The 60,997-nt window shown below is 38.7% G+C and overlaps 2 protein-coding genes across 3 annotated transcripts in view; one reads left to right on the forward strand and one right to left on the reverse strand.

The window, feature by feature from the left end:
- Positions 1-14,249, reverse strand: part of pum3 (pumilio RNA-binding family member 3) — an 18,828-nt gene extending 4,579 nt beyond the window's left edge. The window contains exons 1-15 of the mRNA XM_036140014.1: positions 14,144-14,249; positions 11,909-11,992; positions 11,665-11,835; positions 11,403-11,577; positions 8,860-8,935; positions 7,194-7,287; positions 7,052-7,118; positions 6,794-6,968; positions 5,965-6,068; positions 5,809-5,887; positions 5,619-5,717; positions 1,916-1,969; positions 1,755-1,835; positions 1,529-1,671; positions 213-435 (exon numbers count right to left, since the gene is read on the reverse strand). Coding sequence (XP_035995907.1) covers positions 213-435; positions 1,529-1,671; positions 1,755-1,835; positions 1,916-1,969; positions 5,619-5,717; positions 5,809-5,887; positions 5,965-6,068; positions 6,794-6,968; positions 7,052-7,118; positions 7,194-7,287; positions 8,860-8,935; positions 11,403-11,577; positions 11,665-11,835; positions 11,909-11,975 — 1,608 coding nt within the window. The 5' untranslated portion in view covers positions 11,976-11,992; positions 14,144-14,249. The remainder of the gene's footprint in view (positions 1-212; positions 436-1,528; positions 1,672-1,754; positions 1,836-1,915; positions 1,970-5,618; positions 5,718-5,808; positions 5,888-5,964; positions 6,069-6,793; positions 6,969-7,051; positions 7,119-7,193; positions 7,288-8,859; positions 8,936-11,402; positions 11,578-11,664; positions 11,836-11,908; positions 11,993-14,143) is intronic.
- Positions 14,250-19,933: 5,684 nt separating this feature from the next.
- On the forward strand, positions 19,934-57,973 carry pip5k1ba (phosphatidylinositol-4-phosphate 5-kinase, type I, beta a). Of its 2 annotated transcripts, XM_036140015.1 has the most exons (15): positions 19,934-20,031; positions 34,475-34,700; positions 38,184-38,314; positions 40,244-40,361; positions 40,484-40,636; positions 42,485-42,784; positions 47,799-47,983; positions 48,514-48,594; positions 51,789-51,837; positions 51,914-51,998; positions 52,096-52,233; positions 52,312-52,399; positions 52,536-52,632; positions 56,207-56,277; positions 57,750-57,973. In XM_036140015.1, the coding sequence occupies exons 2-14, from the start codon at positions 34,629-34,631 to the stop codon at positions 56,243-56,245; spliced, it is 1,536 nt and encodes a 511-aa protein (XP_035995908.1). In that variant the 5' UTR covers positions 19,934-20,031; positions 34,475-34,628; the 3' UTR covers positions 56,246-56,277; positions 57,750-57,973. The 2 variants fall into 2 exon arrangements, with proteins under 2 accessions (XP_035995908.1, XP_035995909.1); XM_036140016.1 differs by lacking the exon at positions 56,207-56,277 and having other exon boundaries at positions 57,750-57,972.
- The last annotated feature ends 3,024 nt before the right edge of the window (positions 57,974-60,997 follow it).

Genomic DNA, 60,997 nt, shown 5'->3' on the forward strand with positions numbered 1-60,997 from the left:
TGGATTTATTTCCTTCCAGCTCATAAAACAGATTAAAAAACCCAACGAAAGGTGAGGTTTGTGGTTATAAACGCGACACAATGTGGTTCATGGATTTAAAACCACAGCATTAACAACGTAGTAAAGAAACGAGCTGCTTCTGGAACAAAACTGAGCAAATAAGGTTAAACAAGTTAAAGGATTAGAGGAAAGCTCTGATTGGTTCCTCTCACCTCTCCTTTGATTCCTCCCGGCACCAGCTCCTGATTGGCCAGCTGGGCCACGGCGGTCATGGCGGGCCTGATGTCCCCGCAGGCGGACGCCAGGATGTCGCTGATGGTGACGCTGGTGGCCTTGTCCATCGCCATGGTGCCGGCGTTCGTACGCAGATACTCCAGCAGCGCGGGGGAGACGGCCTCCAGCAGCTCCTGCCGGCGGGTCGCCATGTCCTTTTTACTGATCAGAACCAGAACCAGAACCGTTAGCGGGCTTTGGCTCCAGAGACCTGAAGTCAGGACGGTTCACTAAACTGGAACCGTCCTGAAAACGACCATTTGTCACAGATTAAAGGCTTTTATTGTGAAAGTTCTGGAGCTGCTCTGGGTTTCTTTAGATGACTGGGAACTAAAAAACGTGTAAATTGTTTATTTCTGTTAACCTGACTCCGCCAGATAGATTTGCTCCGCATATCCATCTGGAAACCTTCCGTTGAAGTAATTTTGGGAAGGGGCGAAAATACTGGTTAGCTGATTGGCCTATGTTGGTGATAGACGGGCCAAATGAACCAATCAGAAAACACAACCACAAGCCAAGCTACTCTTGCTGCTGCAGGTAAAGGCTCGTTAGCTCAGCAAAGAAATACTCTGTAATTCCGATAAAACTTGCTCGATAGCCACGCTAACGCTAGTTTCATCGGCTGAAGCCACCGTGTTCTTTAGACTGAACTGTCGCGCTTCTCGTTGCGTCACACCTCAACCCGCCTCAAAGCCAACGCTGATTGGACGTTCGTTTGGTGAACGGCTCCAAATTTTCTTTAACGGAAAGTAGCCAGACTGATCTGCGAGTGAAACCTTGAAAGCTCGCGAGATCAGGATGGTCTCACGAGGCTATAATTCTGTTACATTTGGACTCAAAGTTTTCATATTTTGAAAACACATTCCCCAGAATGTGTTTAGCTTTTTTTTTCCCCACCAATTGTTGCTTTTTTTGTGGTATTCACCTAATAGCAGTTGAATGAATACTTTATTTTAATAAAAGATGGAAAGTACCAAAAGCGGAAAGGAAAGATAGACACAAAGGGAACAAGGTAGAATAGTGAGAAATATTTCACCATGGGACGCCGACGTTTTCCTTTCCCTACTTTTCCAGACAGTGAAGGAACCCTGAGGAACAAACCACTTTTGCATCATTCGAACCAGACTCGCTATATTTTAGTAACGACCTAACGCTTTTATTCTGAAATCCTAGCAACATCTGAACTAAAGCGGCTCCCTGGAGGCGACAAGCACAGAGAAACAGACGGTTCCTGGTTTAATTCCTGCGAGGCTACCTGTGAGCGTTCCCGTCTCCTTGCTCCAGCTCCTTGACGATCTCCGGCAGAACGTGGGCGGGGTCTCTGGGGCTCAGCAGGTACAGCAGCACCTTCTTACCGTGTTTGTTCCCGATGACCTCAGGCAGAGCGGACAGGATCTCCTGCAGGGACGAGGTTTTTTTTTAGGCTCCCCGAAGTCCACCGTTAGGAACCCGGAGAACCCGTTAAAAAAGGCAAAACGTACCGAGAGAACCGTCTGCTTGACCAGCCTGGTGTCGTCCACGCAGTCGAATATGGCCAGAAGGACCATGTGACCAAACTCCCCCTGTGGGAGGAGGAAGAGCGGCGGCTGAGTCCGACGTCACCGACTGATGGCTTAATTCAGTTAAAAGGAGAAAAACTCACGGTGGCGAACTTCACCATGTAGGTCTTCATGGTTTTTATGATGACTTTTCTGTCCTGCAACATGAGAAACTTTTAGAGCAGCTAATTGTTCCATCCACCAAAACATCCAGACAAATAAAAATGACTATCTGCAGCTTTTTAGGCAGCTGTGAGGCTGTGTCTGTATGTCAATTAGCCCAATAAACAAATATGGTCCTTAAAAAACAACATAAACAAAATTCGAAATGACACTACCGTATTTCTTAGACTATAAGGCGCATTTAAAATCCTTAAATCTTCTCAAAAATTGATGGTGCGTCTTATCTATGATCACCGTTGTGCTTACTGACTGATTTTAAGTGATACAATGCGCTCATAAATGTGTTAAAATGTGTAAATATGACTTTGGTTAGCAACAAAGCCGTTCCACTCAATGGATATTAGGAGCATTACGGTACACTGTGTCACTACCTGAGGACCCCTGAGGTTTCTACCAGACTGCCTGACTGTAATGTCTAAACTAGAAGCGCATTCATGTAAGGCAGCCTGGAGTACGCGCTAGAAACAATAAGCCTAGTAAGTTAATTCAATATAAAAGTTAAGTTTATTTTGGCCTTAGGAGGACAGAGCAGCTGGACTACACTGCCCTGTTTCTAACATAACAGACCGTCTGAATATTTAGTGCGCCTTATAACCCAGTGCACCTTAAGGTAGGTACATAAACAAGTGAGATTTTTTAAAATCACCAAACTGCACAAAGTACCATATTTTTTGGACTACAAGTCACCCTTTTTTTTTTTTCCATAGTTTGGCCAATGCTGCGACTTATATATCAAATTTAATTGGTAAATCATACTGAACAACATGAACCAAGTAGTAAACATTACCGTCTATAGCCACAAGAGGGCGCTATAGGTTTATGAAAACTATCCTGCTCCTGTACCACTTAAAAATTAATTAAACATTAACTTATCAGTGTTGCCAACTCAGCGACTTTGTCGCTATATTTAGCGACTTTTCAGACCCCTCCAGCGACTCTTTTTCAAAAAAGCGACTAGCGACAAATCTAGCGACTTTTGGAGACTCTTACGTGAAAGCACGTATCGTTCCTACTCTTGTCCTCCAGCTGCAGGTACTGCCGTGGGGCGCCTCCCCCGTTCTTCCCCTCCCGCAGGAGTCCCTCTCAGCGCTGCAGTCAGAGCCACAGCATGTTTACCCTCAGCGTCCAGACTGCAAATAAAGCGCACATGCGCCGGGATTGACTGCGCATGTTGATCATAAATAACTGAATTTGAAATATTTTATCTTAAATAAATAACGGCATTTGATTCACACAGCCACATGTTCATGTTTTACCGTGATTTGTAGGCTCCTTAGTGGACCACAAGAGAAAAAAGAAAATGTTGAAAAAAAGTTGAAAGGAAAAAATTTGTAACTCCGCCATAGTTTCTCTTTATGGTTAATTTTGCCGGTCTCAAACCCGGGTAAAGGAGGAGGGTTAGTATTGTAATAAAAGAAACATAAAAAAAAATAATAATAATAATAAATAAACATTAATAGACAGAAAAAAGTAACTCTATATATATTCTGAGTGTTTTTACTCACTTTTTGTCTCTCTCTAACGAGGTTATTTCTCACACAGCGTCAATAATATGCACATCACATCATGTGGCAGATTATGCAAATTAGGCGATGACGTCATTCAGCGACTTTTAGACCAGCCAATAGCTACTTTCCTTACTGAGGAGTTGGCAACACTGTAACTTATAGAGCAGCAAAGACTGAACACATGTTTGTTGTTTCTCTGTTTCAGTCTGTATTCATTTAGCAGAGCGTTGTGTGGTGCAGCTCAAAGGAAACAGACCGAGACAGAAGCTGTTACTGTGCTGTCTGTGAAGCTAACAGCAGCTAGCATTAGCTTACAGCTCTGTTACAACTTCTCTGATGCACGTGAGCTTTATGTTGCTTTTAAACATCCGTGTCGTACTGTTAACTTAGCACGTAGCACCGTTATGCTCACGCTATATTTTCAGTGTATTTTAACAACTTTCAGCGTAAGAAATGCGCTGGATAAAATCTACTGCTGTGCTAATTTACTCCATTCATCCTCCCTGGTATGTTCCACATTATTCAGCTGGTTGTGGAAGCAGCTGTGGAATTTAATAAATTAAATTAAATGTCAGTTTTTAGTCTTGGACTGTGTGAAATAAATGTTTAAATAAATGCATATAGTCCGGTGCGACTTATATGTTTTTTTCTTCTTTATGACGCTTTTTTTTTTGTCTGATGCGACTTATAGTCCGAAAAATATGGTAGTTACATAAAGAAGTGCACAAAGTAACAGCTTTTTATTAGATTTTTTTTTTTTATATTTATTGGTACACTGCAAAAAGGGAACTAAAAGTAAGTGAAATTTTCTTGAAATCAGTGAATATTTCCTAGATTAAAGCAGGTAAATAAGACTATCTGCCAATGGAATAAGAATTTTGCACTTAAAATAAGAACACTTCATCTCCATCATCTTATTTTAAGTGCAGGATATCCAATTATCTTATTTTAGGGGTAAAAAAATACTCATTCCATTGGCAAATAATCTTATTTAGCTCCTTAAATTAAAGGAAAAATACACTAATTTCAAGAAATTTTTTACTTACTTGTAGTTCCCTTTTTGAAGTGTATTTGTCAGGGTACCCACACCTTGGTGAACATCAAATTCAAGGACCCTTCAAGGACTTTCCAGGACCAATTTCCTCAAATCCAAGGACCACACGTGGCGGCATTTACCTACTGTGACCGCTGAATAGGTTATCATATTTTAATACAATGCAAATTCAATAAAAGACTAAACGGCATAGAAGTTGTTGGGTCAGAAGCAATGCAAGAAAGTGGACTTAATTTATAGCCTACATTGATATTGATCATATTCATAGCCTACATTTATATCCATAGTACATGGCTATGCCATACTACATTACATATAAGATGTACATTAGCCTACCGCTTCATGGAGTTTTATGGAAAAAGGTGCAGCATTGAGATGTTCAGAATTATATCAATTTGTTTCACTTACTTTCATCTTTGATTAAGCTAGTTTTTGACTTTGACTCTGAAAAGACGCTAAATATAGAGACAAAGTCGCTGAGTTGGCAACACTGTGTGAATGTAACCTATCGGACGCATGTAGGCCTAAACCGTAGCCTAGCAACTAACGAAGAAGAGCGAACGTACTTTTGCAAATTAAAAGTCTGCGGAATCAACATAATTTTAAAAGATCGTGTGGTAGTAAAATAATGACACGAGTCATCATCCGTGTGAACTTTCAACCCCACAAAAAAATTCAAGGACTTTCAAGGACAAGGTGTTTTTTTGGCTGTTTTCAAGAACTTTCAAGGGCCTTGAATTTATTTTTCAGATTCACAAACTTTCAAGGATTTCAAGGACCCGTGGGAACCCTGATTTGTTGATGCGCTTCAGACACCAACAGATGGAGAAAATAATCCTGACATTACAGGCTGTTTTTTTAAGAGACTCCCAGTTAGAATTAATCAAGATAAACTCACATTCACAGCCCTACGCAGCGCTTCTATTATAGCAGTAATAATATATATATATATATATATATATATATATATATATATATATATATATATATATATATATATATATATATATATATATATATATAAATAAATAAAAAAGGAAGGCTGTGACTATCTGAGCCCACCTTTGCCGTGCCGTGCCACAGGCAGCGCATGGCCACTCGGGCGCCGTCGTGGGTGTGAGCCATGTAGACCACCGCCTCCCTGATGGACTCGATCATCTCCTGCTCAGGATCACAACAAACAGAAGACGCGTCAGAACGGCCACCCCCCCACGGCGCCGGCGCCCATCGCAGACGTGTCCGGGCTGCTCACCGATCTCTGCTTGTCGGGCGCAAACAGGAAGAAATCCAGGAAGACTCTGTGGACCACCGAGTGCTTGATGACCTGCTCTCTGTCAGGAAGCAGCAACAGAACGCAGTCAGAGAACGCCACACCTGAAAAAAGCTGGAGACCTGAAGCGGCTCTTACTTCTGCGCCAGCGGCACGACGACCCGCTTTGTCTCCTCCATGATGTTCTCCAGCTTCTCTGGGTTCGCCTTCAGCACCTTCTCGATGGTGTTCCGCTCCGACGACTGAACAGAGAGAAGATTTTGGAAAATAATCTAATTGCGATTTTTTTTTTTCTCTTAATATTGCGATTTAAAGCGATTTTTTTTCCAGTTTAACTTATGTCTTTTTAAACATATACAAATAACAAATCATTTTGTTTCCTCGCTGTGCAGATTAGTTGCTAAAAGACCCGCAGCATCTAAACTCAGAGCAGAAATTATTGCGTTCTACCTACAATATATTTCAAACAAAATTGCAATTTTGACTTTTCTCTGCATTAACCACAAACAACAAAAATGGCCTCTAGATAAAGATGTTTGTAAACAAGGACTATTCAAAACAAGAATTTTTAATGTTTCTATTAATCAGAATATTATTCAAGAGAACAGCTTTTAGTTGATTTGGACATCAATCCTTGTTGAACATAAAGTGCAACCAACAAACAAATCTATGTATTAAACTGATTGACCTGTACTTAATGCTATGTATGATTATATAAACTCTAAAACAAGTAATAAAATTAGATTATCTCACTGCTGCAACTGTCTTGCCTTCCATGTGGAGGCAAACCCACTTTAAACATTTTACCAACACCTAATGGACGTTTCTAATTCCCTAATTGTTACATAGCCAAAAATTGCAGACTCTGCGATTTGGAAATTGTGTTTTTTTAAGTTGCGATTATATTGAAAATGCGATTAATTGTTCAGCCCTAGAGAAGAGGGTTTAGAGCGGCGGTGGTGCCGACCTTGCAGATGGCGTAGGTGGTGCCGTAAAGCTCGTCGGTGATCAGCAGCCGCTGCGCCAGCATGGCCTTGTCGTTGTAGGCGTACTCGATGATGGCCGAGGCGGCGGCGTGGCGGAGCATCTTACGGACGTGACCTTTGAAGCCCTGGATCACGGCGGCCACCATCTCCTTGTTCCTGTGCGGGGAGAACCGGAGCGAGAGGTCGGCTTTGGGTTCTTATGTGGACGCGGCGCCGGAGGCGGGGCCGACCCGACTTACCCGTACATCAGCAGCTTCTTGACCACATGGCGGCCGTACGGCGACCTGGACAGATCCAGCATGGAGTCTGCAGAGAGGGGGACAGAGAGCGGTTATTTTCCTCGCAGACGCAGAGCGGCGGCGAGGGGAACGCGGCGGTTACCTTTGAGCTCCTCAAACACCTCCCACCTCTGCTTCTGGTTAGCGAACTGGATGAAACACTGGAGAACCCGAACCGAGTCGTGAGCGAACGCCATCTGCAGGCAGAGGAGCGCCGACATGAGGACTAATGGGTGATTTAGAACGTGAAGCCTGGCTTCTCTCCATTTTCTCTCCTCTACCTTCTTGTCTCAGTGTCTATTTAATATGAAATATTCCCAGCATAGGTTATAATAAAGCTTCTTGCATGTATAAATCAAGCAGAGCTCTATGGAGAAAGCAGTGAGGATCCGCTTGTGAAAGTAAAATCTGTTGGGCTCTTTCTGGCATTAAGACAATTGTTAATGCCAGGCTTAGACAATCTGTTGTTTTATTTGTACAGAGTGCAAACAAAACGACATTTTGTTGCCTACAGCCTACTTAGGGCTGGGCAAGTTACCGCGTTAATTTCGCGTTAACTCAGACTATTAACGGCGATATTTTCTTTAACGCGCGTTAACGCATGTTGCTCACATGCTTTTATTTTGTAAAGGTCTGTTGCTGCGGTGTAGGGGTTTGAATCAGAACAGTAGGTGGCGATAATGCGCCAATAACCTCGCTGTCAGCCAAGCCTCGGATTCAGAGGAAGAAAAGTGCTGGCCGGAAAAAAACAAAGCTGACATGCGGAAGGCGGTGTTTCCCGCAGGAATTTGCTTAGGCGAGGCGGTGAGTTGGCGGCCGGAACAAGTTTTGTGCGGTGCGGAGCGGGGGGGGTCTGCATCGACGCCGTCGGTGAAGTCGCTTCTCGTTTCAAAGTATCCATGTGTTTTTGCCTGTTTTTCCCCTGCCATTCATTATATGCACGCGAGAAAGCAACAACAAAAAACCGCGTGTAAACGTCAAATAAACGCAAGCATATCGAGTTAGCAAGCATTTCAGTTTAAAGTTCTTCCAGCATGGAATATGACAGAAACAAGTTAGTTGTAACCACTGCCAAGTTAAACTTTGGTATTGAACATAAAATGGTAATGCTGCTCCCTGCTGTTACCTCAGAAATTGCCTGTTTTTGGTAGATTTTCTCCCCATAAAGAGAATTCCCTGTCAGTGGCAATAAGCTTTAATTTATTATTATTGCTATTTTTTGTTTTACATGTTTAAGTTGAGCTTTACACTAAATATGTGTTACTGATAAGTGCTACAAATGTTACACTTTTGTTCATATGGCAGCAGAACATTAAAATAAAAGTGCTCTTTACACTACTTTTGAATTCATTCTTGGAGTTTGTAAATACAATGCGATTAATCGCGATTAATCAGGGCGATTAATCATGATTAATCAGGCAAATTATGCGATTAATCGCGATTAAATATTTTAATCGTTGCCCAGCCCTAAGCTTACTACAATGTGATGAGATTGCAATAAAATAACAGTGTGCAGAAGAATGTTCAACCATGTTTGTTGTGCAAAATAATAAAACGTTCAGTTGTGTGCCTTTGAATTTAAATGGATTATAAAAGTTCACCAACATTGGCAGTTGCAGAATAATGATGCAAAATGGCCTTAAAGTTCAGTTCAGAAAAGATTTTTTACAAATAAAAACAGAAAATGAAGCCTGGAAGTCTTTATGCAGAAATATTCCTGCAGCAGACTTTTCCAGGGAGCGTTTGCACAAAGCCGGACAACAACAGACCTCTTTGGCTTTCCCACGGATCAGACCCTGGAGCTCCTTCATCAGTTTGTTCCTCTCCTCGTTGTCCAGCTTCTTCCTGTTGACCCAAAACACGAGCCGTCAGTCAGCAGCCAGAACCGGGACAAACTGAGGGAGGCAGCGCTCAGTCTCTCTGCTCCTCCACTCAGGAACAAAATGCACGAAAACCTGAGACGTTCCTTTAAATCGGGACCGAAAACAAACACCAGAACAGGTTTTAAAATCAGTCACACATCAAAAAAATAATGAGGAAAAGGTTTGATGTTCTTTGTTCCTCAGAAAGACAAACTCATAAATTTATTACATGGAGTGAAACATTTCAAGCCTTCATTTCTTGTCATTTTGATTATAAGATAAAAAAAAAAAGTCATTTTAAAGAGAAATGTCCGGCTTTTCGTTTCCTCAATGATCAGTCTGGACTAATTTTTCATGAATTTCTGCATCGATGCACCGCAGCATGGAGGAGATCAGCCTGTGGTTCTGCTGGGGTGTTCTGGAAGTCCAGGTTGCTTTTACACCAGCCTCCAGGTCACGTGTCAAACTCACGGCCCGCGGGCCGAATCCGTTCCATCAAGGCAATATATCCGGCCATCAAGAGCCAACAAAGGCATATCATGTCATAAAGTAGAGGCATATGTCCTTTTAAAGTGTATAAAGTGGCTAAAGCTGAGCCTCCTGTAGCAAATGTTGATTTTTTTTTAACTGTGTAGTAACATCATCCTGCCACTAGAGGTCAGTTTTCCCACAACACATTAAAACAATCCAGAAATGTCCAAGAAGAGAAGAAGTGATGCAGAATGATGAGTTTAAAGTGTAACCCACCCCAATATCAACTTTTTTGCTGATAAACTGTATAAATTACGTCTAAGGTGCTACTTTTATGTTACTGTGCATTTTTTTATATTTCCATTTGAACTGAAATTAAATTCTGAAATCAAAAAGTATCATCTATACAGGAGCAACACTGCAAAATCGGAACTAAAAATAAGTAACATTTTCTCAAAATGAGTGTATCTGTCCTTGATTTGAGCAGGTAAATAAGATGATCTGCCAATGGAATAAGATTTTTACACTTAAAATAGGAACAACTCATCTCCATCGTCTTATTTGAAGTGCAGGATGTCTAATTATCTTATTTTAGGGGTCAAAATAATCATTCCATTGGCAGATAATTTACCTGCTCAATTCAAGGACAAAAACCCAAATTTTAAGAACATTTTACATATTTTTAGGTCTGTTTTTGTAGTGAACCGGCCCTTTTAATGACTTCATGATGCCAAAGTGGCCCAATATAGAAATAGCTGGACAGCCCTGCTTCAGGTCATCTGGATCGTTGGTTCTGGTGTCGCTCTTCTTCCACTGGACAATACTCCACAGATCTATGGCGGTTCTGGTCCGGCCCGTTTTCTGGCCAATCAGGCACAGAACCACTATGGTCACTGAACCAGCTTTTGGTACCTTTGGTAATCTGATCATCGCTGACTGAGAAGACTTTGGACCCCTGAGCAACAGGTTCTGTTTCTTCTCGGCCCATTTGTGGGTTCTATCTGTGCAGAACGGGTCATGATGTTCTGACTCCTGGTTTCTAGCACTTAACTTCCTCACAGTATTCTAATTTTATGTTTTTTGTTGTGTTTGTAAGCCATAATCATCAAGATCACATGAAAAAAGGCATAAAATATTTCACTTTTTGTAATATATTTACAGTCTGAAAACTTTACTGCAGCTTAGTTATAAAGACCGAAAATTGATTTAAATTGATTTTATTTGGTTAAAATTTGTAATTTTAATGTTTCTTCTCTTCCTCTGTGATCGTTCTAACGTTTTTATCTGATGATTTGTTCATCATGAATGTCTGTTTCTTTGTTTTATCCTCTAAAGCTCTTTAAATAAACAGAATGAATAAAATTAAGGTTTTAAAAATGCCAGGAAAAAAAAGTTCCTTGTTCTTCATTATGTTGAGTAAGATGCCAGCGCTCTCTGTTTCTACATTTATTTTATAATACTAAAACCAATAAAGAATTATTCCTGTCACAGCTTTGTGCTGAAACAGCTGCATTTCCCCACTGAGGGTTCCTGAAAACCTAAAGCTGCATCAGGAGGGCAGGGAAAGGTTCCCAGAAAAAAGGTTCCTGGGCTAAAATGCAGATTTAGATGAAAACTTTCAGACTAAAAGGAATTTTTCGAACGTTCTTAATTAAAAACAGAAAAGAAAAAAGAAAAAGGTTCTGGTCGTGTTTGAGCACTAACAGAACTGGGCCCTGCCGAGGTTCCCAGAACATTTTCATAGGAACTACTGCATTGTGGGAAAGTCTCCAAAGTCCAAAGAAAACCAGTGAAAGACCTTCAGGTCTGGACATCTACTGAGAAGACCAGAAGAAAGTTGCTGCTTGGGTAGAAAACCCAAAGAAAAGGGGTAAAAAAGTGGGAACTTTCAGAAGTGGGAACTTTCAGAAGTGGGAACTTTCAGAAGTGGGAACTTTCAGAAGAAGCGGAGACGCGTTAGACGGCGGTTCTGGCTGTACCTCCGGAGGTGCCCCCACACTCGTTTGCACTGGCGGATGATCTCAAACATCTCCTTCCTCTCCAGCTGCTGTCGGCTGTTCTTCAGCTCCTTCTTCTTCTGCAGTCGGTTCTTCTTCAGCTCTTCGGCCGCGGCCGGAGTCTCCTCGCCTCCCTTCCCCCTCTTGGCCGGCGGTCCTGAAGGCAGCGGACACAAACGGACCTGAAAGTTTATGTTTTTTCCGGCAGGAGGACCTCACCAGGACGAGGAGGACGAGTACCCACCTCTGCCCTCTGCGGGCAGTTTCCTCTTCCCCTGTGGTCCTTTCCCGGCATTAGAGAAGCCCAGCTTTCTTCCTCCGTCTTTTCCTGGTCTGCTCTTCTTCTCCGTGTTCTTGTACGGCTTAAACGGCTTCTTCCCACCAGGTTTGCCTCCGAATTTGGCTCCTGGGGAGTCTGGAACGAGCCGACACGTCGCTGAAGGATATGGAAACTCCTGCTAATTCATGTTTGTTTAGACGCGGCTTACCTTTTCCTTTGTGCGGAAACTTTCTTCCACCTTTGGAGGCGAAAGGCTTCTGGGGTTTGGTTTCCATCCTGATCTGCAGAGACGCTGAGAGGAGAACAAGGAGCAGGTTTACAGAACCCCGTCTGAACAAGAAATCTGGATCTTAGTGAGGAGGTGTGGTAGACCCGATGCTCGGTGTGATGCTGGCTAAGGCTGGACGATAATTCAATAACAATATATATCAATAATAGGAAATAAAGTCAATAAGTTCAATAAAAGAACAGTTTTCCTTTTTGCATTCTAGCCTATCATGTAGGTTATTTCAATTAAATTTTATTTAAAACCTTCCTTTCTGACAAATCTAGTTAGAGTGGCTCATGTTACCCTGAGCTACCTCTGTAGTTATGCTGCTATAGGCTTAGGCTGCTGGAGGACATCAGGGTCTATTTCTCTCACTCTGCTGAGTTCTCCTACTGCTCTCCAATCTGCATTGTTTGTTGTTATTTCAGCTTTTAACTTTTTGTTCTCTGTCATTTTTCTCTTCATAGTAGGTACACCTGGTCTGGTGTCTGTTAGCGGTGACATCATCAGGGGAGGCAGATCATCCACTATTACCATCTAACATAGAAAGTACTCCTGGGTCAATGTGAGCTTCTGTGCTTTCTGTGTCTCTGCTCTGTCTTCTCTAACATAGAAAGTACTCCTGGGTCAATGTGAGCTTCTGTGCTTTCTGTGTCTCTGCTCTGTCTTCTCTAAGCCCCAGTGGGTGGAGGCAGATGAGCGTTCACACTGAGCCTGGTTCTGGTTCTGCTGGAGGTTCTCCTCCCTGTTAAAGGGGAGTTTTCCTCTCCACTGTCGCTTCATGCATGCTCAGTATGAGGGATTGCTGCAAAGCCATCAACAATGCAGACGACTGTCCACTGTGGCTCTACGCTCTTTCAGGAGGAGTGAATGCTGCTTGGAGAGACTTGATGCAACCTGCTGGGTTTCCTTAGAGAGGAAACTTTCTCACCAATCTGGAGGATCTGATGGAGTCTGACTTTGGAAAGAGCCTTGAGATTACATGAGTTGTGAATTGCCGCTATATAAATAAAATTTGATTGAATTATGTTCTAATTTTATTTCCATAACCTTTGTTATGACGGTTAAGTTATTGTAACTGCAACTTCTGCCTTTATCTCCTCTGGTCGCTGCAACGATTTAATTTCCCCTTATGTGTATAATAACATTTATTTTATCTACATATTAATAACTGTATGATTAACAGGTTTATGTGCTGATTTCCACCATCTTCTCTGCTCTCTGAGGCTCATTGAAAGTCCTCCTCACTACTAACATTTTTCACTTTAGGAGTTCTCTGGAGGCCTAAAATGATTTGTGAATCATTTTAATCTTAGTGAGGTAAAAATCTAAGATTTTTCATGAAGTGACGTCACTAGGAGCTACGTTTGGTTTTAGGATTCTTTGTGAATACGATCAGAGGCCTACAGGGATCCTAAATGGCAAAAACACCTTGAAATCTTGTTGTTTGTTTAAATAAATTAATCGATTTGCAATTCAGGCAGTTTTCAGTCTGGTTGTAAATACTTTTTATGCGCAAATAGACAGGATTGCATATTTCTAATAGTTTCAAATAAAGAACCTGGAACCAAAGACCACAAAGATGGACAAACAGATGACGGCTTTAATGGACGTAAAAAAAAACAATGAATGGATTACCAAATGGACAAATTAAGGATGGATATATATATCCAGTCAAAAAATATCCATATTTTTCTATACTGTTACTTTTCCACTAGCTTAAAACCTAAAAAAGATCGCAATAAATATCCGGAACCACATAGACCCGATCAATCGTTTTAATCACGCCACAAATCAGACACCAAATTCAAACTTTACGAAATCCACGACGCCATGTGTGGCGGAAAAAAAACAAATCCTCTATATTCAGAGTTTCTTACACTTCCTTCGACTTTATTTTCACCGTCCGAACAGAAAACATCCCAGGTTTTAAAACAACAAATGAAATTAAACCAAGGAGACAAACCAGGACACATTCCGGAGTTTGTGGCCGTGCTGTAAAATCTAAATTAAAGTAAATGTGGTAATTCATCATCAACAATAAACCCGCGTCCTGTAATCAGCCCGTTAGTCTTCCTGCTGTTTAACCGCCAGTTCGGCTCTAAAACGCAGCTTATTATTTATTATAAAGGGAAAAATAACGAATTATTAAACGGTTTGGGGGTAAAAACTTACAGTTTAGCTGAACGACACGTTGTTCAGCTCCGTCCCATGCGTCTTGTTGTCGTCGCGGTTTACGACAGAGCCGTAAATCACCTACCGCTGCCGCAAAATGTGTTTGCAACAGAAGAAAATGTGCTAAAAAGCTTTTTTTAAGCCTCTTTATATACTTTTACACTTCAGTATTGTAAATTGTGCCCCAACAACTGAAATAGTTTTAAAAAAGATAGTTAAATGTGGGTACATCGCCCTTTCTGACCTGTAACGTCTTTATCGTCAAACGGATACACGTTATGGCAAGCCATTTTAACATTTAATTACTCTTTTACGGCTTGCCCTTTTAGTTAGTACATATGCCATACTTAAGAGCTCACACAGACAATTTCATACGTTTAACTTCTTTGTAGCTGTTTTTTTTTTTTTTTTTTTTTTTTTTTTTTTTTTTTTTTTTTGCACAAAGCATTTAATATTTAAAGTAAACTTTGCACTTATAATACAGAATTTCACTGTAAATCATTGCAAGGAATATTTCGGTGGTAGCAATCTGCTGCAGTCTGTACGTATTTTAAGTTATTATAATATGTATTTTAACTTGGGTATGAGTTTGCTATTTTAACTTGGGCTTAACAACGATTTGTCCGTGGTTACCTTGAAATTACTTCACTGACATGATTCACCATTTGTTTGGAATTTTTTTCCCCCTGTCGTTTTGCCCTAATGTTAGTAGATAAGACAAAAATGCCTATTTTAACGCTGTGAGCTTTACTATCACCGCTATTACAATGTCTTTGTTTTGTTTGTTTTTTTTCCTTTTTTTTGTGGCTATTTGTTTGTATTGACATGTATCTATGATGTGTATTCTCAATTACGGCAGGATTGGCCCTCTGCAGATTTGGTTTAGATTGACATTTTCTCTTCAATATAAACAAATTCAACATTTCTATTGCTTTGATGCATTTGTAACCAAAATATAGTAGACTGAGAGTCCTGATAGCAGTTTACTGTCAACCAGAATCTATTAATACATTTCTGGGACCAAAATACACCACAACTCAGTGTCTCTTACCATTTATTAGTGCATAGTAGTGTAAATAAAAACAATGGTATAAAAAAGAACCTTGTAAAAACATCCAGTACTGTTACACACATACACAAACTCTAAATCTACCTTGAAATAGCAAAGAAGGAAAACCCCTGTACGCTTGGTTCACAAAAAAGTCCTTCAGTTCAGGAGTCTCTACTCCACAGAAAAACAAAAAGGGCAAAAAAAAAAAAAAAAAGTCACTGTCCTTTCAAAAATATAAATGTATAGCTGGCCACAGTGGCCAGCAAAAGAGCTCTTTATATTTTGTGCAGTGGCGGCTGGCCCATAGGGGGCGCTCGGGCGCTGCCCTCCCTAGAGGTGGAGGGGAAAAGTCAAAATATATAGAAACTTTAAAAGTATTATTAATGTCCGTTTTTACTTAATAGTATGTGGCTAAAAAGAACTTTTATTACAAAAGACTGAGTGAATCACAATTTATATTATGTTAAGTGAGGCCTGGCCTCACTTGCCTCCCCTGACTGCAAGTCACTGCTTTCTAAGTTTTACACGTTTTACATATCTTTGATATCTTTAAAATATACAGTTAATAGATAAATGAATGTGCCATAAAAAAAGCTTTGTGGATCTGATGTTGCTTAACGACTTGTCATTGATGGAAGGAGATTTTTATCAAATACTTTTGTTTGAAAATATGTTTTCCAAAGTTTTGGCATTTAGGGGATTCAGCTTTTTGAGGAAACTTCTCTGTTTTTGGACGACTCCCACTCAACGGAACTGATGAGACTGGTGTGCATAAAAAACGAAGGGACAGACAGAAAAGTTTTATTCTTTTTTTAAAATGTGTTTAAATAAACAGTGAATTAAATATTCGTAAAATATTTCATGGGGTCAACAGTAAGAACTCTATCGTGGAGAGGAAAGGAGCTTTGGATTGCTGTGCCAATTTCGGACAGCCTTTAATATATATATATATATATATATATATATATATATATATATATATATAGATAGAGAGAGAGAGATATATAGATATATATATAGATATATATAGATATATATAGACATACATAGATATAGAGATAGATAGATATATAGAGAGATATACATAGATATAGAGATAGAGATATATAGATAGAGAGAGAGATAGTCTATAGAGATATCTCTCTATCTAATATATCTATCTCTCTCTATATATATACATATGTATATATATAATATATATATATACATATGTATATCTCTATATCTGTGTATATATATCTACATATCTATATATAGATATATATATATACATATACATATACATATATATATATATATATATATATATAGACTTTGGATAGCTCGCGGTGAATATGGATGGTTATATGTTTTTTTTTACCAGTCTTCCAGGAACCAGCAGTCAGTCAGCATAGTCAATCAATGAGTGAGCAGGTGAAGTAATCAGTCAAGCCAATGGTTTGAAGTTTGTACCATCCATGTTGTTTGCCTGCAACACTTGGAATAAACCAACACAGAACTGCATTTTGATGTCTTTTGGAATTTTTTTTTACTGCGTAAAAAAGAAACCCACGGTTCATCAAGTGACTAATTGAGTTACTTTCACTTTTAGTTTGTTCACCTTTTAAGTCGTGAGTGTTTTTGGCCACTACACAAACTGCAAAAGAAAAACACAGACAGGTCACAGGAACAAAATGAAACATTGCTGCAACTGCAAAAAATAACAGCAACATTTTTAAAGCTGCAAACTGACTCTCAATTTAGAGAAGTGCACCAGGCGACTTGGGGGAGAAGGATCAAAGACAAGCGTGCTAATATTACCTACGTTTAGGTAAGTTCCACAGACTGGTGACCCCATTTTGACAGGTGGGATTTTATTTTTATTTTTTGGGAGGAAATTATGAGAATAATGTCATAATATTTATAAAACAAACTTGTAAAATGATGAGATTAAGGCGGTGTTTCATTAGTACTGATACCAGTATCGGACTTGGCTCCGATCCAGCACTAAAATGGTGGTATCGGTACCGGTGAGTACCAACAAATAGGCACAGATACCATTTTAATGTTTGTAATGTCACTTGAACGCAGCCTTCTCTCTCCCAACTAGTATTATACGCGTTATATAAGTTCATGAAAGTTGCACTATTTTGGCATTTGAGAGCCAAAACTTAGGGTTTAAAAGAGATTATTCAATTATTAATGAAATTTTACTTTCTTACTGTTGCACTACTATTATACATGTTATAATTTCACGAATGTTGCACTATTTTGGCATTTGAGAGCCAAAAGTTTATTCAACTATTGTCACCCATTCCAGGTAGGCAATAACAAGTTCTACTACCCTAAGTAGTATGCAGTTCTTCATATATACACATCAATTTCAAACAGATGGTATCGGGGCCGAAAAATGGCATCGGCACAACACTAGTTTTCATGAGAACTTTTACAATTAACTGCAGCCTTACTGCTTTGTTAAAATGAGGAATGTTGAGCATCTCGTAAAGCTATGCTTTGGTACTAGTTTCATAAATAACAATAATAAAGAAAAAAAAACAGAATATTTTCAGCACATCAGCATCAAATCATCTTGTGGCCCTCAAGTGGTCTCTGGGAACTCCTGGCCTAGAATATTGTGAAAGATTTACGGACCTGTGTTTAATGAGTAAGTTTGCAGATTTTTTTACTTGCTCTTGCTTTTGGTACTTGCTGCATTTTCCATTTTGCTCCTGTCTATTTTGTGCAATTGCAGGATATTTCTGTTTTATAGATTCCAGTGTTTTTGTGTTGCACTTGTTCTTTCTGTGTTTGTGTGTTTTGGAGTTCGCATCATCCATGTGTCTACAGCGCGCTGGTCGTTTGCTGCTCATTTGCACCTGTTGGCCACCGTATATCCAGCCGATCCAGACCACGAGCCTAGGGTCATCATGTGTGTCTTCCTGCATAATACTTACTTCTTGTTTTCTTCATTACTGGTAATGACTAGTGTTGTGCCGATGCCATTTTTTGGCCCGGATACCGATACCATACCGATACCATCTGTTTGAAATTGATATGTGTGTGTATATATGAAGAACTGAATACTACTTGGGGTAGTAGAACTTTTTATTGCCTACCTGGAATGGGTGACAATAGTTGAATAAACTTTTGGCTCTCAAATGCCAAAATAGTGCAACATTCATGAACTTATATAACATGTATAATACTAGTCGGGAGAAAAAAGGCTACATTCAAGTGACATGCAAACATCAAATTGGTATCGGTGCCCTATTTGTTGGTACTTGCCGATACCGATACCACCATTTTGGATGGTGGTACCACCATGCTGGATCGGGGCCCCGTCCAATACTGGCATCGGTGCAACACTAGTAATGACACAGGCGGCACTGCTTAGTTTAGCAAAATGGCATCTGAATAAACCACAAGACTTCTGGACCAATGTCCGGACAGCGGAGACCTAACTACAGATATTTGGCCATGCAAAGTGCCCTGATTTTGGGTGGAAAATGAACACAGATTATCAGCCTAAACATCTCCCCAGCAACTATCAAACACAGTGGTGGAGGGGTTAGGATTTTATTTATTTACTTATTCATTTGCAACAAGGGGATGTTTACATTCTTCAGTCAAAGAATCTATAAAGCTTTTCCCAAACTGGATCATGAAATGGTGGCCTAGTCAAAGTCCAAACCACAGCTTGATTGAAATGCTGTGGTGGTGCTTAGAGTTATTCCTGCAAAAATACTGTATTTTTCAGACTATAAATCACTACAGAATTTAAGTAGCATCAGTCCAAAAATGCGTCATAAAGCGGAAAAGTCGCATCGGACTATATGCATTTATTTAGACATTTATTTCACGCAAGACATTTAAAATGGTAAACCAACTTATTAAATTCCACAGCTGCTTTCTCAACCGGCTGAATAATGTGAAACATACCAGGGAGGATGAATGGAGTAAATTATTAGCTCCAAGCAGCAGATTTTTATCCAGCGCATTTCTTACGCTGAAAGTTGTCAAACTTACGCTAAAATCAGACCGTGAGCATAACGGTGCTACGTGCTAAGCTAACAGTACGACACGGATGTTTGAGAGCAACATAAAGCTGACGTGCATCAGAGAAGTTGTAGCAATAGTCTTTTAAGCTAGCGCTAACTGCTGTTAGCTTCACAGACAGCCCAGTAACAGCTTCTGTCTCGGTCTGTTTCTTTCGAGCTGAACCGCACAACGCTCTGCTAAGTGAATGCAAACAACATAAAAATGTGTTCAGTCTTTGTTGTCTATGAGTTAATGTTTCAATAAATCTTTAAGTGGTACAGGAGCAGAATAGTTTTCACAAGCCTTGATCGCCCTCTTGTGGCTGTAGACGGTAATGTTTACTCCTTGGTTCATGTTGGTCAGTATGAATTACCATTTAAATTTGTGTATATAAGTCTCATCTGACTATCAAACGCAGGATCGGCCAAACTATGAAAAAAAGTGTGACTTATAGTCTGGAAAATATGTTAGTTGGGATCATGCAGTCGAGACAGTTTCCAAATGCAATATTAAAACCTCCAAAAACCGCTCTGCAAAACAAGTTTAGAAGGTCTTGGTAACCTGGTTAGTTCTTTTTTCTCTCAGCATAACGTTTGCAGCAGATTAAACTCCAGCTCAGACTCAAAACGAGGATAAGCGCAACAGGTGGGCGGAGAGAGGCGCGAACAGAGGAAGACAGAGTCAGAGGGGAAGTGGTGAGGATGCTTTACAGTTGCAGCAGCAGCCGGCTCTTCATTTCTCCGCAGCTCACGTAACCCTGGTGTTGGTGTTTCCTCAGACCTGCGTTCATCAGCGCCTTCACAGCATCCTGGCTATTCAGGTAAGACTTCTTTTGCTCGTATTCCTCTTCCTCCTCACAGACGCAGCCTGTTCCTCGCCCTCCTGGCTGTCGGTAAGAGTTTCTGCCTCCCGGGGTGAGCGGCAGAGACCGAACGACCCAGCCCATCTGGCCCGTTTGCGGATCGGCCCCGCAGCGGGAACATGAGCTGAAGATAACATCACAAGAGGAAATCAGCTCTACTTCCTCACTCAGACAAAAATAAAAGCAAAATGCCACCAACGAGCTGGAAAGGAGCACTTTCTGTCATTTACATACATGTAAAGGAGCGGCGGCCTGCAGGTTTAAATATTTGCTTTCCCCAACCTGAGCCGTCAAGTTAAACACCGGCCTGTTTGCAGTATACACCCAGCTCTGACAGGCAGCTGGTGGACGCCACTCGGCTTTTAGGAGGTGTCGACTTAACCTCAGGGTGTAGTCTGGGCCTTTTTAAAAAATGGCAAGTCACCTAAACTCAAAGATTTAGCTGTATAACCTAGATCTCTGACAGAGTTCAACAATAAATACGTTGCTTACAGCTCAGATGAGCTCAGTTGACATTAAACATTTTGTGTAGGTGAAGATCCTCAGTCATCCAAGGCCAAAAAAGGTTAAAAAATAAAACAAGTGGACTTCTGTTCTGAAGCTGAAGACGTTTTCGCGTCCCATCCACAGAGAAAGTTTCCTGGATGGGAAGCGAAACGTCTCCAGCTTCAGAATAGAAGTCCAGTTGTTTTCATTTTTTTTAGCCTTTATCTGGATTAAAAACATGTCAACGAACACAAAAAGCAGCTTTCGAGTAATGACTTCATGTGGAGACTGCTGTTTTTTGTGTTTATTGACATTGAAATTTGTGGAATCACGCAGTCACTTAAATACAACCTGAAGTAGGCTAAAAGGTCTCACAAAACGATACAACATGATCTGATCTACTAACCTGACCCTAGCCAGCTGTATGTCGCTCCGCCTAGCTTCACTCACATCCATCTGGGACATCTTCCATTGAAAGTGATTTCTTCAACCAATTTTATTGTCTGGCCAATCAGGACGCAGGGCTGGAGTTTCATAGATGTGACGTAGTGGAGAAGCGACCGTGAAAAAAAATAATGGCGGCTCGCATCGAGGAAGCAAGCGTTAACATTGATGCTGCTATTTCTTCCGTGTTGTCCAATCTACCTAATATTGTTTCATTAAAAGAACATCAGAGAACGGCTCTGAAGGCTTTTGTTGGTGGAAACCATGTTTTCGCCCTTCTCCCGACCGGATTTGGCAAGTTTTGTTTTCCGGGGCACGTCCATGGTGGAGCGGTTAGCGGTTAGCGCCCCGGAGCGGTTAGCGGTTAGCGCCCCGGAGCGGTTAGCGGTTAGCGCCCCGGAGCGGTTAGCGGTTGGCGCCCCGGAGCGGTTAGCGGTAAGCGCCCCGGAGCGGTTAGCGGTTGGCGCCCCGGAGCGGTTAGCGGTTAGCGCGAACCATATTAGGAGGCCTTTAGTCCTCGACGCGGTCGGCCCGGGATCGACTCCGACCCGCGGCGCTTTGCCGCCTGTCTTCCCCCCTCTTCCTGTCAGCTCACTGTCAATAAAACACGTGCCACTAGAGCCGCAAACACAGAAAAAAAAATAAAATAGTTTTGTTTTTTCCTGCGTCGCTCTCACAGCGTCACGGGTTAGCTTTGGTGTGAGTGGTTGAAATAGCACGTCGATAAAGATGACAGACAAGTGGCTTATCCAATCATATGCAAGGATTTTTGATAAGGCCCAGCCTTCAATAAAGGCAATTTCTATGGCGGTGTCCCAGATGGATGTGAGTGGAGCTAGGCGGAGCGACATCCGTTTGGTTAGGGTCAGGTTACCGATCTACAGAAATACGAGAAGAAATGGAAAAATAAAAGCCACTTCTAAGGCTTTATGACCCCAGAGAACCACAGTGAGAAGCACAAATGGAGAAAAGCAAGGAACAGTGGAGAACCGTCCCAGCAGAGGTCGACCTACTAAAATTACTCCAAGATAGGGTGACCAGACGTCCCCGTTTTCCGGGGACTGTCCCCGTTTTGGACCACCTGTCCCCGGCTAAAGCTGTCCCCGGAAATGTCCCCGATTTTACCGAGGGGGGAAATGTGTTGCGGTAGCTGGTTGCGCTGCTGATAATATAATGACGAGGAACAGAGCGCACCACTAGATGGCGGTAATGCTCCTTTTGGATGTCAGATGTCATTAAAACACGAAGAGGAAGAAGAAGAAGAAGACGAGCGTACCACTTCTAAAACAGAAGAAGAAGAAGTGAAAAGTCGTCAACTGGTGGCAACTGATGGGGAGCTGCTGTGTTATGGTAAGTGTGTTAATCGATTCATTTTATTTGGATCAAGCTGATCCTGTGAGAAATGTTTGGGTTTTTTCCAGGTTAAAAAATAATCAATAAAAAGTAAGACAAGACCACGAGTTGCTGCTCACATGAGTAAAAGACACTCAGATAAAATGTAACAGAATGATTGAAAACTCTTTGTAAAGCGCTAATCTGGTTCGCTGGTTCTCCAGGGATCAACAAGGGTTCGTCTAAAGAGGTTTTAGAACTGATTGGTGACCTTTAGTTTATATTTTAGATAGTTAGTTATTAGTAGAGTTATTACAAGTTGTTTTGCTGATTTATGGTTGTGATTTATGAGCATAGACTTCCAGGCTTAGGTTTAGCTTTTCTACTGCTCAGTTTGGATTTATGAAAGTTCCTCATGAAAAAATAGGAGTCAGTAACAGGAGAACTGAATGAAGATCTGCATGATCTGAGAATGATGGAGTAGAAGATAACCACCTATTTAATGTCCATTTATTATGTTGTTTTTGCTTATAGCTCCTAGTATTGTGGTAATTAGCATTTTTTTTATTTAATCAGAGGAAATAATAATAATAATTGGAAGTTTTCATGTTGTACATTCAAATGTTTTTGGAAGTGATTTTAAATATATAATGTCTCTGTTTTAGAATAATGTAAGATTGATACAAAAGGAGAGAGGAAGAAGATAGGAAGACAGAAAGGAGATTAAATGAGAGTGGAGGAAAATAGGAATATTGATGTAAAGAATGATTGACGAGAAGGGAGAAATATTTACTTAGAATATTAATAAAGTTCAAGTGATAAAGCTCTGACATGATATACTCAGGTTTGAGCTGAGAAGCCCAATTGTCTGAGGATATAACCTCTTTCTGAGTCTCTGCACTGAACATGTGTTTCAATGCACTTCCCTAGCTGTGGCACAATAAAGAGGCAGTTTAGTTGTTTTTTTTTCTTGTGTTTTAAAAATTTCAGTTCTGCACATAATATATCCTCTTCTCCTCTTATTTTATCCAGACCTTTGGATACCGTGGCTGATGGCTCTTCAGACACAGAAGGCCTTGAAGAAACCAGAGATGATCTCATGTTAGCTGACTCACTGACCGGAGTTAACTTACCTTATAGGAGCAAACAATATACTCACACATCAGCTACTACCATACACATACACATAATGTAGTTATACACACTTTATGTAAGTTTATACATGCTCATGCTGCACTACACACAATCACTTGCATTCATGTCAAGGGGTTTTCCAAGTCTGTGCCTTTGTTTTACCTCACATCACCACAATTCATTGGACAATGTCTTGTTCCAAACAGGCTCTATGCACTATGTGCTCTATGTGCTTATAGCCCATTATGGGAGAAATTAATCTGCTTTGTGATGCACAGAACCCTTATGTGGTCAGTTGACAGTAAGAAACATATATCATCCTTTACCAGCGGGCTTGACTACTACTTTTTGATGTTAACGCAGAAAAACCTATTTCTCATAGGTATGTAGACGTGAACAGAATGAGTATTTGTTGCAGTTTTTTGAAATTTGGGGGACTCTGTCTCCACAGTAAGCCACAGGCTAAATGTTTGTATTTACTGGTTTTTCTTTTCCTCATGTCACTTTCCCCTTAGGGGGTGGCAGAGCTCTTTGAGCCCCACAAAATTGGAAAACCTTGCTAACCACTCTGGACCCCTCCACTCCCACTCCCACCACTTTGCCCCAACCCAGAGACACAGTTCTAGTTTCTATTAATCTTAGGATGCACTAAAGGTCTGGAGAGGCACATTCCTGTCTTTTACACTTGATTTTTATTGTTTAAATATTAATAAACATGTAAAAATAAACAAAACCATTACTGTCCCCGTTTCCTAATTTCATCTTGATTAGATGTATTGATTTTTATCCACGAGCAAGAAATGTCCCCAGATTTGATTTTAGAAATCTGGTCACCTTACTCCAAGAGCTCGTCAACGACTCGTCATGGCGGTCACAGACTGACCCAGGAACACCTAAAGCTCTGCAGGCCTCACTTAGCCCAGCTGAGATCATGATTCAGCAATAAGAGGCTGTTTCTTCTCGTCAAATCTGTTCTCAGCAAGAACACAGGAAGTACGGACTTGGGGAGAACTGGAGCACGCAGAACGTATCTCTGTGTGTTGGAACAGAAACGTACTCGTGTTCTCGTGACGTCAGCACACGCATTTCACCTCCTGTTATTAGTCGTCTTTAGATGACAATAAATAATTACTTATATTCACCATAAAATGAAATAATTGTGTGAATAATTGCTGAATGTGTGAGGTAATATTTTGTGTTAAATAAATTATAGTGTAAGTTTTTTTAACATACAAAACTATTTATACACTACACCATATTTTATTGAAAAGATTTTTAAAGCAATAATATTTTTAATATCTAAAAAAGCCTAAAAAATATCCAAAAAATTGTAATTAAAAAATTGTAATTCATTAGAATTAAAAAATTCTCGCCTCAAACGATCTGAAAACGTACTTTTGAAGAACAGCAGCAGAAAAAGGACATTTTTAACTTACCACTGTGAGCTCCGTTTGCGCTGTCCTGAATAGAGCTGCGGCCGCAGTGCATTCTGGGAAAGCGGTCAGTCTGAAGAACGCACAAGTCTGCTCTGATGCATGCTGGGTAAAGATAAAGTGAACAACTCATCTGTGAGGTCACAGACTAACCCAGGGCAACACCTAGCTCAGCCGAGGTCAGAGGGATTTTAAAGACTTTTTGGAAAATATTTAGTTTCATAAGTCATAGGTAGAGTATTTTTAAGGGTCTTGTCCTGCTACGTTTGATTAAAACTAACACAGCATTTCAGACAGAATAACCTCAGATTCATACAAACAAGGTGGTAGCAGTGTGACGGCTTGGTTGCTTCAGGACCCAGACAACAGGATGTAGAGAACCATGAATTCTGCTCCTGTAGAACATCTGACCATCAGTCTGTGACCATACGCACATTAGCTTTACGCAGCAAGACAATTATTATGAGCATAATGATATGAGCTATTATGAATAGCTAAAAAACAAAAAATAAGGTTTTGGAGCGGTGTAGTCAAAGCCTGGACATAAATCCAATTGGGAATCCGATGTATGGCCTTAAAAGGCAAGTTAAGGCAAATTTATTTGAATAGCACATTTCAGTACAGAGACAATGCAAAGTGCTTTACATGATTAAAATACAGAAAAAAAGGCTGTTAATGCTCAAAAATGTGTCCAAATTAAAACAGCAAGTGGACCAGAACTCCCCCACAGTGATTAAAAAGTAGCCAGAACCAATTATCACATGGGACCGGGTTGGTTTGGGTAGTTATTGTTTATTATGAAAACTACTTTTTGTACTTACTCAGCTTATTATCTTTGTCTGATATTGCTCGTTTTAAACATCTAGGTGGGTGAAAAAAAAAGCAAAAGAAGAAGAAGAAGAAATCTGTAATGGAGAAATATCGTTTCACAGCCCTGTTCAGCTTCAGTAATTTATAAATCGGAGATAAAATGATAAACGCAGGAAGGAGTCATCGGTACAGCCTGGTTCCAACAGACAGATTCTAACCACCATAAACAGATAAGCATCTGAATGAAAACATAATGCATAAGAATGCCTGATAAATTGGCCATATTGATGATAAAGATTGATCTTAGTTTTTTTTTTTTTACATATCGGTATCAGCCCCATGAGTAAAAGTGAGCTGAAATTAATAACCAATGTTTAGTTTCATCCTTTGGCCATTTGTATATGTGTCTCTGGGCGTGGGGGAGTATGGGATGGGGGGGGGGGGGTAGTTAAAGCAGAGAAGCAATGTCAGTGGTGTGATAATTTTTTTCAAGGTGTCAAAAGGGAAGGGAAATGTACATAAAATCGTTAATCGGCCCTTACAGCAATACTGATATAGGATACCGTTATTGGCCCAAATGTTCAAATCACTGCACCCCTGGTTAAAATGTATTTTATTAGAGGAAAAGCAGACTTGATTCTCCAGTAAAATGTTGTTGTGAACTTTGAGAAACTCAATTTGAGAGCCCAATGGTGAGATGTTGCTTTTAGCTGTTCGCCAGCAGTGTTCATCACTAACAGGAGAGACAGTAGTTCAGCCGGGATTAAACGACTCATAGCTCACAACACAAGAATTCACCTGAAACCATGTGAGCGTCCATGGCAGGACCAATCAGAGGTGGAATAACAGGAAGTTAATACAGGCTGCTTATATACTGGGGAGGAGGGGGGGGGGGGGCTATCATCCATCCATCCATCCATCCATCCACCCATCTATCTATCATTTATCCATCCATCCATCCAACATCCATCCATCCATCCATCCATCTAACATCTATTCATCTATCATCCATCCATCATCCATCCATCCATCCATCCATCATCCATTTATCATCCATCCATCATCCATTTATCATCCATCCATCTATCATCCATCCATCATCCATTTATCCATCGATCCAACATCCATTCATCCATCCATCCATCATCCATCCATCCATCTATCATTTATCCATCCATCCATCCAACATCCATTTATCCATCCATCCATCCATCCATCTAACATCTATTCATCTATCATCCATCCATCATCCATCCATCCATCTATCATCCATCCATCCATCCATCCATCATCCATCCATCCATCATCCATCCATCCATCCATCCATCCATCTAACATCTATTCATCTATCATCCATCCATCATCCATCCATCCATCTATCATCCATCCATCCATCATCCATTTATCATCCATCCATCCATCCATCTAACATCTATTCATCTATCATCCATCCATCATCCATCCATCCATCTATCATCCATCCATCTATCCATCCATCATACATTTATTATCCATCCATCCATCCATCATCCATTTATCATCCATCCATCTATCATCCATCCATCATCCGTTTATCCATCCATCCATCCATCTAACATCTATTCATCTATCATCCATCCATCATCCATCCATCCATCTATCATCCATCCATCCATCATCCATTTATCATCCATCCATCCATCCATCTAACATCTATTCATCTATCATCCATCCATCATCCATCCATCCATCTATCATCCATCCATCTATCCATCCATCATACATTTATTATCCATCCATCCATCCATCATCCATTTATCATCCATCCATCTATCATCCATCCATCATCCGTTTATCCATCGATCCAACATCCATTCATCCATCCATCCATTATCCATCCATCCATCTATCATTTATCCATCCATCCATCCATCCAACATCCATCCATCCATCCATCCATCTAACATCTATTCATGTATCATCCATCCATCATCCATCCATCCATCTATCATCCATCCATCCATCATCCATCTATCATCCATCCATCCATCCATCCATCCATCCTCTTCCGCTTATCCGGGGTCGGGTCGTGGGGGTAGCATGTAGAAAAAATGTAACAGAAACATGAACCAAATCACTAAATCCATGATGTACAGAAATCTAAACAAGAGGAATTAAGCAGACTCTACAGACGAATAAGCAACACTAAAATGTATAAAACCGACAAATGCACGATCCCAGGAACCTAAAACTAATAACTAGTCAGATACCTGGGCATCATGAAAAACACATCTTTTCTTAGTATCATGCAGCTGCTTTTTGCTTGGTGAAATATCAGAAATTGTGGCTGTGAAAATCGAGTTTAAGTCGATCGCTGACCCCCAAAAAACGGAGTTCATGCTGTGTTTGCTTGATGTTCCAGACCTAAAGAACCTCGTCTTTCAATTCAAAGTTGTCAAACATAGGAGCTCAACCCACAACGTAGTCCTCCTGTGGCCCAACTGCTTTCTAAAATATTAACAACCTTCACTTGTGTAGCTGTGGGCTTGCCCCTTACCTTTCTCTTGATCATCCTAACCTCCTAAGGAAAGGTTTAGAGTACGAAACCAAGAAGCCAAACCGACTAAAGCTGATATTGGACGTCTTCCATTTTCCACCAGTCATTTCCAGGCTGTATTATTATGATAAAATCTTCATTCATAGCCAATCCACAGGTACCAGAGGTCAGACTTTTGGGCCAAGTGGGATAAACTACGGTACGTTTAGGCCAGGCGCATCCAAAGTGCGGCCCCTGTGCTGATTTTGTTCAAGAAAGATTTGGCTGACCAGCCCTGGTGGCTGGTGCAGATGGGAACTTTTTATATTTTTTTATTTGGATAAAATGATCACAGACAAGTTCAAATCTTACAACAATAATTTGTCTTTTAATAACCACACATTTTACATGCTTTTTAAACGTAATTGTAAATCCAATGACTTTTACCCAAATGTAGACTTTGGTGTGTTAAAATCTGATTGGTATTGATTTAAATACAGATAGTCTAATTCAGGGGTGTCAAACTCATTTTGGTTTAGGGGCCGCATTCAGCTTAATCTGATCTCAAGAGGGCCACACGAGTTAACTCATTGCAAGATTAAATAGAACTAATAAATGTGGACTTGTTCATTTTTATATTAAGTTAATTTCACTTTTACACAAAATATTATGAATAACCTCAGCGTTTTTAAGAAAAGTATGTGCAATTTGAACAATACTTTTACTCAGTTAAACATTTACTTAAGTGCATTATGCATAAGAACTGATCACAGTGATTATACAATGTTGAAAAACATTTATTCACATTTTTTGGAACTTAAAAACACTGTCCTGCATGACAAAATACATCAAACAGATAAAAATTAAGAAATTATTTAAATTTTTCCACACCTGAAGCTTAATCTGCTAATTAAAACACAGCGCCCCTCGTGGACAATATAGGAACTGCATATTTTCAATTAAACAAAATACATTCACTGGCACAACAACAAAAACAACAACAACAGTGAGAGTAACAGGAAATGCAGGCTTGTTAACAGGAAGAACCAGCAAATAACAAAACTAAACAGTGAGCTGAAATACAGAGGGAAGTGTGGAGGAAAGACGTTGGAAACCGATGTGTTAATCTGCAGATAACGAGGGGCAGCTGGGGCAAAGGGTATGGCAAAGGGAGGCTGAGGAAGGGAGACTAATTAACACCAATGGAGCTGAACAGAGATACGATGAAATAATAAAACCAAGGAGAAAATCTAACAGGGAATAATTAGTAAACTAAACACAAGGAAAAACTAATAAGGCATGAAAATAGAACATAATGAACAAATTATGGAAAAAACGAGAGCTGAAGCTCAACGCCCAGAGGATCATAATGGTGTGTGTTAAATCCTTGTCAATCTGAAACATATAAAGGGTCTTAAACATATGACTTGGTAGCAGCAAGGTGTGCAACTCTCTAAGTTTTTTCAGTCAATTGTTTGGCAGAGAAGGTCTATTCTCAGCAGCAACAACAGGATACGGGTCACTCTTTCTTCTGAATAGCTTGCTGTATTTAGCCAAATTGAACAAATAATTGCGCAAAGTTCTCTTTTCAGTTAAACTCACAGGATGTTTCTGGTCCTATTCACAATCAAATTAAAATAAAAGTACTAGCGTGGTTAATAAAAGATCAATACTTTGTGTTCAATGCACAATTTTCCCTTTTAATTTGTCTGCATCTTGTTTTAAATCCCCAGCTTCAGTGCCCTAAAAGTCTAAAAAAGTATACAGTATATCAACCGCCTGGACAGTTGGGGCACATTTGTTCAGGCCACAAAAAAAAAAGTTTCCTTGGGCTATATATGGTCTAAGGAATCCAAATCAGTTTATATATTTAAAGCAATGTTGTGCGTATGCATTTGTTTTCGCATTATGGTTATTTTTTTCTTCTGGCCACATTAGAATAACGAAGAATTGTTGTAAATATTGTACTAAAGTCTGAAACTAATGCTAATAGGAGTGAATCGGTAGCTTTTATGTATGAAATGTCTTCAGATGTTTTATATAAAATCTTCAAAGTCCACCGCTGGTGATTAGGTCTTGGTCAAAGTCATTAAAAACTGGACTTTTACCCACTAGGCTAGAGCTGCTCTGCTGTATGGGTCACATAACACATTTTTACGTTTATGATGTGATTTTTTTCTGGTCGTTGTTTTGTTAACACGAAGATTTAACCAGTGCAACAATGTGCAAAAAACAAACAAAATTGTAACTTTATTCATTTGAATTATACATTTTTTATAAACAAAAAGTGACTCATTGAACCTTCCTCATGGTGCTTAATAACCTTGGTCTGAAATACCAAGTAATGTCTTTTTTATATGGATACAATAACAAATGCAGGCTTTTTCAGTTTTTCAATTCTTCTTATTATTATTACGTCATTTGACTGGAAACTATGTGCTGATTTTCCACTGATATTAACATCCCACGGAAGAAAATATATCCTTCTCCTGTTTGCAAACCTAAAAATAGAAATAAAATTGTGTTTCTTTATAAACTTTAATAGGTAGATATTTATGACAAATTATAAATCGGCAATAAGAACAAAAGGTCATGTAACATTTTGAGCTCTAAAAACTTAACTGGACTGATTTGGCTCATTATATAGTAAAGGTTGCAGACCGCTGGACTAGATTTATTTCTATTAATTAAAACCCACATTTTGGCACTTTTATTAACTCATCTACAAGACTGATTATACAGTTGGTTTTATTTCTAATAATAAGAAAGTCCATGCAAATAAATCATCTTTCTCCAGTCCAAGGTTTGTTGAGAAACCAGGAAATCATCTGCCATTCCAAAAAAAAGGTAAAAAACAAAACAACTGGACTTGTTTTCAGTAGTTGAAGATGTTTCGCTTCCTCTCCTGGAAGCTTTCTCAATTCAAAAAGTCTGGAGTAATGTGGAGTACCAAGCTTTATACTACTGCCAAACAAAGGCCTTGTAATGGCTTAGATAACATGCAAATACAACAGAAACAGGTCCACCCCTTAGTAATGGGCGGTTTACTCCAGACTTTTTGAATTGAGAAAGCCTCCTGGAGAGGAAGCGAAACGTCTTCAACTACGGAAAACAAGTCCAGTTGCTTTGTTTTTTACCTTTTTTTTGGAATGACCATGACCTGGATGACTGAGAATCTTCACCAGCGAAATCATCTGCCATAAACTTTAAACAACCACTAGGTCACATTTAAAAAAAAAAAAGGGTTTTCTTCTGTTCAGGTTTTTCTGCCTCGTATTTTAATATGCAAACTATTCTCACACCGTGAGAAAGGATCCCTGAAAAACAGATTTTTTTTTTTTTCTTGACGACCCTCCTCGACCCAGTTTAGTTCTCCTCGAGTCAAGACCACAAAACCACATCCTGAAGCAGAGCCTTAAAATAAACAGCTCTCCTCTTTCTGTCTATCTTTCTGTGCCACTTTTTGCAAGTTCACTCAAGGCTCCAAAACATTTCATACAAAAAAAAAAGAAGAAGAAAAGAAATTAGTTGCGTATGAAAGTGTTTCTGACATCCGATGCCGAAAGAAACGAGAAATCAGACGAGAAATTAACATGAGTTTCATAACTTCTGCTGGTTTGTTAAAGTCTGATGTAGTCATTGTGTTGAAGTTGATGAGGTTCGTTATGCACCGGAGGGGTTTTCCACCGGGAAGAGAGAAGTTACTAATTGTTTTACACAAGGACAATGACCCTCGGCGTACACTGCCAAACGTTTAATCTGTATAAATAACAGAAACTTGAATGCAACAGTTGTTCAGATGTGTCAGTATTTCAATAAAATTACAGTTAAACCAACATAGAGAGAGCTGATTATTCTGTTCAGGGGTGAATTAAGATTACAGTGAAAATTGATACAAATAATCACTTTAATTCTTGTTACAGTTCCACGGAACAAGCGCAATTTAACAGAAAATTGTGGTTTTACCGCATGTAGGATAAAGGAAGACAACTCGTCTGCAGGGTTGCACAGCGGCGCGGTTTGTAGCACTTTAACCTTGCAGCAAGGCAGCAGTGCTAAACCAGGTCTACGTTCAAATCCCAGCCTGGGTCCTTTCCATCAGGAGTTTGCATGTTCTTTTTGTGCATGTGTGGGTTCTCTTGGGGTACGCTAACAGTCTAAAAACATGAATGCTGAGTCAATAGGTCTCTACAAATTCCCCTTAGGCGTTATTGCGCAATAATGCAGAATAGCCGGACCAGTGCATGATCGTCTGCTCTGGTTAGCTCTTGCTACAGATTAAACACAAAACTGAGTTTTTATAATATAACACATTTCTGCATTGATTCGTTCAGCCTTTAACCTACTTCCCAGCTAAGGGTAATCTGGACTAATGCCATGTTGTTCAGATGTTACAGTAAATAAGTGGCCGAAATAAAGACAAACATTTTCCCAGAAAATGTATTTATTGTTTAATTACCTTTTTGGTCCATAAACATGTTTACCATGCAAAGTTTAAATAGGAAATGACACAATGAAACAATTAATAAAAACAAAGAGCTAAATTAAACTAAAATGTTCCACCTACATCTGAAGCAGTCGCCTATTTCATTTCCAGATGGAACATGGTCTGCTCTGGTTGGATAACATCACTGTTATGTAAGTCGTAGTTTCTTAGAATGTTCCCAGAATGCATTGCAAATCTACAGTAATGTGAAGTAAACAGATTATACAGTACAGAACTGTGGTTCATTATGTAGTGTCATTTTACTGTTAAAATCAACCAAAAAGCGCATTTCTAGATTACCGCCAAACAAAGAGCGATGTTTTTTTAGCGAGTATTACAAAGTCCTCAGTCTCATAGAAGAGTTGTGGTCCAGCAGCCTCCAAACATGACCCGGTTACACCAGTTTTGTCAGAAAACAAAATCTGCCAACTTTCAAGCAAACGCCTACGTGAAGCGTGACGAAAGCAACTTATCACATTTGTTCTACATAATACAATTTAAAAGTTAATTTGAGAAAAACATGAAAGGAAATGAATGCAAACTTCTGAATCAGAACAAAACAATAAGTAATTCTCTTTATAAAATCTCTCACTATGATGGCATTTAGCAAGTAAACACAATGTTGTGCTAAAACCGGATTAGTTTATCATTGTGGGCTTTAATGTCAGACAGTGAGAACAAGATTCTGTCGTTTTGTAAACAGACCGCCCGACTCATAGAAACTAATTTGTAATATGTTGGAAATGTCCTTTCCTTTAGTTGTTTTGGGAAGTTCAACGTCCCCACCTTCTCTGATCGTTTCTCAGCCAACCTTATCTTTTTAGCCCAATACCAGATGATGTAAATGAATCTGTGTTGATTCAAGGGACCAAAAGATCCATTCCCTACTTGGTCAAGAAATCCAATTTTCTGCTCAACTTTCAGAAATGTGAAAAATGCAGCTAACAGTTCTTTGGAAATCAGCCCATTTGCCAACTCCCCCTTAATACTGTCAGAACCAGTTATCTGAGACTATGACAACCGGACATAAAGGCTCCTTTAACCAAGTTAGTAATATGGGCCAGAGAGTACAGACACCACTACACCACAATGTAAGGCATTTAATATTACCGTACCAATCCTACTTCATTAGAATAAAGCTAGATTTTAGAAACTAGATTTATCAGCGAAAGTAAAATTTTGGTATCAAAATTCCAAAAAAAGTAAAAAACAAAGCAACTGGACTTGTTTTCCGTAGTTTGAAGACGTTTCGCTTCCTATCCAGGAATCAAAAGATGGAATCAAAAGAATGAAGAAGTTTTGGGCTTTTGGTGCTGATGTTGTCGTACCTGGAGAAAACCCGTGAATGAATAGGGACAACATGACAACTTCAGTTATAAAAGGCCCAAACTGGATTTGAACACATAACCCTTATTTTGTGAGGCAAGAACCAAAAGAACAAGCCTTTGTTTTGTCCCGGGCTGCGTTTTGGGAAGCTCACAGTCTAAGCTCTAAGCCTCGTGGCTGCCGTTATGAAAGTGGGAGATTTTTTTTTTTGTGTGTGTAACAGGTCTTACAATCCTTCTTAACTGGGATTAAGGGTTATTGTGGAGGATTCTGAAGGTAAAGTCTTACAAAAACTGAAAAGGACCTCAGAACAGCTGAGACAGAACAGCCTGTACGAGGTCAGGCTACATGCAAGGAACACAACTAACTGGCTTTGTTTTTACAATTGCTAAACCTTTTCCTAATGCAAATGTCTTCTTCTCTTTACATCTACAGGACGTCCCTACATGCGAAATGCATTTTCCATGAAGCCCATTGATCGTACAGTGGCGCATCATTGGTCCATTCATTAGAGGGTGGAAAAAAGGAAGTTGGAGTTGGAGGAAGGACAGCCAAGCTTCCCTCTGATAAAGTTCTCTAAACCCAAAAGATGTCAACACAGACTATCGATAAGGCAGGAAGAGGAACCAAAACCTCTAAAACCTCAAAGGATCACAAAAAGGTAAGAATACATTATTATTGTTCTGACATCCTAGTTGATTGTTTTTCTATGTTTAAACAACTATATTTGACACATATTTAATCGTCAACAGTAGGTTCCGTATTCAAAGGTTAAGTTTTTTTATTCAGTTTCACGTGAAAGCTGTTCATCACAGATAAGTTCTGGGATCAAACTGAAGTATTGGAAATGTGTTAACATTATAATCTTTAAACTACTGGTAATATCCACACATTTTCAATCTGACCATCATTTTCAACCACCTCAATGCAACTGAACTGGACTTTCAGTTCCTTGTTAACAATGATAAAAATTTGTTATTTATAGTAAGAACCTAAAGTTAAATTGTGGAATCAAAAATAACTATACTCAGCTATATAATGCGGTTATTTTTTGTTATTCTGATCAATATGTTTACCTTTTATAACTCTAAAGGCTGTATTAAGAATATCGGACTGGAAAATGCTTTTATTTTTTTAGCGCTATCGTTCTTTATTTAATATAGCTGCCCTTTAATATAGGGGATAATTTCCTTGTGGCGTGGTGGAAGTTTCCGGCGGATAGAGGAAAAAAATAAATTAAAAAAACCACAGAGACCGAAGCTACACAGTTGTTCTTACCGTAGCTGAAAACATTTTGGGGCATGATCAGCAAACTTCGGTTATTTTGGATAATTAATCATTGAACAACTCCTGTAAGAAGATTTCACTGTGGAACCTGAATAAACGGTTGTCTGTCATCTTGTTTACACCAGAATACCGTGCAGCGTAATGTAAACCACGCGTCTCTGTGCTTCGGATCCCACGTAACCTAATGAATGGAAAGAAAAATAGACGATTTAAGTAATGGGGAACAGGCATTGTTGTTGGATGGAAATGGGACCGCAAACTTCAGTTTGGAAAAAACAAACCAGATCTACTGTTATCACCCTTCACAGCTAAGAATTAACATATAACTATGATCGTATTTATTAATTATAAGGTCATTTTAATGTTGTATATATGTCTGTGGGCTCCATTGCTTCTCCTTGTTTACCCTTTTCACGCACAGCGCCATATCGCACACGTGGTCTTGTAATGGTAAATAAACACATCAGCACTTCATTTACTGAGAAATAGAGCAAAAACAAAGTGTAAAAAAAAACAGAAATAAAATATAACAAGCCAACAGAGTGCAATAATTTTGTCAGAAAACCTTTGTACGTAACCAGAGTGAACTAGTGGCATAGAAATGTATTAAGTCATCGTACGTGACTGAGGCCCCTTAATGCAGTAGAGCATCTTTGGATTTTGTTGGTATGGGAGTTTTCTATCACGAATGTACAGCTGGGAAATCTGTAGCAACTGCATGATATTATCTTAATAAAACAAAAAAATGTGTGGAATATGTTTCCAACACCGTGTTGTATCCAAGGCGCAAAGAATTAGAGCAGTTGTAGAGGTAAGAAGGGGTCCAACCAGGGACTTTCAACATGTATATAATAAAATGGTCATTGGGTATATATATATATATATATATATATATATATATATATATATATATATATATATATATGCTAAATCTAATCATAGATGCTGAGAAAGTAAAAAAAAAATGTGCTGATGTTATATATTTTTTTCAAAACGGCCTAATCTCAGACAATCACATACATTTTATTAAAATTGTTTTATGAAAGTGAAAGTATGTGGCTAGACCTCATGTTCAAAATAATTTTATAGTACTCTGTTGATCAATATGTTTTCAGTTTGAGTTTATTCATTTAAAAAAGGGAAACTGCATATTAATGCACATGCAAATATGCCACATTACAGCATATGGCTAATTTCCATCTGTAGTCCCTTCAGCAGGTTGCGTCAACAACATGAAATAATAAAATCAATAAAACAACAGTAAAAACAATTAGAGCAGTAAGCCATCATGGCTGTGAGCAGTATGAACAAGGGTAGAAATTACATAGAGAGATAACAATTCCTTGGAAGTAATAGGATAAGAAATAAAAGGAAAAGCAAGAACAATAAAAAATATAGTGGATCATAAAACATACAGGTCAATACTCACTTTACACTATCTTACTCATGTTCAATAAGATACTATTTTCAAAGGAATGTTATTGTTTTTTTTTTTAAACCACTTTGACTTATAGAAACCTTCTGGAATAAAAGTTAGGAGAGGGTTAGGGTTATATTCAGGATATACTCAGGATGTTATATTGTTCTCTCCTTTTCCTCTACTCTTTTTTTGTCACCTTTTCTCCCTTTTAACATTTTGTCTCATCGTTTCTTTTCCTTTTTTTTTTCTCTTCTACCTTCCCGTTTTTTTTTTTGTGTCCATTGAACGTTGAATATTCCCAGAATAAAATCTAATACAACTTTATGCATATATAAATCAAGCGGAGCACTATGGCCAAAGCAGTAAGGCTCCACTTGTGAAAGTAAAATCTGTTGGGCTCTCAAGACATCAATTCATAAAGCTGCACTGCCAGACAGGACACCTTAAAAATGATTGTGTAATTCATACCCATATCACATAATCAGTGGGGCGCTCTATGCAGGTGACGCTCCCCCTCATTATAAACAAGACAATGACCAGATCAAAGTCAGTACAGAGAATTCAGACATAACAAGGCTGTAACGTGCACAATAAATAGTGACCACTTATGGCAAAATTGTGAAAACAGGCTAAACTGATTTGGGAAATCCTCGAAGCAAGGAGGATGACAGCGTGGGTCCGATATGCTGCAAGTAGGGGCCCCAGATCTTATAGAAGCCATGTAATTTGAAGTGAAGGATGCACGTGACGTATTCCCTTGGAATGCAGTCCATACCAATGTTGTATCGTGACTTTTTTATTTAAGCAATATTTTTGTTCCAGAAGAGTAGGATGTTCTTTCTAGCAGCAAATGTCAGTATTTTAAAAAAAGTCTCTTATGTTTCCTGTCAGTGATTCGACCATCCGGGAGACCAAGTATCAGCCACATAGGGTCCATCCGTATTGGAACACCAAAGATGTCAGTTAGTTCAGACGCAATACCAGACCAATGCCTTTGTAACTTCACACATGACCAGAGACAATGAACATAATTACCAATCTCAGAGGCGCATTTCCATCAGAATGGGGAAATATTAGCATCCGTTTCATTGTTGACAATGAAACAACCGTTAGCAAATAGTGCTAACGGTTAGCGGCTACATGTTAGCATATTTTCAAACAACAACAACAATCTGAGGCTGTACATGAGGTCATTACTACCACTGAACATTTTACACGTTTACAAGCTAATTAACACTAAACACCAAGTAGGGATCCTCAAAGTCAATAATTGATCCTGAGGGTAACATGCTAATCCAGATACGTTTAACGGCAGCATATGCTGACTGATGCTAACTGATGCTAACTATAGACTGTTTATGAGATGAAAATGTAATACACGGAGTCAAGAATTAAGTAGTATTTAGTTTCTTTTTTTGTATTTAATATGTTTGGCAGCCCACACCAGAGGCCCTAAAAGGAGCCATCCAGCTGGGCATCGGTTATGCTGTTGGAAACCTCAGCTCCAAACCAGACAGAGATGTTCTCATGCAGGACTTTTCAGTGGTGGAAACCGTCTTCTTGCCCAGGTAAATATTTACCTACACTACATTATGTATTAAGCTGAAACAAGATCAGTTTTTATGTATCATTTAGTGGTAGAATTCAAGCCTATAACATGGATTATTCATATTTTGGTGCCTTTCTTAAGTGTGTATGTGACAGTAATGCAGTAATTTATATATTTTCAACAGGGAAGGTTGAAAGATGTAATCAATTGCATGTCATACAGGAAAAAAATAGAAGGACCAAATTAAGAAAGAAGACGCTAGTGCTGTCACATTTAATGAATTTAGTAAAGGAAATGAAGCTTTGAGTATTTTTACTCAGCGGGGGAGAAATAGTTTGACTTATGTGGTTAGCCACTGGTGGATTTTGTCATGGGTGAAATCGCTCACCACCCAGGACGACACCCTGGGAAGGGTACAACAACAGATAGGAGTATTCCTTTGCTTTTCAGAAAGTCCACTCAGTGGAGAGTGGTTTACTTTAAAGAATGCTTAAACCTGGACAGAATTCACATTTATTCCCTGTAGTACATTATTATACCAAAAATAAATCTGCCTGTTAATTCAAGTCTATTTATTCAGAGAGAAAAGAGTCACATATAAAGAAATTATTATTTTTAACCGAATCAGCAGAGGCCTACCAAATCTGGTTGATCACAGATTCTAGGAACACTTCATTTGCAATCTTCCCAGAGGTATAAATATTGTTTTTTGTCCTACCATCACAAACGTAAATATATGGAGTTTAATGCCACTGTGACTTAAAATGGGACCTTGTGCTTTGGTGGTCTGTAACTAAGATTGAGCTTTTCAGCAACAAACACAGCTGTTGGATCTAAAATAAATGAAGAATATATTGAAAGGGACTTCATGCTCACTCTTAAGCATGGGGGAGGAAAACTTTGTCACGGTAACTTAACTGGTGGAGTGGTGGCCTAGTGGTTAGAGAGCAGCACACTTGCATCCTGGAGAGGGATGGATTAAATGCAGATAACAACTTAATTGGAAAGTATGTTGCAATGACAATAAAGATCATGATTATTATTATTATAGAATACTCAAACATTTTGGGTAGAAATTTAATGATTTCTGTCAGAAAAGTAGGTCTTTTAGCTGAATAATAAAAAAATTGTTGAGTGATCTAAAGTAGCGGCCCTCAAACTGGGGTCCCCGGACCTCCGGGGGTCCGCAAACCACAGGTTGGGGGGTCTGTGAAACTCATGTTGTCGGGCCTGAGGAGGCACTGCTGAGGATGCATCGGGGTTGAGCTGAGTAACACAATGGCCAAATATTTAACTCCGTCCACTTCATCAGGTAAGGTAGAAGCCAAAACAAGTTTGGCTTTAACAAGAATGAGAATCTAATCTCCGCCAAATCTCTAATATTAGGTGTATTTATATACATTTTTTAAAACATACATAATTTCTAATGTATTTAATACTAAAATACTATCAGCCTGAGGAATCTAAAGGGGTCCTTGGAAAAAGGAGGAGGACTTAAGACTCTGGATGATTGAGAGAGATTACCAAAGAGCCCTTTTTATGTCTACTCCAATCTTCTGAAATGTTAGAGGAGAAGACTTAAAGCTGTCCTGTGAGTGAAAAGTTTATGTACAAATATTACCAGCAGAAAGGCCGATGATTGTGGCACAAGAGACTTTATGAGAAACATTTCCTAACATTTCTGTTGCTGAAACTCACACTCAAACATTTTTTGTGCAACACAGAACAATTCGCTGGAGAAACACAGAAGTCGGTTCAGACTGTTGGTTTAATTTTATGAAAACAAGCAGTCATTCTTGGTCAGACATTATCTAGAAATATGATGTCAGAGAAATTACTTTTGCAATGCTTGTTTTTTCCTCTGTGACTGATCACAATAGCTGTTACTATTCAAACAGCTACACCGATGAACCTTTTTTTAAATTGTTTTGTTTATTTTTATTTCCAGTGAAGGCAGCAACATGACCCCAGCGCATCACTTCCCAGATTTCCGTCTGAAAACGTACGCCCCGCTGGCTTTTCGCTACTTCAGGGAGCTCTTTGGGATCAAGCCAGACGACTATCTGGTGAGATTCAGAAACAGTTGAAGCTACAACATCCCTCTGATTCTTCAGTATGTGAAGAAGGTTTCCTCTGAATTAGTTGTGAAATGCTGTCGTGGTCAGACTGTTGCATCACTCTGTTTCAGTACTCCATCTGCAAGGAGCCACTGATAGAGCTCTCCAACCCTGGAGCCAGCAGTTCCTGGTTCTACCTCACCAGCGACGATGAGTTCATCATAAAGACGGTGCAGCACAAAGAGGCGGAGTTTCTGCAGAAGCTACTTCCTGGTTACTACATGGTGGGTTGCTGACGCAGATGTTTCCCAACAGTGACTCTATCACAGAGTGCTCTGAAAAAAGTGCTTACCTCACTACAGATATCTTCTTTTTTTTTTTACATTTTAAATTTTTTTTTAAACGTATCTTTATTACTTTTTCAACTTATACAGGAAAAGCTTTGTACAAAAGCATAAAAGCGTCTTATACTATGCAGAACAAGGCGAACAAGCAAACCGCTACAACGACAACGTCAACAAAAAAAACCCACACGGTGAAAGACAGGGAAAAAATAAATAAAAATAAGTAAATAAATAAATAAGACAAAACAAGGAAAACCTGTTAAAATATGATCAAAAAAAGATTCATATAGAATACAGACATGAAAAATAAAAAAAGACAAAAACATACACTGCAAAAAGGGAACTAAAGGTAAGTGAAATTTTCTTGAAATCAGTGAATATTTCCTTGATTAAAGCAGGTAAATAAGACTATTTGCCAATGGAATAAGATTTTTGCACTTAAAATAAGAACACTTCATCTCCATCATCTTATCTTAAGTGCAGGATATCTAATTATCTTATTTTAGGGGGTAAAAATACTCATTCAATTGGCAAATAATCTTATTTAGCTCCTCAAATCAAGGAAAAATACACTCATTTCAAGAAATTTTTACTTACTTGTAGTTCCCTTTTTGCAGTGTACAACAACATTAAAGCTCAAATTATTCATCAGTTAAAGGCATACATAAGCAGATATCCAGGCATGACAGTGTCACTATAATAATTGGTTGAATTCACAACTCAAGTGTGGTTCCCTCCAGGAATCTTATTTTTCCTTTTACTTAAATGTTTCAGGTCATAGTTTTTTTTTTAATATTTGACAATTATCAGAATAAAAACTAAAGGCTGATTAAGATCAAGATTTATTATAAGAAAAATAAGCCAAACAGACTTGGCACTAAGAATAATAATGGCCTGTCATAGTTGATGGAACTTGATAAACTTTGGTCTCTAACATTCATCCGTCAGTTTGTGACGTTATTGTCAAGCGCCCTTGAATTATGCAGCAAGATAACGTTTTAAAGGAAAACAGAAAATCCACCTCTGAAGGGCTGAAAGCAAAAACTAAGTAAGGATTTGAATGTCCTAGTCAAACTTAAACTTAAATCTGATAGAGATCCAATTACATTACCGTAAGAGAGCTGTTTATGGTCACTACTCCTATAAAGGAGCTTAGTTAAAACAATTTTCACAAGGCTTTGTAACCTCCACTGTGCTGTAAAAGACTCTTTGACCATTATCATGTTGCCATGTGTTGCTGCCAGGTGTAGCAAATGCAGTCAAGGTTAGGTTGGTTTAAATAAATAAAATTATTAATTGAAAGCTGTTTTTTATTTAATCAGTTAACTTAATTTACTATCATTTGTTTGATGATCTGAAACAAACCAGACGACTCTCTGGTGAGATTCAGAAACAGTTGAAGCTGCAACAAGAGAACTAAAAATAAGGAAAATTTTCTTGAAATGAATGTGTTTCTCCTTGATTTGAACAGGTAAATAAGATTATTTGCCAATAGAATAAGATTTTTGCACTTAAAATAGGAACAATTCATCTCCATCATCTTATTTCAAGTGTGGTATATATAATTATCTTGTTTTAGGGGTAAAAATACTCATTCCATTGGCAGATAATTTTATTTAACTGCTCAAATCTAGTTTGACAACAGACAATAAATGTGCGGGCAAGCGGGCAAACACATCTTTCTGGCGAATTGTCTGTATGTAACATTTATTTAAAAAAAAAAATCAACAAAATACACCTAAAAAGTTCATCTCTTTATGTGTTCTTCCTTGTTTTTCCTTTTGGCAGAATCTGAATCAGAACCCGAGGACGTTGTTGCCCAAGTTTTACGGCCTTTACTGCATCCAGTGCGGCGGCGTCACGGTGCGAGTGGTGGTGATGAACAATGTTCTGCCACGAGCCATGAAGATGCACTTCAAGTACGACCTGAAGGGCTCCTCATACAAACGCCGCGCGTCACGTAAAGAGCGCGTGAAGAACTCACCCACCTACAAAGACCTGGACTTCCAGGAGATGCACCAGGACGGCCTGTACTTTGACCCAGACACCTACAGTGCTTTGATTAAGACCCTGCAAAGAGACTGCCGGGTAAGTTTGCATTAACAGCTTTATTTGTATTATGGAAAAAAAAGTCTAACAGAGTTGATTTTTAAATTTAGTTTTTTTGTGATTATTCTCAATGATAATAATCTGAGCTGAACAGACAATATAGAATGTTGAACAAAAGTAAAACAAGAATAGACCCTTGAGGAGCTCCGCTTGTGATTGTTGGTCTCTCAGATGTATAATTGCCAATTAACACAAAGTATCCCCTGCCTGCCAAATGAGATCTGGACCAACCTAGCACAGTGACAGCTAATCATTCCAATTTTCCACTTTATTTAGGCAACAGCAACTTAAAGCAAAGTCTTTTCATGACTGAATTTTATCCATCTAAAACCGGGGTCTGCAACCTGTGGCTTAGGAGCCACAAGTGGCTCTTTAGTCCTGTACTGTGTCTCTTAATAACTTTCACTAAATATGATAAGGTTTGAGCAATACTTTAAAATCTATAGGTGATAAATGAATGCTGTTTTTCACACCAATAATGTAAGGAATATTTTTTGTAGGGTAATTTTTTTTTTTATCTTCTGGTTGATATTACGTGCGTTTTTGGTGTTGTTTCTATGAAAAAAAAGGTAAATGTTGCATTAAATATAATGTATTCATTCTCTTACACTGCAAAAAGGGAACTAAAAGTAGATCATATTTTCTTCAAATGAGTAAATTTGTCTTCAAACTTAGCAGGTAAATAAGATTATCTGCCAATGGAATGTGTATTTTGACCCCTAAAATAACCTCATTAGATATCTGCACTTGAAATTAGATGATGGAGATGAAATGTTCTTATTTTAAGTGCACTGGGAGATGATTTAAACTAGCCTGCTCAAATCAAGGACAAATACAATCATTTTAGTTCCCTTTTTGCAGCGGTGTAAGAATCCAATGTTTTTCTTTATTTAATAAGCTTAGAAAATTGTTATTTTATTTAAAAAAGCGTAACATATTTCTTGTATTAAATATTGTAAAAAGTGGTAATTAGGTTTTGGAGGCTCACTTAGCCTTTGTGGCTCTAAAGAAATTCTTATTAGCTGGCCCAAAGGCAAAAATGGCTCCTCGGGTTGTAAAGGTTGCTGACCCCTGATCTAAAAAAAAAAAAAAAAAAAAAAATCTAAACCGTTACAGTTATAAACACTTGTTTATATTGACACATATTTCCATAACTGCGTCAAAGTAAAAGGTTGCTGAATACTAAGGTGAGCTGTTTGAAAAACCTTTCATAAAACTGTTTTAAAAAATGTAATGCAGTGTTTGTTGCAAACTGAAAGGTTTCACCTTTTAGTTGTTTTAGACTAAAGGTTGGAGATACAACTACTCTGCGTAGGTGGACACATGGTTTTCAAAACTTAATATAATAAAAATATTATGTGCATTATGTGCATTTCTATTTTACCCCCATGTAATCTGAAAGCCTTAAAGAAAATCCTGTTTAGCCAAGGCACTGAAGAAACCCTTTAATTAGCTAATAGAATCCAGCAGAGTGTAATTTATTCTCAGTATAAACCCAGCTGTTCTGTGAAGGCCTCAGAGGAGAACAGTGGAGAGCAAACAGCATCATGAAGATCAGGGAAGCATGATGTTCTAAAACAGTAAAGCTTCAAACATCTCACAGGGCAGCCATAATCTCACAGTGGAAAATGTATGAGAAAGCTGCAAGATAGGAGAACTTTTTTAAAGTACATCAGTAGGAGAGACTCAGAAGTTTTCAGAAGGTACATTTTGACCTCATGTTGCCACTTCGTTTAAGATCAAGTGGTTGAAACCACTTGTGGACCAACTTGCCATATGGTCCTTATGTCAACATTTGTCCTGAAGGGAGCGATACAAACTGATTGCATGGCTCACTAATAGGAATAAATCTAGGCTTACATGGCAATATTCATTAGTTGGAGATGCAGTTGTGTAAGAGAAGCAGCAGCTGGTGCTTATTTCCATTATCAACTCATTTCAGCTGCTTGTTGTTCCCATGAAATTCCCCAGGCCCCAACACTCAAAGAAATTGAGTTTGAGTCGTATTTGCTTGGTTGTTCAATCAACTTATCGCTTCAGTTCGCAGCAGGGTTTAACTCCTTGCTCGTTGCTGCTCTGAGCTAAGCCGACTATCGCTGCACAATTCCCCCCGCTTTGATAAAGCAACGCAATCACAGCAGAGCAGTATACTGATCTGTGCACCAGTCGCTTATTCTCTAACTGTTTTGACGCCGACATCAGTTCCTGCCTGTTATTTTATTTTACAACAATGGTCAGTTGATTAAGGATTAACACCCAACAGGGCGAAACACCTGACAGACGATCAGGCCGAACAGCTCTAACTGGTTGGCTGTATAACATCAGTTTGTGTGTTAGGTAACTCAGTGTACTAAGAGCCTCTTTTGTTTGCTGGGGTTACCTCATCAAATCAGAGTTTTGGTCTGAGACTGGAGGCTTAGAGCATACTGTACTTTTGGTTTGCAGAAAAAGAGCTTTAACTTTTTTAAACTTTAATACCAGCTTACTTCGCTCCAAGGTCCATTTTCTAACTTTTTTCATTTAGGAATCCTTCAAACACAATACAATGTTAAAGATCGTCAAGAACTTGCACTCTTTATCCCTGTTTGAGCCTGATTTCTTAAAATGTGGAGCCCATATCACACTGTATGATGTAAGTTTCAATAGATGCTTTTATATGGATACTATGTCCACAAGGAAGCTGAATCAAGTCACAAAAGTATAAACAGAAATATCGTCTTAACACTAAATGGAGAAGAAGTGATGGTCTCAAGATGGAGACGGAGGAAGAAAAGGAAATAGGTAATTGGTCCAAGCAGCAGCCAGATTGAATGATTTTTCCACAACATTTTTGAAAAATACTGGTCGGCCACGGTCACGATCAGCCAAATAATCCTCACAATCAAATATTTTTGTGGTATTCTTTTAACAAAAAAAAGATGTTGTCTATGATGGCAAGAAATCGATAAAACATGACATTAGCTGCTATCAACTTATTCACACATCTTTCTCCTAGTATTTGTTTGGATAAATAGATTAGATATAAAATTAGGCAGACTGCAGGGAGATCTGCATTTAATAAAAACAAAAGAACAAACATGTACATATACATATTATACGTGTACACAGAATTGGGTAGAATTGAGCTCAGAACAAATGAGAATGAAGTGAACTTTTTGGAGTCATGCTAATGCTAACAAAAGACATGCTAGCAGCTGCTCAGAGTCAGGTTGGCCACTAATCTGTGTCAAGCTAACGGCGAACCATAGCCAAGGTGCTAACAGATACCAACGGTCATGCTAACAGCTGCTCAGAGTCAAACTACCAACTAATCTGAGTCATACTAACAGTGAATTTAAATTTAAATAAAAACTAATCCAAATCAATAAGCTAGCTAGCAGCTAGTTAGCAGCTAGTTAGCAGCTAGTTAGCAGCTAGTTAGCAGCTAGTTAGCAGCTAGTTAGCAGCTAGTTAGCTATTATCCAGTCTGTGATATGCTAAAATTACTGTGGTCAAAATTGTTGTCAGATTTGGCAGTTTTTGCTTCTTTTGAACATGTTGGCCTGTAATAAATAGCCTTGGGTGGCTTATTAAAATTTGGGCTGCTTTTCTCAACATTTGGAGAGCTTTTAGCTAGTAGCTACTATTCATAGGAGTATTCTATCACTATAGTCATGGTGTGGCAGAAAAGTTAAATAAATTTCACATTTTAATAAAATGCCATTTCCTTGCACTCAATTGTTTCTTACTTAATTTATTTTGAAATGTCTATGTCCAGCCTAACATAATCAAGGATTAACAGTAATTGGTTAATAACTGTCACTATGAAAGATTATCGTCAATTATAAATTCCCTAAAGATTGATCCACACTGTGTGAGAGGAACAAAGAAAAAAAATTAGTATTTAGTTAGATATATAACTCATGTTGTTTTTTTGTGGTTGCTATGATGACATGATTTGTAAAGTGATCATTGTGTGTAGGTTAGCTATTTGGCTTCCTGGGTGCACATTTTATGGGGAGCATGTATGTGCAACCTATTTTTCTTTGCCTTAGTTATAACAGCGTGTTCTTCATTATGCGTTCAGTAGTTATTCACTTTTAATGTGATTTCAAGAGAGGTTGAGATTTGGACAGTTTTTTTTTTTTACATTGTGTTTGGGCTGGAAACTGTCAGGCCGGTTTGGCAACCCTGTTGACTACTGTTTGCATAAGCCATTGAGATCCTATAAACCAAATATCATGCACTGATAGAGAGATTTCAGAGTACAATGTGGACATTGTCCATTTTAACTATAAAGTTTTGACTTTGTATATATCGTACAAATATTATTATAATTATAGTATTACAGCCATAATTGAATCCACGATCAGAATCAAGCTAACAGATAGTCAGAAGTCAAGCAAACACTCAATTTAAGGTTAGATCAAGAGATATTTTTCCCACAGTTTAAAACGACTTAAACCTTTCCAACAGTTTGACCAGGTTCTACATAGTTTGTAGTTTTATACCCAGTCTCTTTTTTATAATATAATATTTTTTTTCTTTCTCAGTCACATATCATCCATGGTAGAAAGGTAATCATACATGCTGGGGCTGCCAATTCTGGATCTGATTGGCTAAATCCGTCAGAAGTGTGTTTTTAAAGTTTTATGTGATCTGAGTCAGACTAATTTTGTTATGTGTAACAAAACAAAAGTCTGTCGTTTTCAGTAAACAGGAAAATAGAAAACATCGAGAATGTACACGGACGTCTTGTACACTAGTGGAAACAAGAAAAAACATTTAAAAACGTAACTGTTAAAATCTTTTAGATCTTAGATGGCCGACATTTGCTGTTAAGATTAATGATTGGAGAGTTTGACGGGAGAATTCCCCCTTATGCTCCAGACTGGATATACTTCCAACTCGCAACGAATTTGAACCAAATTTTCAAAAAGGGCAACGGAAATTTAAGTTTAGTCTAAGTTCCATATTTAATGTGCCAACTTAAGCTTAACTTCTGGCTCATCAGGTACTTGAGAGCTTCAAGATCATGGACTACAGTCTTCTGTTGGGGATTCACGTGTTGGACAGGAAGCCACTGAGCAGAGGAAACAGATGTGACAGCAGAAGAGGACAGAAAGTACTTTACTCCACCGCCCTCGAGTCCATCCAGGGGAATGTGAAGGACCCAGAACCGGTGGCAGATGATGACACGTGAGCAAAATAAATAAATAAATAAATAAAACATTCAGAATTTCTTTGGATGACAAAAGTGTGGATTTGATGCAACCATTATTGTCTAATCTAGGGGTCACCAACCTTTTTGAAACTGAGAGCTCCCAGTACTGACCTTTGAACTGGAAGAGTCAGAGTTCACCTTAACTTTATGTAAAATAAATGTATTTTTCCTACTTTACTATAGATATTATTCTTTTTAAATCTTTATAAATGCAACTGTGAATAAACAGGAAGAGTAACAGAATAAAATAAAGATTTAGATGCAGCTCACTTTTGGGTTATGCTGTTTTTAGAACAGCGTCGTGGGCTCCACATGTCGTCCTCGGGGGGGGGGGGGGGGGACTACCCTGTCGCCCCCCCCCCCCCCCCCCCATGGGTCACCAACATTGGCGGACACAATGTTGGTGACCCCTGCTCTAATCCAGCTGATGTTGCAATTAAATGTATTTTTTAAAAATGATTTTAATACGCAAATGATTCTGAATAATAATAATTTCTCTTTGCAGACTGGGTGGAATTCCTGCAAAACACAAAGATGAGAACCTGCTCATCTTTTTAGGAATCATTGATATCCTTCAGTCGTACAGGTATTACACAAAAACATAATATACAGAACAACTGGATGCTTTTGGAACATATTTAGTGTATTTTCCAATAACACTGTAGCTGTGATGTTACAATTTTTCCAATGTGTAAAATGAGATAACTTATGGTCTTGTAATGCCTTAGCAAACAGAGAACCCAATATTAAAATATTTATCAGCATATTGCCAGCTCTGAAGCTGGCAATATGCTGATGGTTCTGGGCAGAAGCACACAGGCAACTCTGGGCAAACGTACAGAGGCTGATCTGTGCAGGTGCGCAGCGATGGCTCTGGGAAATCGAAAAAGAAAAGAACCTGGTCGGAAGTCTGGCGAGGAGGAGCGCTAGCGCTCTACACAGACATGAGGCCTGTGAGAGTCCAGTTTAAAAAAGGCAGGTTAACAGCAGGAGTAGGTAGCAAACTTAACGAGCTGATGCCAGAGGATCACAGGTGAAGCAGATTATGATAATTAGGAGGTGCAGGAGGAGAGCGAGGGAGCACGATGCAAAAAGGGACCTAAAAATAAGTAAAAATTTCTTGAAATTAGTGTATTTTTCCTTGATTTGAGCAGGTAGATAAGACTATTTGCCAATAGAATGAGATTTTTGCACCTAAAATGGAAACAATTCATCTCTAAAATAACATAATTATACATCCAGCACTTGAAATAAGACGATGGAGATGAATTGTTCCTATTTTAAGTGCAAAAGTTTTATTCCATTGGCAAATAGTCTTATTTACCTGCTCTAATCAAGGAAAATTACAATGATTTCAAGAAAATTTCACTCACTTTTAGTTCTGTTTTTGCAGTGCAGACAGCCGGTCAAACTCATAACAGGCCTTCATTTAAAAACTTCTTACTAAGTAAAGATTCATGAAAGACTCCCAACAGCAAAAATATTCAAGGGTTACACATAATCCTCCTGGTATCATAAAATACTGAAGCAGAAATTGTTCTGCAGAACTTTTTTTTTGTAACAGACCATGAAGGGAGGTGGCTAACATTCCTGCAGCATGATACTGCCACCACCATGCCACACAGTCTGTGCCTAATTATCTAAACTACTGGTTCCAACTCTTATGCGATCATAAAATCAAATATTTTGAGAAACCATCATCCCAAGTTTGGTCATGCATAAGCAACATTTCTCAAATGTGCTAACATGCAGGCTGGTGTGCACATTTCTTTAGCCTCTTATTTACACTTTCCTTTCCCACCGTCAAACTTTCTTGCTGTCACTTAAAGCGACTCTTTAGGCAAGGCAAATTTATTTATATAGCACAATTCAGTACAGAGACAATGCAAAGTGCTCTATATGATTAAAATATAGGAAAATAAATGTAGAAATGTAGAAACAAAAAAAAGAACATCAAAAACAGTAAAACAGTTTAACTAGAACAGTCAAAGGTAATCCTGAACAAATGTGTTTTTAATCTTGATTTAAAGGAACTCAGGCTTTCAGCACTTTTCCAGTTTTCTGGAAGTTTGTTCCAGATAAGTGGAGCATAGGAACTAAATGCTGCTTCTCCATGTCTGGTTCTGGTTCTGGTTCTGGTTCTGCAGAGCAGGCTGGAGCCAGAAGACCTGAGTGGTCTGGAGGGTTGATGCCCTGATAACAAGTCTGTGATGGATTTAGGTTCTAATTCAGGGATTTATAGACTAACAGAAGGATTTTAAAGTCTATTCTCTGAGATCCAGGGAGCCATGGAAGGACTTCAGAACCGGGTCCATGTTCTCTACGTTCTTAGTCTTAGTGGAAGGACTTCAGAACCGGGTCCATGTTCTCTACGTTCTTAGTCTTAGTGGAAGGACTTCAGAACCGGGTCCATGTTCTCTATGTTCTTAGTCTTAGTGGAAGGACTTCAGAACCGGGTCCATGTTCTCTAAGTTCTTAGTCTTGGTGAGGACTTCAGAACCGGGTCCATGTTCTCTACGTTCTTAGTCTTAGTGGAAGGACTTCAGAACCGGGTCCATGTTCTCTACGTTCTTAGTCTTAGTGGAAGGACTTCAGAACCGGGTCCATGTTCTCTACGTTCTTAGTCTTAGTGAGGACTTCAGAACCGGGTCCATGTTCTCTACGTTCTTAGTCTTAGTGGAAGGACTTCAGAACCGGGTCCATGTTCTCTACGTTCTTAGTCTTAGTGAGGACTTCAGAACCGGGTCCATGTTCTCTACGTTCTTAGTCTTAGTGAGGACTTCAGAACCGGGTCCATGTTCTCTACGTTCTTAGTCTTAGTGAGGACTTCAGAACCGGGTCCATGTTCTCTACGTTCTTAGTCTTAGTGAGGACTTCAGAACCGGGTCCATGTTCTCTACGTTCTTAGTCTTAGTGGAAGGACTTCAGAACCGGGTCCATGTTCTCTACGTTCTTAGTCTTAGTGGAAGGACTTCAGAACCGGGTCCATGTTCTCTACGTTCTTAGTCTTAGTGGAAGGACTTCAGAACCGGGTCCATGTTCTCTACGTTCTTAGTCTTAGTGAGGACTTCAGAACCGGGTCCATGTTCTCTACGTTCTTAGTCTTAGTGGAAGGACTTCAGAACCGGGTCCATGTTCTCTACGTTCTTAGTCTTAGTGAGGACTTCAGAACCGGGTCCATGTTCTCTACGTTCTTAGTCTTAGTGAGGACTTCAGAACCGGGTCCATGTTCTCTACGTTCTTAGTCTTAGTGAGGACTTCAGAACCGGGTCCATGTTCTCTACGTTCTTAGTCTTAGTGAGGACTTCAGAACCGGGTCCATGTTCTCTACGTTCTTAGTCTTAGTGGAAGGACTTCAGAACCGGGTCCATGTTCTCTATGTTCTTAGTCTTAATGAGGACTTCAGAACCGGGTCCATGTTCTCTACGTTCTTAGTCTTAGTGGAAGGACTTCATAACCGGGTCCATGTTCTCTACGTTCTTAGTCTTAGTGGAAGGACTTCAGAACCGGGTCCATGTTCTCTACGTTCTTAGTCTTAGTGAGGACTTCAGAACCGGGTCCATGTTCTCTACGTTCTTAGGCTTAGTGAGAAAGTAAGACTAAGATTTGATTTAGGCGATTTGATGTTTAAGAGTCGTTTAAATTTGATCAAACTACTTTATTGGTGCACACTGTGTTCTGGGACACACGTCTCATTTGAAAAGGATAAATGGATGAAAACGAACGTGCATCAAGCCCCTAATAGTCTTTGACGAGTTTTTTTTTTTCTGTTCTTCTCAGGTTCATTAAGAAGGTGGAACACTCCTGGAAGGCTCTTGTACACGACGGGGTGCGTCTTCAAAACTGTGCATCTGTTTTGTCCGCTGAGCGAAGAGTTCTTCCTGACTTTTTCTTTTCCATTTCAGGACACGGTGTCAGTCCACAGGCCATGTTTCTACGCAGATAGGTTTTTAAAATTCATGAGCACAACCGTATTCAGAAAGCTTCATCGTAAGTTTTGGCTTTTGGGAAAACTCCTCCTTTCTCTGCCTTGCATCAGGAGCCGGTTTGTATTACATGCGTGCTTCCTTTATATTTTATATATTAGCTTTAAGAGGAGCATCTTCAAAAAGGAAAAGGAGTTCCCTCCATGCAGGAAAGGCATCTTCTCAGGAGTTTCTGTCCACGCAGAGGGAGAAGAAGGAGGAGAAGAGGGCCCAAAGCATGGATAACCTGGATGGAAACTGTAAATAGAGCATTACGACTATTTTAAAAAATATTCTACTTTTCCTCCTTTCTGATTCACGGTTTGGCGTCTCAACAGTTTACAGTTCCTCCAAACAACCAGATCTTCTTCCCAAATCTGCTCTTACCGAGTCCATCCAAAACGATGAAGAGGACGCTGAGAACAGGTACGTGGTTTGTGTCGCTCTCGTGTGTTAACGCTGCACCTTCACATCCAGTTGTTTTCAAGAGGAATAGCAAAAAAAAATAAAAAAATTAAATAAAACTAGATTATCAGTTTGTTTGATTTTTTTTCTCTCATAGTGAAGATCGGCGGGACTCCAGTTCAACTTTGGCTCTGGATGACCCGCTGCCGTCCCTCAGCAGAAGCCAGTCAGACTCCGAGCTGGACGTTTATTTGGTATGAAACGTTTTTATTCACAATTCTAAATGCAAAATCTCACCAAGGCTTTAATCGATGACAAACGGCGTATCTGTGATAGGTTAAGCCTTTTTGCCAAATCCAACGCTGCAGACGGTCTTATCACTCGTACTTGATGGGAGAAGTTAAATTGAGACTCATTTATAATTCAATATTATTAGATTGTTTTTCAATCTCTAATGGCTTTATTATAATAATTTTGCCTTGCAAAAGCATTCATACCCCTTGGATCTTTACACATTTGTCGCATTTTGTTGGGATTTTATGTGATGGATCATCACTAAGAGGTGAATATTTGGGATGTGGAAGAAAGAAAAAGGTTTTAATTGTTTGTTTATATGAAAACTCTTTAAGTGCCCCTCAGTCAGTAGTTTGTGGAACATCTTTCCATTTTACGTTACGGCTGCTGGTCTTTTGGGGCCAGGTCTCTCACTGCTTTAGCACATTTAGAGCCTGGAGATTTGCCAACACCTCTTTGTAAAATCCCTCAAGCTCAGCCAGACTGAATGGAGAACATCTGTGACATCAGCCTCTAGTCCTGCCACAGATAATCGTTTGGACTCGAGTCAAACTCCAGCACATGAAGATGCTTTGATCTGAACCGTCCCATTTGTGTCTCAGGCTGGTGGTCTGGCTTGGAGGTGAACCTCCACCCTGGTCTCAGATCTTCTGCACCATCTAACGGGTTTTATTCCAGGATTGTCCTAGATTTAGCTCCACCCACCTTTGCATAACCAAGGACATAATCATGTCCCTCCTGAGGAGCAGCATCCCCACAGCATGACGCTGCCACCACCTTGTTTCCCTTTGTTGGTGTGTTCAGGGTGCGTCTCCTACATGACTTACAGGAAACTGCAAAAAAAGACCTCCTAGGTCCGATAACTGATAGTTCTTTGACAGCTTCTCCCACCTGAGCTGTACAGGACTGTCTCAGAAAATTAGAATATTGTGATAAAGTTCTTTATTTTTCTGTAATGCAATTAAAAAAACATGAAATGTCATACATTCTGGATTCATCACAAATCAACTGAAATATCGCAAGCCTTTTATTGTTTTAATATCGCTGATTATGGCGTACAGCTGAAGAAAACTCAAAAATCCTATCTCAAAATATTAGAATATTTCCTCAGACCAAGTAAAAAAAAAAAATTATAACAGCAAAACAAAATCAAACATTTGAAAATGTCCATTAATGCACTCAGTACTTGGTTGGGAATCCTTTTGCACAGATTAGTGCATCAATGCGGCGTGGCATGGAGGCAATCAGCCTGTGGCATTGCTGAGGTGTTATGGATGCCCAGGATGCTTCAATAGCGGCATTTAGCTCATTTGCATTGTTGGCTCTGGTGTCTTTCAGCTTCTTCTTCACAATAGCCCACAAATTCTCTATGGGGTTCAGGTCAGGGGAATTGGCAGGCCAATCAAGGACAGTAATGCCATGGTCAGTACACCAGTTACTGTGAGAATCTGATGTCGTCTCTTAACCACTACCATACTTGTGATTTAGTTTACTGAACCAAGCTGAGTGTTTTTCAAGGCTCAGGAAACCCTGCAGTGTTTCCAGTTAATTAGACGATTCAAGTGATTAGTTGAATAGCCTACTAGTATACTTTTTCACGATATTCTAATATTTTGAGATAGGATATTTGAGTTTTCTTCAGCTGTAAGCCATAATCAGCGATATTAAAACAATAAAAGGCTTGCCATATTTCAGTTGATTTGTAATGAATACAGAATGTATGACATTTCATGTTTTTTAATTGCATTACACAAAATAAAGAACTTTATCACAGTATTCTAATTTTCTGAGACAGTCCTCTATAGCTCTACAGCTCCTCCAGAGTCCTCATAGGCCTTTTGCTTGCTTCTCTCATGAATGCTCTCCTGTGGGTTTAGGTGGACCTTCATATCTTGGTAGTCCCGGCAGATTGTCAGAGCTTGAGACGTTGTTGTAGAACCAGACCTGAACCAGAACTTTATTCCCAACCTGTCTGCTGGGTTTCATGGTGTTTTATGAGCCTGGTTGCTGTAAAGATGTGTAATGTTTCCTTCCACTTCACAATGGTGCACGACTTTGAGTTAGTCTTTCACACAAAATCCAAACGGGTAAAAACCTGGAAGGGTATGAATACTTTTGGTAAACTCTGCAGGCAAATTTACGACGGGGTGTCATGATGGGTCTTCACAAACTGAAATAACAAAAAACAGAAAAACATTTGTCTCTGGATCGAACGCAGACGTTAATCTGTGGCTTTGTGTTGGACAAAAACATAAAAAGCTCTGGAGTTTATTCAGTCTGTGGCTACGATATAATCTGATACAGTTTTTTAAATACACTTTTCAAAATTACAGATCTGGTCAGGATTGACACACAAAAAAAATCTAAACAAATGGCAAAACCTGGTCTTTAAAAAAAATACTCAGACCTTTCTAGACTTGCATAATAATGCAGGATAAGTTGATCTTTGAAGGACCAAGAAGGACATTTTGGTGAGTAAATTCTGGACTGAATTAAACATTCAAGCCCAACGTAATTATCATTTAAGCAGTAATCTGCAATAAATAAATAAATACATAAAAGTTGGGCTTTTTTATTGTATTATTTTTTAACTATTGGTGTGTATTTCTAGAGAAGAGTAAGAATTTGTGAATAATGGGGTTCCAAGCTTTTATTTGCAAACAGTTTGCATCGTTGTGCAGGTATTAGTTTTAGAAATGCAGAATGCCAGGAGATTCGATTTTTTTATATATCAATTTAAATAAATTTCCTCCACTTATTTTTCTTTATTTCTTAAAAAAAAAAAAAAAAAAAAAAATATATATATATATATATATATATATATATATATATATATATATATATATATATATATATATATATATATATATATATATATTATGTAATTACAAGTTTATTTGTAGTAGCCATTATCTTTCATCTTTGAAATTTTGCCTAATACCCACCAGTTAATGTGAAAAATGTTGCATGCGATTTATTTATCTTTTTTAAAGTTATGTTTCACAGAGTAAGAGTTTTTGCTCCTCGAACCAAAAAGTTATCTTGATTGGGATTGCTCCTTTATTCAGATGTTTTAAGACAGATTTTACACAAATGCAATGAGCTTCTTTAAATAATGCCACATTTTTATAAAAATGTGCATAAAAAAGACAAAAAACATTTTGTTCTGGCTGGATTTAAACGAGACAAAACTTTTCCAGTTTTAGCTTGGATGGGATTACAGAGAACATTATAACTCTTTTCTAAAAAACAGAATTCTTTATTTAGATAGAAAGCTGCGTGTCACTCATAATAGTAATAGAAATAACAATATTTTTGTTTATTTATTGTCATATAAGGCGAGAAGAAACCTGATTGCCCACTTTTAAAGAATAGTACTTCCATATATTTGTCAGGGGATATAAACGCTTCGGTTTCCCTTTTTATTTGTTGTTTTAGGCTTTGCGGCCGCCTTTTTAAAACCAGCCAACATTTTCAACTACATTCCAAAGTTGGTTTATCTCTTCACGAAATGTGGCCTTGATACATTTTCAGCCTCACACAGACTCACCCAGGCGACCCAGCTGGAGCTGATCACTCGTTTGTGTTGCAGTGTCCGTAAAAATGTAAGCATCAAATCACATCTACCACCACTTCCATTCACTTGTGTTTGTTCTTCTTCTCTGAACGTGGAGACGCTGAGGGTCTTCTGCGGGGGACTCGGTTTTCCCTGGACAAAAATTAGAAACACGTAGATTACACCCGGTGACTCATGATTAGTCAGCGGCCCCTCAGCCATCAGATGTCACTGTTAATGACGACGTCTTCCTGCTTATCACCCTCATGCAGTTTGTCGTATCATTAAAAGACTATCTCCTTTGATGAGGGTGGCTTTAGGGGGGGGGCAGAAAGTCCCGCTGTCATCATCGTCCTGTGACATCCGCCCCTGTGTGACTCAGCTCAGACCTTTTCTCTCATACTCTCCGTCCGCATCCAGCCTAAACGAAACCTTTCTGTGGATTCCCCCTTTTTTTTTTTTTTTTTTTTTCTGCAACGCTTTCTCTTACATAACCCTCAAATCCTCATTCAGGCTCGTATGACGCTGGTTTTCAGCCCTTATTAAGCAGTCCAGCTCTGTGGGAAGCCTGCAGACGTCCGAGTTAATCTGATCTCAGAGGCTCAGGCAAACCGCGGTAGAAACCAACAACTGGAACATGGATGCAAAGAGGAACCTCAGTCCCCCCCCCCTCACGCATTCCTGTATACTGGGGTTACCTATAAATTACTGTTCTTCCATGTCTCATTAATCTTGGGTTTAGTTGTAAATTTAAAGCTCATCGTGATTATATTCCCCCATTTTCGCCCCATTTTACTTCAATTTAAAGTGAGCCAGTATGGGCTGTGGATGTGATGGGTTTGAGGGTAACCTTTGTTACTTTAGCAGCTGTTATGGCCCAGGAAGAAATCTGTCACTGCACAGCATGAACAAGCTAATAATCTGCAACATACATGATCTTTCAATTAAAAAAAATCTAATTAAAGCTTTAAAAGTGATGGAAAAACACGACAATTGATTTGCAACCAACTCCACATTGATCTGAGTAAATTAGTTTATAGTTTTGAGATACAACAAAGAAACTAAGAAGTTTCTTCGTTTTAAAACAATAACCCTGCAGTTCAGAAAATTAACATCAACAACTAAAAACCCCAAAGTAATCAGCTGTGTAAAAAAAAAAGCAGATAAATGTCTTATAAATAAGAATTAATGAGTAAGAAGAAGAAACAAATGCCACTAGGGGGCGACAGCGCACACAAATTTGCAAAAGCTGTTATTATTTTGTCATGGAGTTAATACTTTTATAAGTTTGCAACAATTCTTTAAATAAAATTGCAGCAGCCACTAATTTAAAAGCAACAAATTGCACCAATAAAATCTAAGATAAGCCAATAATGTGAACTACAAGTCAGATTGTGAGATATGAGTCCCTGGGGTCAGGCAGTTGGGAAAATGTGTGTACGTTTCACTTAATGTTTTACAATTTGTGTTTTTTCTGTAAGATATTAACTAAGAGTTACATGTTTTTTTGCCCTTTTCCAGTGAGGAGGCACCTATATTTCCGTCTGACAACATGGAGATATCTTTTAAAAGACTACAAGCAGCAACATGCTGGATCTTGCTCTGTGCCTCTCTCTCTCGTCCTGATTTTCTGCGTCACCATCAGTTCGCCAAATCACTGTAAACCGCATTGTTCTACTATTAATAGAAGTGGTTGGAGTTTGTGTGTGTGTGGTTTCAGAAACGCTGTGCTGACAAAAAAGAAAAACAAAACAAAAAAACACTAAACTGCTACTGCTTCTTCCTCGTTCATAATTGTTCACTTTGCTGGACGTGAATACTTCATTTTTTTTTTCTTATCGTTTTCTTTTGCTTGATGTTCTTTGTTTTAGTTGCAGCATCCTCAGTGGCTGGATCCCTGAGGAAATGCTGTTCAGAGATGATTCTGCTGGTACCTCTAGTATCATAATGCAGATTTGACTGCCGGGCATTCCTACATAATGTATTTGACAGAGGGGATGCGCTCTCATTCACTTCCAGTATCATGCAAAAGTTTGGGTAGCACTACATAATACAGATTAACCTTTCCCTAAACTCACTATTCTGAGCTGGAACTTGCTATGTGCTTTCCTGAGACTTTCGGTAAGCACCATCTAGTTACTTTCCTGGGAATTACCAGTTATTGGACTGGAACTTTCCTGGAGCTTATCAGGCGTTTCCGGGGAACTATCGGGTATTTTCTTTAACTCCGACATGTCTTTTCCTAAACCTATAAAGCAGGGGTGTCAAACTCATTTTGGTTAAGGGGCCGCATTCAGCTTAATCTGATCTCAAGAGGGCTACACGAGTAAACTCATTGCAAGATTAAATAGAACTAATAAAAGTGGACTTGTTGTTGATTTTTATGTTAAATGAATTTCACTTTCACACAATATATTATGAATATCCTCAGCGTTTTTAAGAAAAGTATGTGCAATTTCAACAATACTTTTACTCGGTTAAACATTTACTTAAGTGCATTATGCATAAGAACTGATTACAGTGATTGTACAATGTTGAAAAACATTTATTCACATTTTTTGGAACTTAAAAACACTGTCCTGCATGACAAAATACATCAAACAGATAAAAATTAAGAAATTATTTAAAATCAATTTTCCACATTTGAAGCTCAGTGCTACCATCTGGTGATTAAAACACAGCGCCCCTCATGGACAATATAGGAACTACAGATTTTCAATTAAACGAAGTACATGTTTTTTTCAATAATTGTTTTATCATTCTCTTCCTATTATCTCCTCTTTCTTTCACCTTTTCTTTTTTTTCCTTGTTCTTCCGTTCCTCTCCTACTTTCCTATTGTAGTGTCCATATAATTTGAGATATTCCCTGCATGAATCATAATAAAACATGGTAAAGTTAACATTCATAAATCAAGCGGAGCACTATGGCAAAAGCCGTACTGCTCCACTTGTGAAAGTCAAATCAGATAAGCTCTTTTTGGCATTAAGACAACAATTCTTATTGCCACATTTTTTTTTTTTTTTTTTTATGATGATAATGCATTTAGCCACCGGGCCGGACTAAATTGTTCCGCGGGCCGTATGTTTGACACCCCTGCTATAAAGGTTGTTTCCAGGAACTTACCTGTTACTTTACTGATACAGATATGTTCCTGGAACCTTTTCCAGAACTACAAAATACTTTCTGTAACTTTACCAGAACATAGCGCTTTCACGGGACTCATTTATTAGTTGTTGTTTTTTAACACACATGATCAAACAGGGAAGTTCAATCTAATTTCCATAAAAGTTTCAGCAGGACTACCTGTTAAGTTCCAGTGAAGGTGTGGGCTGTATCATGTAGTGCTAATACAGTTTAAGGACTTATCATTTCTTTATATTTTCCTTCCAAGTAGCTACACTTTCTGGTATTTTTCTAATCTTGATCAATATCTCTCCAGGCTCTCTGAAGGTCTTGTTTTCAATTTCATGTTTTTTGTTTCTTTTAGTTCAGTGTGTAATTAAATTAAGTGCAACAGTTTCTGTTTTTTTTTTTTTTTTTTTTTTTTTTGCCCAGCAAAAGATGTTTTTCATCCTTCAGTTAATGTTCCAATGTTGTGGTCTTCAAACTGTGGTAGTCAGAAGAACTTTTTGTCCCTGTTATTTGTAGGAAAATAAAAAATAACTATTATACAACCCACAGAGAAAAAGGTAAACTGTTCAAACATTTGCATCACTGCAACATGAGAAGGTTCTCTGAAGAAGACCAGGAATCTGTATCAGCAGCTACTTACGTTGATTTCCAGCTATCGCTAACGTTAAAACTAGGATCTGGACATGAAGCCCAGTTTCACTGTGTTCCAGTTACAAGTTTTAAAACCAGTGGGATTGATATGTGATCAGGTTAACTATTACATACTAAAAAAAATAACTTTTGATATAGTGACAGACACATCATCAGCATTGTTTTACTTTGTAATCTAACTAAATAAATAGGAACACATTGTGCCTCTAAGATATCATGCTGCTATCTCAAAGCAGAAAAATTACTCTAAACTTAGACTGAAAATAAAAAAAGAACTGCCAAAGTCCAAAAAAAAAATAATAATCAGGACTGCTTTTAAAGATTAAATTGGTCTGACTGGAAAATACTAATGAATTTAGGAAAAATATTATTTCAAAAACCCAAACTTTATTTTGCGCTGTAATTTGGACACAACAGCATATTAGCATGCTAAATGTTAACATGCTACATAGGGCTAATCTACTGCATGCCAAGGTTTTGACTATTAGATCTTTATTGGAGTTAAAATCTTACTTTCTGCCTGTTTGTGTTCTCTTTTGGTATATTTTCAAAGGTCCAATTCAAGAATTCAAAACACAGGGTTTGTTTGTTAGCGACCATAGTTAAGCTAAGTGCTTTAAGAAAGTCAACAACCTTTAGCCCTATCATAATAATAATCACTTAAAACGTTTATAGCCTAGCTTCGTGGAAGCCAAATGCAAAGATTCAGGGATACATCAATTTAAACAGTACAATATTTTTGTTTTCTTTTGTTCTTTGTTTAGAAATAAATTTGAAATGTTAGCCTAGCATGCCATATGTTAGCATGCTAAACTGTGTTTGATTTATTGTTACTGTTTAAGCCTGATGGCGTTTTAAAACAGCTGTACTTTGTGACCTGAACAGATTTGTAAATGTCTGCATAGTAACACATTTTTGTAAGAAAATGTATTTGATTGTAACAGGTAAACATTAGTATGTATTAGCATGGCTTGCTAACAAGTTG

The sequence above is a fragment of the Fundulus heteroclitus genome, chromosome 8, assembly GCF_011125445.2.
Source record: "Fundulus heteroclitus isolate FHET01 chromosome 8, MU-UCD_Fhet_4.1, whole genome shotgun sequence".
NCBI lineage: Eukaryota > Metazoa > Chordata > Actinopteri > Cyprinodontiformes > Fundulidae > Fundulus > Fundulus heteroclitus.

What these genes read in the sequence shown, in the direction of transcription:
- pip5k1ba (XM_036140015.1), top strand. Translation starts at nt 34,629, where the DNA reads ATGTCAACACAGACTATCGATAAGGCAGGAAGAGGAACCAAAACCTCT. An exon ending in CGTATTCAGAAAGCTTCATC is followed by an intron (nt 51,999 to 52,095) that starts GTAAGTTTTGGC and finishes TTTATATATTAG; the next exon opens with CTTTAAGAGGAGCATCTTCA. An exon ending in GGATAACCTGGATGGAAACT is followed by an intron (nt 52,234 to 52,311) that starts GTAAATAGAGCA and finishes GCGTCTCAACAG; the next exon opens with TTTACAGTTCCTCCAAACAA.